The sequence below is a fragment of the Symphalangus syndactylus genome, chromosome 17 (genome assembly GCF_028878055.3).
Source record: "Symphalangus syndactylus isolate Jambi chromosome 17, NHGRI_mSymSyn1-v2.1_pri, whole genome shotgun sequence".
In the NCBI taxonomy this organism is placed as follows: domain Eukaryota; kingdom Metazoa; phylum Chordata; class Mammalia; order Primates; family Hylobatidae; genus Symphalangus; species Symphalangus syndactylus.
Genome location: NC_072439.2, coordinates 78,564,768 through 78,636,856, shown reverse-complemented (window position 1 = coordinate 78,636,856; position 72,089 = coordinate 78,564,768). Strand labels below are relative to the sequence as shown.

At 39.2% G+C, this 72,089-nt stretch overlaps 1 long non-coding RNA gene across 1 annotated transcript; it reads left to right on the top strand.

Annotated features, from left to right (window-relative positions):
• Positions 1 to 31,559: 31,559 nt before the first annotated feature.
• Positions 31,560 to 46,038, top strand: LOC134733091 (uncharacterized). The gene is made up of 3 exons (XR_010116654.1): positions 31,560 to 31,690; positions 45,649 to 45,708; positions 45,923 to 46,038. It is a non-coding gene; the product is annotated as an uncharacterized lncRNA (long non-coding RNA).
• The last annotated feature ends 26,051 nt before the right edge of the window (positions 46,039 to 72,089 follow it).

Here is a 72,089-nt window from a genome sequence, read left to right as displayed (position 1 = left end):
TTCTTGTTTAATTCTCTTTCTCTGTATCACTGACTTATTCCCAAACTCTCCTTTGGAAGTGTGAATATCTTTTCAATGCGTTCAAATTCTTAAGATTTTTTTCTCTCAATGTCCCATGGAAATTATGTCCTTCAGTTCTTAAGAATATTTTTTGAGTTATTTACTGGATAATTCCATCTCTTCTTTTTCTCTTTCTGAAATGTTTATTAGTCGGATGTTGGACTTTTGAATTGATTTTCTAATTTTAAAAAATCGATTTATCTCCTATTTTCTAACCCTTCGTGTGTTTGTTATGCTTTCTAAAGACATCCTTAGGTATATTTTCATAGTTTTAAAAAAGAGATTTCTACTATCATTTTAAATTTCTATTATAAGAACGTTAAAATTGTTGCTCTGTAAATATTTCATGTTTTTCTTTTTTCGGAGATGGAGTCTTGCTCTGTCACCCAGGCTGGAGTGCAGTGGCTAGATCTTGGCTCACTGTAAACTCTGCTTCCCAGGTTCTTGCGATGCTCCTGCCTCAGCCTCCCAAGTAGCTGGGATTACAGGCATCTGCCATCACACCTGGCTAATTTTTGTATTTTTTAGTAGAGATGGGGTTTCACCACATTGACCAGGCTTGTCTTGAACTCCTGACCTTAAGTGATCCGCCAATCTCAGCTTCCCAAAGTGCTGGAATTATAGGCATGAGCCACTGCACCTGGCAATATTTCATGTTTTATGGACATAAAATTCATGCAATATTCAACAAACACTTATTTATTTAATTTTTATTAGAGATGGGGTTTTGCTATGTTGACCAGAGTGGACTACAGGCATATGCCACTGTGCCCGACAACAAATATTTATTTAGTGTCTATGTTGTGGGTTGAATTGTGTCCCCTTCCACAAATTCATATGTTGAAGTCCTAACCCCCATATCTCAGATGTGATCTTATTCGGAAATAGTGTCTTTATAGAGAGAATCAGGTTAAAAAAAGAGTATTAGGATTAATTCTAATCCAATATGACTGGCGTACTTAATAAAAAGGAGAAATTTAGACACAGAGACAGACACAGAGGGAAGATGAGGTGAAGACATAGAGGAGAACACTAGTAAGATGAAAGTGGAGGTTGGAATGATGCCTCTACAAGCCAAGGAGTGCCAAAGATTGCCAGAAAACCACCAGAAGATAGGAGAGAGATGAAAAGATTCTACTGCACAGCCCTCCGTAGGAACCAATCCTTCCAACACCTTGATTGCAAACTTCCAGCCTTTAGATCTATGAGACAAGAAATATAATGTTTGGCCACCTTATTTTTGGTACTTCATTACAGCAGCCCTAGGAAACGAATACAGCCTACTATTTATTAGGCAATGTTCAGGTGCTCCGAATACATCATTCAACAAAATACAGTTTTTAACCTCATTCTAGTGGAGAGTAATGGACCAGGAGCCATAAATACCTGTTAGAATGTAATATATGTTGTGGATAAAAGGAAGAGTATAGTAGAGAAAGGGGGGTTAGAAGTGTGTGTGTGTGTGTGTGTGTGTGTGTGGTGGGTGAGGGTGGGGGGACACTGAAGGTAAGCATCATTGAGAAAGTAACACTTGACCAAAGACAAAGATAATGAAGGAGTTATCCAAAGGTTGTCTGTGGGAACAGCGTTCCAGGAAGGGAAATAGTGTCTTGGTAAAGGGAACGGCTAAAGTCAAGTCCCTAAGGCAGTGTGCCTTGTGTGTTGGAGAAGCCAGGAAATTAGCATAACTGCAATAGAGTGAGTGAGAGGGAGAGTCAAAGACACAATATTCTAAAAGTGGGATGTGATGTGGTGGGGGTGAGCCACCTTAAGCCCCTGAAGCCACTTTGGCTTTTACTCGGAATGAAAACAGAATTTGAGTGGCTTTTGGATGAGGGAGTGAGATAATCAATTTATGTTTTAAAAAGATCACTGGTTGCTGTGTAGTAGGACAGATTGACTATGGGAGTGTGTCAGAAAGAAAGTCAAGGATGAATTCAAGATTTGTAGCTTGGGCAAATGAAAAAATAGAAGTCTCTATTGTTTCTTCTCTTATTTTGTTGAACATCTCAAAAAAATTTTGGTGAAGTTGACTTCTCTGTTTGCAGCCTCCGTTTCTTCTAGTTTGCTTTTTTTTTTTTTTCTTTCCTTGAGACAGGGTCTCAGTCTTTTGCCCAGGCTAGAGCGCAGTGGCATGATCTTGGCTCACTGCAGACTCGACCTCCTGGGCTCAAGCAATCCTCCCACCTCAGCCTCTTGATTAGCTGGGACTACAGGTGTGTGCCACCATGCCTGGCTAAGTTTTTAATTTTTTGTAGGATGCGGTTTTGCCATGTTGCTCAGGATGGTCTTGAACTCCAGGGCTCAAGGAATCCTCCCGTCCCGTCCTCCCAAAGGGCTGGGATTACAGGTGCGAGCCACCTTGGGCTGCCCTAGTTTGCTTTTTTGAATTATTTGTTTGCTTTAGAATAGATATCTGCCTTCCATTTTAGATAATTTCCTACAATGTCCAATAATTCTTGACGGTTTGCATTTAGGAGTGGGGCACAAAAAACCTATTTGGAAACTTTATATACATGGGGACGGTGGGACATGCTTGTTAACTGTGGTCTTCACTGTATGGCAACCTTTTTATGCCATGTGGTTAGGTAACCCCCCAGTTACAGACCATTCTCGTATTTTCTCTTCAGTTATTCAGTTTCCTTAGAAAAGAACTTTCCAGTCACAGAGAATAGAATGTAAGTCTGTGTCCAGGATACTAAGTGGTTCAAGAGAGTTGAGGCTTTTAACACTCAGTGTGAGACTTATTTCCAGTAGGGTTCCTTTTTGCCTTAGGCTATACCTTGTGTCTTTAGTCCAGGGACCTGTTCTACCCTCTCCAAAAGAAAAGCCTGAAGTGCCTTGCCATGGTAGGTGATGGGCAGGTGCCAGCCTGGGCAGTGTGGAGGAGGAGATTGAATTCCCTCTTAGAGTTTCAATCAGTGCACTGGTTTTAAAGCCATCTTCACCACTGTTTTCTTAGGTACCAGGTGTCATGAGTTCTACAGCACTGAGGGGTTCAGCAGCACAAATGATGTTGCTTTGTGGTTCTTCTCTCTGCTGGTTGAGAGTCAGTTTTCTCAACTCAGCTAAGGCATTTTCCATTTGTCAATCTGCTTTCCAAATTCCCAGATTTTTTGTTGGCATCTTCTTTCCCATCCTCTTTGCCCTTGTAGGCTTATGTGTCTTTTATTTTAAAAATTCTCTTTCATTTTAGTGGATTTTGCCATTGTTAACCAGGTGACCTTTTGTTTTCTGGGTTAGCCACTGTGGGTCCTTCAGTGCTCAGCTCAGATACTACTTCTGTCAGGAAGTCTTGAAGTTTGAGGTAGGTGCACCACTGCTGTTTCCATAGTTTTCTGTATTTCCCTATCTCTGTTCTTTTCACATGGTGTTGGAACTGCCTGGTTACTACCTGTTTCCTCAGCAGACTATAATCTCTATAAGGGCAGGGATGATGTCTGTCTTATTCAACATCATGTCCCTGAAACCTAACATAGTGTCTAATACATAATAGAGATTCTAAAATATTTGTTGCCTCATTGATTAAATACTCCTTAACAACATCCATAGCACTTTGAACTCTAACCATACTTCTTGTTGAGGGAGCCTGCTGCTATTTGCTATTTTCTTTGACAGCACACACCACACCCCCGGGAGCATCTACCTCACAGACCTATCACCAGACTCTTTGAACCTAACACAAGAAGCACATTTCCAACAAACCTGCTGGGAAGAGAGTAACACTGGTGGAGAGCTTTCTTGCAGCTGTGTGACAAGACTCTGACGTGCTCTTCTGTTCCACCTCTTCTCCCACCGGATTCTTTATCTCAAACACTCTTTGAACAGTCATCAAAGACCCTAAATCTTCTCAGTATGATATCTATAGATTAGTAAGTCAACCACCTCCAGCACATCAGGTTTTCAAACCCTGGCATCTCAGCTTATCGATTTGGATCTTCTGACAAAATGCACCACAACCGTGTTTTCAGTTTGTGCCATAGAAAATGCCTTTGCTAAGGAAACACTTTAGTTAAAACCAGCTTCAGGCATCTGGGAACTCACAGCTTGGAGCACTGTAGATCAAAGGGAGAGTCGTGCACTTGAAAAGCCCAGCTTTCTTAATTAATTATAAATTCCTCAATTAGGAAAAGATTTTGACATGATAAAAAAATTACGATTTCACAAAAGTTAGTTCTTCTTTCCCCCTGGCCCCAAGACTGTTCTAGACTTTCTTTGAAAGGAATATTTCCCCCCAATTTTTCTTCTGTTTTCACTTTGTAAGCATACAATTCTATGGTAGAGGAGAAATAAATACATCTGCAGCACAGATACAGTAAAATGAGGTATTAGAACCCAAGTAGATACAGGAAGTAGAAAACTCTGATACACATGGGAAATAATACTGTCTTCCTGACTTCCCCGCCTGCATCGTGCTACCTCCCATTCTGGGTTAGTCAGCTACACTAGTCTCCAGTCCAGCCTGGTACTTTTCTGTAGCACTCACAGCACGTGTTATCATGGTTCAGTGCAGGTCTTCCTCGACAGCTGTGACTCCCACAAGGGCAAGCACTATGTCTGTCTTGTTCACTGCTGTGCTCCAGTGGCTAGAACAGAATTTAGCACTTAGGAGGCACTTAAAGACTTTCTTAAAAAAATGTAAGGATGAATAAATTATGATACAGTGAGGAAGATTACTTGCAAAGATGGCTGTAGCAATTCTTCATGCTGCTTTGTGAAGGGACTTGGCTACTCTGCCTTGAAAGGTGGAGTCTGTGCCCTCCACACTGTGAATCTGGGCTGGCTTGTGACTTACTTTGACCAATAGAATGTGGCAGAGTGACATTGTGTGACATTTGAGGTGAAGTTTCAACGGGACTTGCAGATTCTTTTTTCATTGTCTTGAAAACAATCCACCATTGAGGAAGCCCAGATAACAGGCTGGCTCGGTGGGGGAGAACTGAGGTGCCAAGCGAAAAGACTCGCCAGCTGCCGCACACCGAAATGAGGCTTTCCAGATCAAACCAGCCCTGGTCAACCAGACACCCGGTCACAAACATCAGTAAGCCCAGGTGGAGCAGAGGTGAGCCATTCCAACTAAGTCCTGCCCACATCGCTGACCGTAAGAATGTGAGCAAACAAATGATCAGTTTATACCAATAACTTTTGGGAGTGATTTATTATACAATTATGAATACAGAAGGATCTTCAGGTTTTGCTCAATGGGGGAGTTTCCCTCCTGACTCAAATTAGAGAATCTGCAAAATCCACCACCCCATGGCTTCATCACAGACCCAAATGTAAAAGCCATTTCTCGGTAAGTTAAAGCAGCCATAGGCAATTTATAAAGAGCAAATCAAACAAATGAATTCCAGAATAACAGATCTGGCAAACAGAATGATAAAATACAATTGATGAATAGTTCATTTTTAAAGAAAAATTCACCTCAATTATAGAAGGGATGCATGGTAATTGTAGAAAATTTGGAAAAGTCACATTATTATAGGGAAGTAATAGAATTACTTAAAAATTCAAAAATACGAATATTATTGCTTATAATGCATTATTACTACTATCACTCCTATTAATAGTAATATATGTTAATGGCTTCTGTGCCCCAGATCTTCCAAACTGCCTTGGTAATGTCCTTTCTATTCAGAAACAGGAGACTTCATTTATTTCAATCTTCTTTTGAGTGTCTTATAATAAAGTTTTCAGATGTCTACATGTTAGATTGGCATATGTCTTCTTGGGTTTATGCTTATTAGCTTTAAGCAGATTTTTATAGTTACTATAAGAGGGTTATTTAAAAAGTTAGATATGACAGTTGCTGTATCAATTATCTATTACTGATAATATTTTTACATAGTTTTAAAATTGGAGTTTTGATGTACACTTTGATTAAATAGTTTGGTAGAATGTTTTAAAATTACTAAATGTGTGGACTTTTTACTACCAATTACTGCTACTATATTATTGTTAGTAATTTATTACAGTCAGGAAAAGTGAGTTACAATTTTTACTTTTTTTTTTCAAGGTGTATAACGTGATGATTTATATCTACATTACGTAATAATTACAATAAAATTAATTAACACATCCATCACCACTCATGGTGTGCATTAGATCCCCAGAACTGGTTTATCTAATAAGTGAAAGTTTGTAACCTTTTTTTAAAAAAAATTTATTTTTTATTTCAATAGGTTATTGGGGAATGGGTGGTGTTTGGTTACATGAATAAGTTCTTTAGTGGTGATTTCGGCGCATCCATCATCCAAACAGTGTACATTGTACCCAGTGTGTAGCCTTTTATCCCTCAACCCCCTCCCACGCTTTCACCTAAGTCCCCAAAGTCCTTTGTATAATTCTTATGCCTTTGTGTCCTCATAGCTTAGCGCCCACTTATTAGTGAAAACATGAGATGCTTGTTTTTCCATTCCTGAGTTATTTCACTAAGAATAATAGTCTTCAATTCCATCCAGGTTGCTGTGAATGCCATTATTTCATTCCTTTTTATGGCTCAGTAGCCCATGGTATATATACCACATTTTCTTTATCCACTCATTGATTTATGGGCATTTGGGCTGGTTCCACATTTTTGCAATTGCAAATTGTGCTGCTATAAACATGTGTGTGCAAGTATCTTTTTTTATATGACTTCTTTTCCTCTGGGTAGATACCCAGTAGTGGAATTGCTGGATCAAATGGTAGATCTACTTTCAGTTCTTTAAGGGATCTCCACATTGTTTTCAATAGTGGTTGTACTAGTTTACATTCTCAATAGCAGTGTAAAAGTGTTCCCTTTTAACCACATCTATGCCAACATCTATTATTTTTTGATTATGGCCATTCTTGCAGGAGTAAGGTGGTATCACATTGTGGTTTTGATTTGCATTTCCCTGATCATTAGTGATGTTGAGCATTTTTCCATATGCTTGTTGGCCATCTGTATATCTTCTTTTAAGAATTGTCTATTCATGTCCTTAGCCCACTTTTTGATGGGATTGTTTGTTTTACTCTCACTGATTTGTTTGAGTTCTTGCAGATTCTGGATGTTAGTCCTTTGTCAGATGTACAGACTGTGAAGATTTTTTTCCCACTCTGTGGGTTTTCTGTTTACTCTGCAGATTGTGTCTTTTGCTGTGCAGAAACTTTTTAGTTTAATTAAGTTCCATCTATTTATCTTTGTTTTTGTTGCATTTGCTTTTGGGTTCTTGGTTATGAAATCTTTCCCTAAGCCAATGTCCAGAAGGGTTTCTCCAGTGTTATCTTCTGGAATTTTTATGGTTTCAGGTCTTAGATTTAAGTCTTTGATCTATCTTGAGTTGATTTTTGTGTAAGGTCAGAGATGAGGCTTCAGTTTCATTCTTTTACATGTGGATTGCCAATTATACCAGCACCATTTATTGAATAGGGTGTCCTTTTCTCAGTTTATGTTTTTGTTTGCTTTGTTGAAGATCAGTTGGCTGCAAGTACTTGGGTTTATTTCTGAGTTCTCTATTCCGTTCCATTGGTCTATGTGCCTATTTTTATACCAGTACCATGCTGTTTTGGTGACTATGGCCTTATAGCATAGTTTGAAGTCACATAATGTGATGCCCCCAATTAGTTCCTTTGGCTTAGTCTTGCTTTGTCTATGTAGGCTCTTTTTGGATTCATATGAATTTTAGAATTGTTTTTTCTAGTTCTGTGAAGAATGATAGTGGTATTTTGATGGGAATTGCATTGGATTTGTAGATGGCTTTTAGCAGTGTGGTCATTTTTACAATATCGATTTAACCTGTCCCTGTGCAAGGGATGTGTTTCCATTTGTTTGCATCATCTATGATTTCTTTCAGGAGTGTTTTGTAGTTTTCCTTGCAGAAGTTTATTATTCTGCTTTCATGCTGCTGATATAAAGACACCCAAGACTGGGCAATTTACAAAACCAAGAGGTTTAATGGACTTACAGTTCCACATGGCTGGGGAGGCCTCACAATCGTGGTGGAAGGCAAGGAAGAGCAAGCCACATCTTACATGGATAACAGCAGGCAAAAAAGAGAGCTTGTGCAGGGAAACTCCCCTTTTTAAAACCATCAGATCTCATGAGATGTATTCACTATCATGAGAATAGCATGGGAAAAACCCACACCCATGATTCAGTTACCTCCACTGGGTCCCTCCCACAACACGTGGAAATTGTGGGAGTTACAATTCAAGATGAGATTTGCTCAGGGACACAGCCAAACCATATCATTTTGCCCCTCCAAAATCTCATGTCCCCACATTTCAAAACCAATCATACCTTCCCAACAGTCCCCCAAAGTCTTAAGCCCCCCAAAGTCATTTCAGCATTAACTCAAAAGTCCATAGTCCAAAGTCTCATCTGAGACAAGGCAAATCCCTTCCACCTATGAGCCTATAAAATCAAAAGCAAGTCAGTTACTTCCTAGATACAATGAAGGTACAGGCATTGAGTAAATACAGCCATTCCAAATGGGAGAAATTGGACAAAACAAAGGGGCTACAGGCTCCATGCCTGTCCCAAATCCAGTGGGGCAGGCAAATCTTAAAGCTCTAAGACGATCTCCTTTGATTCCATGTCTCACATCCAGGTCACGCTGATGCAAGTAGTGGGCTCCCACAGCCTTGGGCAGTTCCATTCCTGTGGCTTTGCAGGGCATAGTCCCCCTCCTGGCTGCTTTCACAGGCTGGCATTGAGTGTTTGCAGCTTTTCCAGCACACAGTGCAAGCTGTAGGTGGATCTACTATTCTGGGGTCTGAAGGATGGTGACCCTCTTCTCACAGCTCCACTAGGCTGTGCCCCAGTAGGGACTCTGGGGACTCTGACCCCACATTTCCCTTCCACACTGCCTTAGCAGAGGTTCTCCATAAAGGCCCTGCCCCTGCAGCAAACTTCTGCCTAGGCATCCAGGCATTTCCATACATCCTCTGAAATCTAGGCAGAGGTTCCCAAACCTCGACTTTTGTCTTCTGTGCACATGCAGGCTCCACACCATGTGGAAGCTGCCAAGGCACGGGGCTTCCACCCTCTGAAGCAACAGCCCAAGCTGTACCTTGGTCTCTTTCAGTCATGGCTGGAACAGGTGGGACTTAGGGCACCAAGTCCCTAGGATGCACACAGCAGAGGAACCCTCGACCCAGCCCACAAAACCATTTTTTTCCTCCTAAACTTCTGAGCCTGTGATGGAAGGGGTTGCTGCAAAGGTGTCTGACATGCCCTGGAGACACTTTCCCATTGTATTGGTGATTGACATTTGGCTTCTTGTTACTTATGCAAATTCCTGCAGCTGCCTTGAACTACCAGGTTCGGGCAAGGTTAGCGTGTCTGAACTCAGCCTCTCCTTGGGCGGGGCTTGCTGTGGCTGCTGTGGGAATGGGAGTGTGGTTTCCAGGCCAATGGAGATATGTTCCCAGGGAGATTAGGGCTGCATCTGCTGAGTCATACAGGTCACCAGGGAAGTGGGGGAAAGCTGGCAGTCATAGATCTCCCCCTGGTCCTATGCAGCCTACAGTCCTAAAGGCTGGTCTCACTCCCACTGTGTCCCCCCAACAGATTCCAGGCAGCCAGTGACCAGGGCTGAGAACTTGCTCAGGACCACAAGCTTCCCAACTGAGAAAGCAAGTAGCCTCACAGTTTTTTCACATCTCAGGGAGCCTGTAGTGGTGATCCAGTTCCTTCAAAGGGTCTGTTGATTCTCTCAGCTTTCCTGGCATGTTCTTGCAGTAGTTCCTGGAGCAAAAGTTCATGATGTGAGTTTCCACATGCTGTTCTGTTTGTTGGAGCGGGAGCTGCAAGCTAGTCTTGCCTCCTATCCGCCATCTTCTGCAAATCCCCGTTTTATTTGTTTTACCTTTTTATGTTGTTTCTTTTCCTTGTACATTGGGTCAGAATTAACTTTTGCATATATTACACTGATTGGTTGTTAAGAAGATAAATTCTAACAGAATTCTCTGTGCACAGTGTGATATATTTGTATTTTTTTACATCTTCTTATCCAAAATAATATTTTAACAATTGTCTATGTATTTTTTAAAAATTTTATCAGTCAAAATCTGACTGAGAAATGTTAGGCTCCTATTACAATGGGGAGATGCAGAGAGTTTTAATTTTGATCAGAATGGGTTCTGAATCAGACGGTTTGGGCTGTGTCTTAGTTTGTGCTACTATAACAAATTACTACAAACTGGGTGGCTTATATACAACAAACACTTATTTCTCACAGTTCTGGAGGCTGGGAAGTCCAAGTTCAAGGTGTTCATAGAATCAGTGTCTGGTGAGGGCTCACTTCATGCTTAATAAGCTGTGCTTTCTCGCTGTAGTTTCACATGGTAGAAGGGGGTAGGGCTTTCTCTCTGGCCTCCCTTATAAAGGTGCCAATCCGATTCCTGAGGGCTCTGCCCTCACAACCTAATTACCTTCGAAGGGCTCCATGTCCTAACCCCATCATTTTAAGGGTGAAGATTTGAACATAAGAATTTTTGGGAAACATAAACATTCAGACCATACTAGGCGCACATCCTGGCTCTGCAAATGCCTGCCTCTTTGGCTGTCCTAGCCTCCGTTTTCCTAACTGAAAAAACTCTAGTTGATACTAGGACATGGGTTTAATTCAATTTTTATGAGTATTAAATAAGATAATCTATGTGACACTCTTGGCATAGTCTGATATATAGTGAGAACCTTACTAGTAAATGTTTGCTATTATGTCTTTATTCTGCCCACTGTATTCCTCACAAAACTAGCTTTGAATGTTATGTTTTTTGGTATATTTTGATTGTGTAGCTTATGTTAATATAAAACTACTCCTTTCCCATTTAATCCTTTTTTGCTTTGAATTCCTCTTTGTAGGAAATGAAAATTGCTGCGTTTTAAATTTGGCTGATAAATCTGTTTTTTATTTAGTTGTTAAATTTTTAATTTTTATGGGTACATGAGATATTTTGATACAAGCATATAATGCATAATAATTACATTAGGGTAAATGGGGTATCCATTACTTGAAGCATTTATCATTTCTTTGTGCTACAGATATGCCAATTATACAATTTATTTAAAAATGTACAATGAACTATTGTTTATTGTAATCACTCTGTTGTGCTATCAAATACTAGACCTTATTCATTCTATCTAACTATATTTCTGTACCTGTTAACCATCTCCATAATATGCTTTCTCCCCACTACCTTTTGCAGCCTCTGGTAACCATGATTCTACTCCCTGTGTCCGTGAGTTCAATTGTCTTAATTTTTGGTTCCACAAATAAGTGAGAACATACAAAGTTGGTCTTTTAGTGCCTTGCTTAGTCACTTAACAAAATGTCCTCCAGTTTTATCCATGTTGTTGCAAATGACAGAATCTCATTCTTTTTTATGGCTGAATAGTATTCCATTGTGTATATGTATCACATTTTCTTTATCTATTCATCTGTAGATAGACACTTAGGATGCTTCCAAACTTTGGCTATTGTGAATAGTGCTCCAATAAAATGGGAGTGTAGATGTCTAGTTGATATACTGGTTTCCTTTCTTCTGGGTACATACCTAGCAGTGGGATTGCTGAGTCATATGGCAGTTCTATTTTTAGTTCTTTGAAGATTCTCCAAATTGTTTTCCATAGTGACTGTACTATTTTATGCTCCCACCAACAGCATATGAGGATTCCCTTTTCTCCACATCCTCACCAGCATTCATTTCTATCTGTCTGTCTTTTGGATAAAAGCCATTTTAACTGGGATGAGATGATATCTAATTGTAGTTTTGATTTGCATTTCTGATGATCCGTGATGTTGATCACCTTTTAATATATTTATTGCCATTTGCATGTCTTCTTTTGAGAAATGTCTATTCATATCTTTTGCCCATTTTTAAATCAAATTATTAGATTTTTTTCTAATAGAGTTGTCTGAACTCCTTATATATTCTGGTTATTAATCCCTTGTGGTATAAATAGTTTGCAAATATTTTCTCCTATTCTGTGGGTTGTCTCTTGACTTTGTTGATTGTTTTCTTTGTTGTGCAGAAGTTTTAGCTTGCTGTGATCCCACTTGTCCATTTTTGCTTTGGTTACCTATGCTAGTGGGATATTACTCAAGAAATCTTTGCTCAGACCAATGTCCTAGAAAGTTGCCCCAGTGTTCTCTTTTAGTAGTTTTATAGTTTGAGGTCTTAGATCTAAGTTTTTAATGCATTTTGATTTGACTCTTGCATATGGCAAGAGATAGGGGTCTAGTTGATAGCTTTGGCTACTCTGAGTTTTTGTGGTATTCATATAAATTTTGGGATTGTATTTTCTGTTCCTGTGAAGAAGATCATTGACATTTTGATAGAGATTGAATCAAATTTGTGGACTGCTTTGGGTATGGACATTTTAACAATATTGATTCTTCCAAACCATGAACATAGAATATCTTTCCATTTTTTATTTTCTCTTCAATTTCTTTCATCAATGCTTTATAGTTTTCCTTGTACAGATCTTTCACTTCTTTGGTTAATTCCTAGGTATTTAATTTTATTTGTAGCCATTGTAAATGAGATTACTTTCTTGATTTATTTTTCAGATTGTTGACTATTGGCACATGGAAATGCTATTGATTTTTGTATGTTGAGTTCATATACTGCAACTTTACTGAATTTGTTGATTAGTTCCAATAGTTTTTTGGTGCAATTTTTAGGTTTATCCAAATATAAGATAATATCTTCTGCAAACAAGGATAATTTAACTTATTTCCTTTCAATTTGAATGCCCTCTATTTCTTTCTCCTGCCAGATTTCTCTATCTAGAAGTTCCAGTACTATACTGAATAATGTGGTGGCAATGGGCATCCTTGTTGCAATCCATGTCTTAGAGGAAAGGTTTTCATTTTTTTACCAGTATAATACTAACTGTGGGTCTATTGTGTATGGCTTTTATTTTGTTGAGGTATGTTCCTTAATACCAAGTGTGTTGAGGGTTTTTATAATGAAGGGGTGTTGCACATTATTAAATAATTTTTCAGCATCAATTGAAATGATCATTTGTTTTTTACTGTTCATTCTGTTGATCTGATGTATCATATCGATTGATTTGCATATGTTGAACCATCCTTGCATCCTTGGGATAAATCCCACTTGGTCATGATGAATGATATTTTTAATATGTTGTTGGATTAGGTTTGCTACTATTTTGTTGAGGTTTTTGTATCAATGTTCATCAGGTATATTGGCCTGTAGTTTTCTTTTTTTGATGTGTCATTGTCTTTGGTATCAGGGTAATATTTTGATCTTGTAGAATGAGTTTTGAAGTATTCTCTCCTCCTCCATGTTTTGGAATAATTTGAGTAGGAATGGTATTAGTTTTTCATTAAACATTTGTAGAATTCAGCAGGGAAGCCATTAGGTTCTGGGCTTTTGTTTGCTAGGAAACTTTTTATCATGGCTTTGATCTTATTACTTGTTATTGATATTCAGTTTTAAATTTCTTCCTAGTTTAATCTTGGTAGGTTATGTGTGTCCAGGAATTTATTTTTTCTAGATTTTCTGATTTATTGAACTTATTGTCATACAGTTGCTCAGTGTAGCCATTAATTATCCTTTGAATTTCTGTCATATAGGTAGCAATGTTTCCTTTTTTCATCTCTGATGTTATTTATTTGAGTCTTCTCTCTTTTTTTCTTATTGAGCCTGGCTAAAAGCTTACCAATTTTATTTTTTTAAGAAACCAACTTTTCATTTTGTTGATCTTTTATACTTTTTTCATTTCAATTTTATTTCTGTCCTGATCTTTATTATTTCTTTTCTTCTATTAATTTTGGGTTTGATTTGCTCTTATTGTTTTAGTTCTTTAAGATGCATCATTAGGGCAGGTGTGGTGGCTTACACCTGTAATCCCAGCACTTTGGGAGGCTGAGGTGGGCAGATTGCTTGAGTCTAGGAGTTCAAGACCAGTCTGGGCAACATGGCAAAACCATGTCTCTACAAAAAATACAAAAAAATTAGCCAGGTATGGTGGTGAATGCTTGTGGTCCCAGCTATTTGGGAGTCTCAGGTGGGGTAATCACCTGAGCCTGGGGGGTGGAGGTTGCAGTGAGCTGAGATCATACCATTGCCCTCCAGCCTGGGTGACAGAGTTCGACCCTGTCTAAAAAAAAAATAATGATAAAAAAGATTCATCATTAGGCTGCTTATTTGAAGTTTTTCTTGATTTTTGTTGCTTATAGCTATAAACATTCCTCTTAGTACTGCTTTTGCAATATCCTGTGGGTTTGGGTATGTTTGTTCCCATTTTTATTTGTTTCAAGAAATTTTTCAATTTCCTTCTTAATTTCTTCATTGACTTCAGAAGCATATTGTTTAATTCCCATGTATTTGTACACTTTCCAAAGTTCCTCTTGTTTTTAACTTTAATAATGCATTTAATTTAACTTAATATATCCAAATTATTATCAACATACAATCAATTTTTTAATGTTATTAATGAGATCACCTACTTTCATTTTTTGTATTAAGTCTTCAAAATCCAATGTGTATTTTATCTTCACAGCATCTCTCAATTGGGTTAATCAATTTCTCAATTGATACAGCACATCTCAAGTGCTCAGTAGGCATATGCGGCTGGTGACTTCCATGTTGGACAGCACAGCTCTAGGACCTTAAAGCTCCCAAGAGCCTCTCTCTCTTTCATAGCTCAGGAAAGCTGTCTCTGCACTTTTCCCTGTTTCCCTTGCCTAAAACTTTTGTTTCTTTTCCAAGTGACAATTCCTCATTGTTCGTGTCTCCAACCTGTATTATTTGTTGCATATTTGTTGTTTAAGAGCTGTCACTCTCTATTAGAACATAATCCCCAGGAGGCAGAGACCCCAGGGTGTAGCACAGTGGCTGGCATACAGTGGCCTTTGATAAGTATCTTTAAATGAATAAATGAATGGATAAATGAATCCATTAGACACCATCTCTCCCCTGCTTTGCACGTGCCTTCTTAGAGGACACAGAAACACTCCACTTTAGTGCTCCCCTGCGGAGTGTGAATCATCTTAGACCCCGGTTGCTTTTGTGCAGGGTTTTGATCATTCTTGGGCAGTAAACTCCTTTGGCAGTCTGTGATATCTATGGACCCCTTCTCAAAATAATGCTTTTTAAATCATTTAATTATTTAATCAATTAATTTTTACACTTTTATTTTAGGTTCAGGGGTATATATGCAGATTTGCTATGGAGGTAAACTCATGTTATGGGGGTTTGTTGTACAGATTATTTTGTCACCCAAGTACTAAGCCTAATACCCAATAGTTATTTTTTCTTTAGTAAAAGGTGAAAGATTTAATATGATCTGAAGAGAAACCAGAGTATATTGTAGTTATTTTTTCTGATCTTCTCCCTTGTCCCACCTTCCACTCTTAATTAGGCCCCAGTGTCTGTTGTTCTCTTTATATCCATGTGTTTTCATCATTTAGCTCCCACTTATAAGTGAGAACATGTGGTATTTGGTTTTCTGTTCTTGCATTAATTTGCTAAGGATAATGGACTCCAGCTCCATTCACGTTCCTGCAAAATACATGATCTTGTTCTTTTTTATGGCTGCATAGTATTCCATGGTATATATGTACCACATTTTCCTTATCCAGCCTACCATTGGTGGGTACTTAGGTTGATTCTACATCTTTGCTATTGTGAATAGTGCTGCAACAAACATATGAATGTGTACATCTTTATGGTGGAATGATTTATATTCATTTGGGTATATACTCAGTAATAGGATTGTTGAGACAAATGGTAATCCTATTTTCAGCTCTCTGAGAAATCACCATGCTGCTTTTCACAATGGTTGAACTAATTTACACTTTTACCAACAGTATATAAGTGTTCCCTTTTTTCTGCAACCTTGCCAGCATCTGTTATTTTTGACTTTTTAACAATAGCCATTCTTGACTAGTGTGAGATGGTGTCTCATTTTGGTTTTGATTTGCATTTCTCTAACGATAAGTGATATTTAGCTTTTATTCATATGCTTGTTGGCTACATGTATGTCTTTAGAAAAGCGTTTTTTCATGTCTTTTGCCCACTTTTTAATGGGGTTGTTTGTTTTTTTCTTGCAAACTTGTTTAAGTTCCTTATAGATGCTGGATATTAGGCCTTGTCAGATACATAGTTTTCAAATATTTTCTCCCATTCTGTAGGTTGTCTGTTTACCCTGTTGATAGTTTCTTTCGGTGTGTAGAAGCTGTTAAGCTTAATTAGATTCCATTTGTCAACTTTTGCTTTTGTTGTGATTGCTTTTGGCATCTTTGCCATGAAATCTTTGCCTGCTCCTATGTCCAGAATGATATTGTCTAGGTTGTCTTCCAGGGTTTTTATAGTTTTGGGTTTTACATTTAAATCTTTTATTCATCTTAAGTTGACTTTTGTATGTGGTGTAAGGAAGGGGTCCAGTTTCAATCTTCTTCTATAGTTTTGATTATTGTAGCTCTGTAGTATAGTTTGAAGTTGGGTAATCTGATGTTGTCATCTTTGTTCATTTTGCTTAGGATTGTGTTGGCTATTCGAGCTCACTTTTGGTTACATATGCATTTTAATATAGTTTTTCTAGTTCTGTGAATAATGTCATTGATAGTTTTATAGGAAGAGCATGGAATCTGTAAATTGCCTTGGGCAGTATGACCCTTTTAATGACATTGATTCTTCTGATTCATGAGCCTGGAGTGGTTTTCCGTTTGTTTGTGTCATCTCTGATTTTTTTTTTTTTTTTTTTGAGATAGAGTCTCGCTCTTTTGCCCAGGCTGGACTGCAGTGGTGCTATCTCAGCTCACTGCAAGCTCCACCTCCCAGGTTCATGCCATTCTCCTGCCTCAGCCTCCTGAGTAGCTGGAACTACAGGCACCCGCCACCACGCCTGGCTAATTTTTTGTATTTTTAGTAGAGAAGGGGTTTTATCGTATTAGTCAGGATAGTCTCGATCTCTGATTTCTTTGAGTAGTGTTTTGTAATTCTCATTGTAGAGATCTTTCACCTATACAATTATCCAGTTATCCAAATAGCTATACTCCTAGGTATTTTGTTCTTTTTGTGGCAATTGTGAGTGGAATTGCATTCCTGATTTATCTCTCAGGTTGGCTGTTGTTGGTATATGGGAATGCTAGTGATTTTTGTACATTGATTTTGTATCTTGAAACTGTCCTGAAATTGTTTATCAGCTGAAGAAGCTTTTTGGTTTCTTCTATAAGGTTTTCTAAATATAGTATCATGTCATTAGCAAATAGGGAAAGTTTGAATTCCTCTCTTCTTATTTGGGTATGCTTTATTTCTTTCTCTTGCCTGATTGCTCTGGCCAGGACTTTCAATACTCTGTTGAATAGGAGTGATGAGAGTGGGCATTCTTGTCTTGTGCCTGTTTTCAAAGGGAATGCTTCCAGGTTTTGCCCATTTATATGATTTTGGCAGTGGATTTGTCATAGATGGCTCTTATTATTTTGAGGTGTGTTCTTTCAATACATAGTTTATTGAGAAATTTTAACATGAAGGGATGTTGAACTTCATCAAAAGCCTTTTCTGTGTCTATTGAATCATATGATTTTTGCCTTTAGTTCTGTTTATGTAATGAACCATGTTTATTGATTTGCATATGTTGAACTAACCTTGCATGCCAGGGAAAAAGCCTACGTGATCATGGTGGATTAGCTTTACTATGTGTTACTCAATGCAGTTTTTAAGTATTTTGTTGAGGATTTTTGCATGAATGTTAATCAAGGATATTGGCCTGAAGTTCTCTGTTTTTTGTTGTGTGTCTGCCAGGTTTTGCTATCAGGATGATGCTGGCCTCATATAATGAGCTTAGGATGAATGCCTCCTTCTCAATATTTTGAATACTTTCAGTAGTAATGATACCAGCTCTTCTTTGTAAATCTTGTAGGATTTGGCTGTGAATACATCTGGTCTTGGGCTTTTTTTGGTTGGTAGGCTACTTATTACTGATTCAAGTATAGAACTCATTATTGGTCTGTTCAGGGAATCAGTTTCTTCCTGATTCAGTCTTGGGAGGGTGCGTGTGTCCATGAATATATCCACCTCTTCTAGATTTTCTAGTTTGTGTGCATAGAGGTGTTTGTAGTCTTTGATGATTGTTTGTATTTCTGTAGATTCAGTGGTAACATCTCCTTTGTCATTTCTGATTGTGTTCACTTGGATCTTTTCTCTTTTCTCCTTTATTTTTCTAGCTAGCTACCTATCTATCTTGTCCATTTTTCCAAAAGCAAACTCCTTGATTTGTTGATCTTTTGAATTATTTTGGGTCTCAATTTCCTTCAGTGCAGCTCTGATACTGGTTTTTTCTCTTCTGCTAGTGTTGAGGTTGGTTTGCTCTTGATTCTCCAGTTTTTTTAGTTGTGATGTTAGGTTGTTAATTTGAGATCTTTCTAACTTTTTGATGTGGGTGTTTAGTGCTATAGATTTCCCTTTTAACACTGACTTAGCTGTGTCCCAGAGATTCTGTATGTTGTATCTTTGTTCTCATTAGTTTTAAAGAACTTCTTGATTTCTGCCTTAAATTTCATTATTTACCTAAAATCATTCAGGAGCAGGTTCTTTAGTTTCCATGCAGTTGCATGGTTTGGAGCAATTTTTTTAGTATTGATTCTTATTTTTATTGTCTTGTGGTCTGGGAGTGTGCTTGGTATGACTTTGGTTCTTTTGCATTTACTGAGAATTGTTTAGTGTCTAATTGTGTGGTTGATTTAGAGTATGTGCCATGTGGTGATGAGACTAATGTATACTCCATTGTTTTTGGATGGAGAGTTCTGTAGAGGCCTATCAGATCCATTTGGTCTAATATTAAGTTTAGGTCTTGAATATCTTTGTTAATTTTCTGCCTTGGTGTTCTGTCTAATATTCTCAGTGGAGTGTTGAAGTCTCCCACTTTTGTGTGGGCATCTAAATCTCTTCATAGATCTCTAAAACTTGCTTTATCAATGTGGGTCCTTTGGTGTTGGGTGCATATATATTTATAATCATTAGGTCTTCTTGTTGAATTGAACTCTTTACCATTATGTAATGCTCTTTTTGTCTTTTTTGATCTTTGTTGGTTTAATGTCTTTTTTTTCCTGAAATTATGATTTCAACTCCTGCTTTTTTCTAATTTCCATTTGCTTGTTAGCTTTTCCTCCATTCCTTTATTTTGAGCCTATGGGTGTCATTGCATGTGAGTTGGGTCCCTTGAAGACAGTATACCATTGGGTCTTACCTTTTAAATCTAGCTTGTCACACTGTGCCTTTTAAATGGGGCATTTGGCCCATTTACATTCAAGGTTAATATTGATATATGTGGATTTGATCCTGTCATTGTGTTGTTAACCTGGATATTATGCTGGCTTGTTTGTGTGTTGCTTTATAGTATCACTAGTCTGCGTGTTTATGTGTATTTTTGTATTGGCTAGTAATGGTCTTTCCTTTCCACATTTAATGCTCCTTTCAAGATCTCTTCTAAGGCAGGTCTGGTAGTAACAAGCTCCCTTAGCATTTGCTTACTTGAAAAGGACCTTATTTCTCCTTTGCTGAGGAAGCTTGGTTTGTCTAGATATGAAATTCTTGGTTGAAGACCTTTTTCTTTAAGAATGTTGAATATAGGCCCCCAATTTCTTATGGCTTATATGGCTTCTGCCGAGAGGTCTGCTGTTAACCTTATGGCATTCCCTTTGCAGGTGACCTGCCTTTTCTCTCTAGCTTCCTTTAACATTCTTTCATTCATTATGACCTTGGAAAATCTGATGATTATGTGTCTCAAGGATGATCTTCTGTAGAATCTTGCAGGGATTCTCTGTACTTTCTGAATTTGACTGTGGCTTCTCTAGCAAAGTTGGGGAAGTTTTCATGGATGACATTCTAAAATATGTTTTCCAAGTTGCTTGCTTTCTCCCCCTCCCTTTCAGGGATGCCAATGTTCACAGATTTGTCCTCTTTACATAATCCCATACTTCTTGGAGGTTTTGTTCATTTCTTTTCATTTTTTTTCTTTATTTTTGTCCGACTGTCTTATGTTAGAGAGCCAGTCTTCAAGTTCTGAGGTTCTCTCCTCAGCCTGGTCTATTCTGCTGTTAATACTTGCAATTGCATTGTGAAATTCTTGTAGTGTGTTTTTCAGGTATATGAGATCAATTAGGCTCTTTTTTTATACTGACTATTTTGTCTGTCATCTCCTGTATTGTTTTATTGTGATTCTTAGTTTCCTTGGATTGAGTTTTGTTGTTCTCCTGAATCCCAATCATCTTTGTTTCTATCTATATTCTGAATTCTGTTTCTGTCATTTCTGCCATCTCAGCCTGGTTAAGAACTCTTGTTGGAGAACTAGTGTAATCATTTGGAGGACATTCACTCTGGCCATTTGAGTTGCTGAGGTTCTTGCATTGGTTCTTACTCATCTCTGTGTGTGGATGTTCCTTTAACTGCAGTGTAGATTGAGTACGGTCAGTAAATTTCTTTTCTGGATATTTTCACAGGGCTGAGGCTTTGTGCATGGTACTTATTTGTAGCTGACTTGTCTTTGGTTTCACAGGGGGTTATGTTAGCCAGGTATTTTTGGTGTTGAAGCTTTGGGGTGTGATACAGCAGGTGGCACTTAGGCATAGTGGTCAGTTGGTCAGCTCTTGCTCCATTGTGTGGCTCCCCTATATTTCCTCACAGTTGCAGATGTGCTCCCTCTCAATGCTCTGAAAGTGTGGGCTCCTTTTTCACTTGAGTGCTGTCTATAGATCATGGTTTGGCACTCCCTGGCTGCCCTCCGCAGCTCTGGAGTCATGTCAGCGTTTATATTTCTTTCCCAACTTGGAGGAAAGGACATTAGTAGTGGTCGTGGCCAAAGGTCTTTTAGCTGTCTTTTGGAAGCTCCACTCCAGAGAGATGCAGGTCTGCAATCAGTGCAATCAGCCTGGCATATGGAATCTGTTCTGTGGGTCCAAGCTGGGGGTTCCCTTCCTGATGACAAGCGGGGTGGGTGGGACCAGTGAAAGACAGGCTGGCTTCCTCTCCTTGGGTTGACTACTGCTTGTTGGAGGTGTGGATAAGGTACCTAGGGCCTTTGCTCCTTCAATAGTTCAAGGGTAGCAGGGGTAGCACCACCGCACAGGCAGTGGCAGAGGGGCTTTCAGTTGCCCCTGGGGGCTCCATCTCCAAGGACTGTGGAGCTACTGTTACTGGAAGTGTTCAGCCAGTGGGGTGGGGCAGCTTCTCTCCTTGTGTGAACCTGGGGCTCCACTTGTTGGAAAACAGGGGGTTGAGGGCTCACCAGGAGACGAGACTGGTCTCCTCTCTGTATGGTAACTGAATTGTGCTGTAAGCTCATGTGTAGCCCTCAGGTTCTTTCCCAGACCAAGGGCAGGAGGGCTAGAACTGCTGCTGTGGCAGTGGCAGAGGGGCTGACAGATGCCTCTGGGAACCTCTTTCCAGGGAACCTCTGGGCCACTACCAGTGGGTATGCTCAGCTGTGGGTGGGGTGACTGTTCTGCAGTCATAAGCCAGGGACCTTGTGTGGTAAAGAGTGAGAGGTAAGGGTTCCCAGGAAAGAGGGGCACTGCAACTGCAGAGGTGGAGGGGTTGTGGGTTGACTCTGGGATTTTCTTCTCAGAGAAATGCTGGGCTGCCTCTGATTAAAGTGGTCAGACAGGGGCAGAGTGGTTGTGCTGGAGTCCCAGGTCAGGTGGTCCTGCTCAGTGAGGAGAAGTGAGAACTGAGACCTGTGTGAACAGTCTGGCTGCTTTTTCGTTAGGTGGGTGCTCTGTGCTGGGGGTCCAGACCAACCCCTGCTCCCCATGGACTCTCCAGAGCCTGGAGACAATAAGGATGAGGGCTGCAAAACAGCAAAGAAGGCAATCTACCCCTCCCACTGGGGCTCTGTCCCAGGGAGTTGCAGAGCTGCAACTGGCTTGATAGCCCCAATGGGGGTGAGGGGTGGCTGAAGACTCAGGCCAGGAGAACCCATGCTGTGAGGAGACATGGGATCAGGGACCCACATAACAGTCTGGCCCTTTTCTGTAGGGCTGCTGTGGTATGCTGGGGGTCCACTTTAGTGCCTAGTCAGCTTAGATTTTCTAGTACCTGAAAGTATCAACAGTAAACTCTGCAAACAACAAAGATGATGGCCTGCCCCTCCCTCTGGGGGGAGCTCTGCCCCAAGTGGTATAGACCTGTTGCCAGCCTAAACACACTGATGGGAGTGGCTGGGGACCCCAGTTGGGGGCATAGAAGACCCCCAAAAAACAGAAAACGAATAACAAAATGGCAGAAGTAAGTCCTTACTTAATAATAACATTAAATGGAAATAGACTAAACTCTGATATAAGAGACATAGAGTGGCTGAATGGATTTAAAAAACAAGATCCAGTGATTTGTTGCCTATAAGAAACACACTTCACCTATAAAGACACAACTAGATGGAAAATAAAGGGATAGAAAAGGATATTTCGTGCAAATGGAAACCAAAAAAGAGAAAGAGTAGATATATTTATAACAGGCATAATAGGTTTCAAGAGTAGATATATTTATAACAGGCATAATAGGTTTCATGAAAAAACTGTCAGAAGACAAAAAAAAAAGTCATTACATAATGATAAAGGGGTCAATTTAGCAAGAGGATATAACAATTGTAAATATATATGCACCCAAAACTAGAGCTCCCAGAGATGTAAATAAATATTATTAGAGATAAAGAGAGAGACTCCAACACAATAATAGCTGGCGACTTTAACACCCACTTTCAGCACTAGACAGATCTTCTAGACAGAAAATCAACAAAGAAACGTCAGATTTAATCTGCACTGTAGACCAAATGGACCTGATAGATATTTACAGAATATTTATCCATTGGCTGCAGAATACACATTCTTCTCAGTACATATGTCATTCTCAAGGATAGACCATATGTTAGGTCACAAAACAGGTCTTAAAACATTAAAAAGGCTGGGTGTGGTGGCTCACACCTGTAATCCCAGCACTTTGGGAGGCTGAAGTGGGTGAATCACCTGAGGTCAGGAGTTCGAGACCAGCCTTGCCAACATGGTAAAACCCATCTCTACTAAAAATACAAAAAATTAGCCAGGCGTGGTGGCACGCACCTGTAGTCCCGGCTACTCTGGAGGCTGAGGCAGGAGAATTGCTTGAACCCAGAGGGTAGAGGTTGCAGTGAGCCAAGGTCACGCCACTGCACTCCAGCCTGGGCAACAAAAGCAAAACTCCATCTCAAAAAAACTTAAAAAAAATGAAATAATATCAAATATCTTCTCCGACCACAATAGAATAAAGCTAAATATCAACAACAAGAGAAAGAAAAGTGTAAGATAAATGACTAGGAGCAGCTAATGTGTGACACTCTCACAGAGAGAAATAAAAGGAATGATACATACAGCATCTTCAACTGAAGCATCCGAGTACATACATTGGGATTTATCAAGAAAACAACTCAACCAACAGAGAATGAAGAAAAGCAAGTCAGCACAACCACCCACCTGTGAGCAACATGGAGCCAGGGGAGCCTCCCCTGCCCAGGGAAGTGGTGAGTGAGTGAGCAGCCCCAGGGACCCATGCTTCTCCCACGGATCTTTGCAACCCGTGGGTCAGGAGATCCCCTCATGAATCCACTCCACCAGGGTCTTCAGTTGGATATACAGGGCTACACGGAGTCCTGGCAGAGCAGCTGCTCAGGCACACGTGGAGCCCCAGAAGCTTTAGATACCCAGGCTTTTCAGCAAAAGCAGCTGCAACTCTGGCAAAGCAGGAGGTTAGACCTTCATACATACTCCTAGGAAAGGGGATAAATCTAGGGGATGAGCAGCTATGGTCTGCAGGCCCCACTTCCACAGCATCTTGCAGGGTAAGACTCACTGGCTTGGAACTTCAGCCAGCCAACGGTAGCAGTGTTATACCTCCCTGCAATTGGGCTTCCAGAGGGAGGGGCGGGCCACTGTATTTACTGTTGTGTAGCCTTAGCCACTGTTGCCCTTGTGCTCTGGGAAATCTGAGTTAACTAAAGACAGGAGTAGTACAGTGCAGCAACTCTGTGGAGAGGTCACCAGAGTGCTTTTCCACGTGAGTCCCAGACCTCATTTTTCTTCAGTGGGTAGAATCTTCTGACTGAGGTCTACAACCACCCTTGCGAGTGTTTTCTAGCCAGAAGTAGTCCCAAACCTCCCTGGGATGGAGCTTCCAGAGGGCAGGGTGGGCCACCATCTTTGCTGTTTCATGGCCTTAACTGCTGTTGCCTTTGGGCTTGGGAATCCAAAGTGACTAGGGACTGGACTGCTCCCTCAACACAGCATAGTTGCTCTATGTTGAGGCTGCCAGACTGCATTTTCACACAGGTCCCAGTTCCTGTTTCTCTTCATTGGGCAGAATCTCACAATCAAGGTCTACAACCAACCCCACTGGTGTTTTTGGACCAGTAACAGGTCCATACCACCCTGAGATGGAACTCCCAGAGGGAGGGGTGGGCTTCCATCTTTGCTGTTTCACAGCCATAGCGATTGTTGCCTTTGGGCTTTGGAGAGTCTGAGGCAATGGGGGGACTGGAGCAGACCCCCAACACAGCACAGCTGCTGTGCAAAAAAGTGGCCAGACTGCTTTTTTATGTAGCTTCTTGATCCTGTTTCTCTAGGACTGGTCCCTGGTGCTTTATTTATTTCATTTGGTGAGGTAATGTTTTCCTGGTTGTTCTTGATGCTTGGGGATGTTCATTGGTGTCTGGAAATTGAAGAATTAGGTATTGATTGTAGTCTTCACAGTCTGGTCTTGTTTGTATCTGTCCTTATTGGGAAGGCTTTCCAGGTATTTGAAGGGACTTGGGTATTGTGATCTAAGCCATATCTGCATTGGGCTGCATCCCAAGCCTGGTCACACTGTAGTTACCACAGACTCATAGAGGTACTGTCTTGGTGGGGTAAGATCTGGAAGAATTCTCTGGATTACCAGGCAGAGACTCTTGTTCTCTTCCTTTACTTTCTCCCAAACAAATGGAGTCTTTCTGTGCTGAGCCATCTGGAGCTGGGGGTGTGATGACACAAGCATCCCTGTGGCCACCACCACTGGGATGTGCTGAAGTCAGAACAGCACCGATCTCACCCAAGGCCTGCTGTAACTACTCCCTGGCTACTGCTTATGTTCACTAAAGCCATAGGGCTCTATAATCAGCAGGTGTTGAATTCAGCCAAGTTTGTGTCCTCTCCTTCAGGCCAATGAGTTTCCCCAGTCCCCCAGTGGGTTCAGAGATGCCATCCAGGAGCCAGGGACTGGAGTCAAATACATTAGAAATCTACCTGGTGTTCTGTTCAACTGTGGCTAAGCTGTTACTCACAAATGAGACAAAGCCCTTCCTACACTTACCTACCATTTCCACAGGTAGAGGAGCCTCCTCTCCCCATGGCCACCACCGCAAAAGGCCCACGGCAGTACTGTCAGCCTACCATCAATGTTCACTGAAGGCCCAAGAACTCTTCAATCAGCTTGTGGTGAATGCTGCCAGGCCTGGGACTCGCCCTTCAGGTCAGTGTACTCCCTTCTGGCCCACAGCAGGTCCAGCAATGCTATCTAAGAGACAAGGTTTGGAATTGGGGTCCCCAAGAGTGCTCTACCCCATTGGGTGCTCTGTCCATTTGTTGCTTTACCCCACTGTGACCCAGCTGGTACCAAGGTGCAAGACAAAATCCCCTTTACTTTTTCCCTCCCTGCTTTTCTCAAGCAGATATCCTCCACAGCTGGGAATGTGCCGTGTCTTACCTGAAACTCGCACATCTTAGAGTCTCACCCAAGGCCCACAGCATACTATCTGGGTATTGTGCTGGTAATTTAGGGCCCAAGGGCTCTTTAGTCAGCAGGTGATGAATCCTGTCAGTATTAGGTCCCTCCCTTCAAGGCAGCAGGTTTTCTTCTGGCTTGGGGTGTGTCTAGAAATGTCATCTGGGAGCGAGGGCCTAGTATGGGGGCCTCAAATCTCTGCTTGGTGCCCTATCCTACTGTGGCTGAGCTGGTATCCACAATGAAAGACAAAGTCCTCTTTACTTTTCTCTCTCCTCTTCTCAAGCAGAAGGAAGTAGTCATTTTTATTTCTGTGAGCTGTGTTGCCTATGGTTGGGGGACGGGTGGTGTGAGCACTCCCTCATCTTCCATAGCTGGTATCTCACTAGGTTGCTTGCCCCCAGGCCCGCTGGCTCTAAGCCAAACAAAGCACAAGGAGTTGCCTAGAAGTTGCAGTCCTTGTGGCCTAGTGTTCTTTTCATGTTTATTGAGGACCCCAGAGTACTTTAGCCCATGGCGACAAGACTTGTTGAAACTCACTGTCCGACCTCTGACACAGGTGATTCCCCTCTGGCTAAGGTGATTCCCCTGACACAGGTGATTTCCCTGTGGCTAAGGTGATTCCCCTGATACAGGTGATTCCCCTCTGGCTAAGACTCATCTAAAGGCTCCCTCTGAGGGTGAGGATGGGCATCAGCTGAGTTCAGCTCAGTTTTGCTTTCAGCTGTGACAAAACAGCACTGAATTCAATGCAAAGTCTTAAAACTGCTGGGTCCTCCCTCCCCCAAGCTCACAGTTTCTTTCTCCTCATCACAAGTCCTCTGTCTGGGGTGAGGAAGCACCGGGGATTCAAGACTGTCTTTCCTTCCCTCTTCAGTGCCTCTCTCAGGTATATGAAGTTATAACCAGATACTGTGATTGCTCACTTGAATTTCATTCTTATGAAGGTTTTTGTGTGTAGACAGTTGTTAAATTTTGGGTCCCTGTGAAGGAGGGGGCCATTGGTGGAGGCTTGTATTTGGGCATCTTGCTCTGTCGTTCCAGGAGCACATCGTTTTATTTCCATGTGTTTGTTTAGTTTCCAAAGTTCCTCTTGTTATTGATTTCTAGATTTATTTTACTGTAGTCAGAGAGGATACCTGCAATTGTTTTAATTTTTAAAATGCTTTAAGACTTGTTTTGTGACCTAACTTATGGCCTATTCTTGAGAATGGCCCAAGTGCTGAGGGGAAGAATGTGTATTCAGAAGCTATTAGAGAAAATATTTTGTGAATATCTAGGTCCATTTGGTCTACAGTACAGATTAAAGCTGATGTTTCTTTGTTGATTTTCTGTCTGGAAATCTGTCCAATGCTGAAAGTGGGGTGTTAAAGTCTCCAGCTATAATTGTATTGGGTTCTTTTTTTTTTTTTTTAATGGAGTCTTGCACCGTCACCCAGGCTGGAGTGCAACGGTGTGATCTTGGCTTGCTGCAACCTCTGCCTCCTGGGTTCAAGCAATTCTCCTGCCTCAGCCTCCTGAGTAGCTGGGATTACAAGCACCTGCCACCACGCCAGCCAATTTTTTGTATTTCTAGTAGAGACGGGGTTTCACCGTGTTGGCCAGGCTGGTCTCAAACTCCTAACTTTGTGATCCACCCACCTCAGCCTCCCAAAGTGCTAGGATTACAGATGTGAGCCACCACGCCTGGTCTTGTATTGGGTTCTATCTCTCTGTTTAGCTCTAATATTTGCTTTATGTTGGGTACTCCAATGTTGGGTCCATGTATATTTACAATTGATGTATTCTGTTACTGAATGGACTCCTTTGGCATTATATAATGGCCTTTTTATCTCATTTTATAGTTTTTGTCTTAAAATCTGTTTTGTCTGATATAAGCATAGCTATTTTTTCTCTTTTTTTGGTTTCCATTTGCATAAAATATCTTCTTCCATCCCTTTACTTTTAGTCTATGTGTGTCTTTATAGGTAAAATATGTTTCTTCTAGGTAACAGATCACTGAGTATTGTTTTCTTTATCCATCCACTCTATATGTTTTGATTAGAGATTTAATCCATTTATGTTATGTGTTATTATTAATAAAGGCTTACTACTGCCATTTTGTTATTTGTTTTCTGGTTGTTTTGTAGTCTTTCCTTCTTGTGTTCCTTTTTGCGGAGGCAATTTTCTCTGGTTGTATGTTTCAATTTTTTTTTATTTTTTGTGTATCTGTTGCATATTGCTTTATTTGAAGTTACCATGAGGCTTGCAAATAACATCCTATAACCCATTATTTTACACTGATGACAACATAACACCGATTGCAAAACAAAATAACAAACAAAGAGGAAACTGAAAAAGAACTCTACATTTTAAGTTTATCCCCTGCTTTTAAAGTTTTTATTGTTTCTATTTATATCTTCTTATACTGTCTATGTCTTGAACAATTGTTTTAGTCATTACTTTTGATAGGTTTATTTTTAGTCTTTCTACTCAAGATATGAGTTGTTTACACACAATTTCAGTGTTAGGATATTCTGTGTTTGTGCACTTACTACTAGCAGTAAATTTTGTAACTTCAGATAATTTCATATTGCTTAATCAATTCTGCTGTTGAGAGGCTCTGATAGATTCTTCAATATGTCAATTGAATTTTCAGCTCCAGAATTTCTGCTCGATTCTTTTAAATTATTTCAATCTCTTTGTTAAAATTTATCTGATAGTATTCTGAATTCCTTCTCCATGTTATCTTGGATTTCACTGAGCTTTCTCAAAACAGCTATTTTGAATTCTCTGTCTGAAAGATCACATATTTCTGTCACTCCAGGATTGGTCACTGGTGCCTTATTTAATTCATTTGGTGAGGTCATGTTTTCCTGGAAGGTGTTGATGCCTGTGGATTTGCACCAATGTGTAGGCATTGAGGAGTCAGATTTTTATTGTAATCTTCATAGTCTGGGCTTGTTTGTACTCATTCCTCTAGGGAAGGCTTTCCAAGTATTCAAAGGGTATTGAGTGTTGTGATGTAAGTCTTTGGTCATTGCAGGCATATATGCGTTAAGGAGAATCCTAATCCTAGTAATGCTATGACTCCTGCAGATCTGTATAGGTACTACCTTTTTGGTCTTGGGTAAGATCCAGGATGTTGCGGTAAGTCAGGGACCCCAAATGGAGGGACCAGCTGAAGCCATGGCAGAAGAACGTGGATTGTGAAGATTTCATGGACATTTATTAGTTTCCCAAATTAATACTTTTATAATTTCTTATGCCTGTCTTTATTATAGTCTCTAAACATAAATTGTAAAGATTTCATGGACACTTATCACTTCCCCAGTCTATACCCTTGTGATTTCCTATGCCTGTCTTTACTTTAATCTCTTAATCCTGTCAGCTGAGGAGGATGTATATCACCTCAGGACCCTGTAATAATAATTGCATTAACTGCACAAATTGTACAGCATGTGTGTTTGAGCAATATGAAATGTGGGCACCTTGAAAAAAGAACAGGATAACAGCAATTGTTCAGGGAATAAGGGAGATAACCTTAAACTCTGAGTGCTGGTGAGCCAGATGGAACAGAACCATATTTCTCTTCTTTCAAAAGCAAATGGGAGAAATATCACTGAATTCTTTTTCTCAGCAAGGAACATCCCTGGGAAAGAGAATATGCACCTGGAGGTATAGGCTTATAAACAGCCCCCTCAGGTGCGCCTTTCTCTTATGGTCGAGACTGCAGGGGTGAAATAGACCCTAGTCTCCCATAGCGTTCCCAGGCTTATTAGGAAGAGCAAATTCCCGCCTAATAAATTTTGGTCAGACCAGTTGATCTCAAAACCCTGTCTCCTGATAAGATGTTATCAATGACAATGGTGCCCGAAAGTTCATTAGCAATTTTAATTCTGCCCCGGTCCTGTGGTCCTGTGATCTCACCCTGCCTCCACTTGCCTTGTGATATTCTATTACCTTGTAAAGTACTTGACCTCTGTGATCCACACCTATTTGTACACTCCCTCCCCCTTTGAAACTCCCTAATAAAAACTTGCTGGTTTTTGAGGCTTATGGGGCATCACGGAACCTGCTGACATGTGATGTCTCCCCTGGATGCCCAGCTTTAAAATTTCTCTCTTTTGTACTCTGTCCCTTTATTTCTCAAGCTGGCCAATGCTTAAGGACAATAGAAAAGAACCTACGTGAATATCGGGGCAGATTCCCCGATACCAGGAGAATTGCTTAGATTACCAAGTGGAGACTCTTGTTCTCTTCCTTACTTTTCCCCAAACCAACAAAGTCTCTCTCTCTCCATGCTGAATTTCTTAGAACTGGGGGAGAGGTGACACAAGTAAAGTACCCCTGTGGCCACCATTTCGGGACTGTGTTAGGGCAGACTAAGAGCCAGAACAGCACTGGGTATTGCCTTAGGCCTGTGGCGACCACTGTCAAGTTACCGCTGAAACTTGACCACTGTCAAGTTTCCTCAAGGCTCAAGGGTTCCACAATCAGCAGGTGGTGAATCCAGCCAGGATTGTATCTTTCCCTTCAGGGTGGCAAGCTTTTCCCTATCCATGGTAGGGTCCAGAAATGCAGTCTGGGAGCCAGGCCCTGGAGTTGGGAACCTTAGGATTCTACTTGGCGCTCTATTCTACTACAGCTGAGGTGATGCCCAAGCTGCAAGACAAAGTCCTTCTCACTCTTCCCTCTCTTTTCCTCAAGCAGAAAGAGCCTCTCCCAATGGCCACCTCAACTCCAGATCTGCATCGAGTACTGCTTGGCTACTGCTGATATTCACTCAAGGCTCAACGGCTCTTCAGTCAGCTTATGGTAAATGCTGCCAGACCTGGGTTTTTCCCTTCAGGGCAATGGGGTCCCCTTTGCCCTAAGGTGGGTCCATAAATGCCCCACAATGAGCCAAGGCTTGGAATGAGGGTTCTGAGAAGTCCACTTAGTGCTCTACCCCACTGTGGCTAAGAAGGTACCCAAGCTGCAAGACAAAGTCCCCTTTTCTCTCTTCTTTCCTCAAGCCAATGGAGTCTGTCTCCATTGTCATCACAGCTGGCAGTGTGCTGGGTCACACCTGAAGCCACAACAGCATTGGGGTTCACCCAAGGCCCATAGCGAGTATTGCCTGGCAACCACTAATGTTTATTCAAGACTCAAGGGCTCTTTAGTCAACAGCAGGTGATGAATCCTGCCAGGACTGGGTTTTTCCCTTCAAGGCAGCTGGTTCCCATCTGGTACAGGGTGTGTCTAGAAATGTTGTCCAGGAGCTAGAGACTGAAATCAGGGCCTCAGGACTTTGCTTGGTGTCTTATTCTACTGTGGCTGAGCTGATATCCAAGATGCAAGGCAAAGTCCTCTTCCTCTTCCTTTCCTTTCTTCATCCTGAAGGAAGCAGTCTCTCCCACAGCTGCAAGCTGTACTGCCTCAGGTTAGGGGAGGAGTGACATAAACACTGCCTTGGCTGCCCCAGTTAGTTTCCAATTATGTTGCATGCACCCCAAGTCTACTGGCTCTGAGCCCAGCACAGCACCAGGACTTGCCCAGAAATTGCAGTTCTCGTGGCCTAGACTGCCTTTCAAGTTTATTTAGACCCCCAAAAAACATTAGCCTGCAATGGTGGGGGCTAGCCAGAACCCAGTTTCTGATTTCTGGGATAGGCTGGCCTAAATTCTCCCTCTGTGGGCAACAGGTGAATTCTGCCTTGTGTTGCTTTCCACTGTGACAGAGCAGCACTGAGTTCCTATTGCAAAGTTCCACTGCATTCTCTGCATTCTCATGCATTCACTGCATTCTCCCTCCCACAAGCACACAGATCCTCTCTTCTCTCCATGTAGTCACTACTTGGGGATGGGGAATGGGTGGTGTCAGCAATTCAAGACTGATTTCTTTTCCCTCTTCAGCACCCCTTTCCTTGATGTGATGTTAAAACCAGGTATTGTGAGTGCTCATCTGATTTTTTGTTCTTAAGAAGGTGTTTCTTGTGTGAATAGTTGTTTAATTTTGTGATCTGGGGTTGGGGTGGGAGATGATCACTAATTTCTTTTCCTGCTAGTAATGCATGAGCGTTCTCATTTTATTCTATTAGTTGAATACTTGATATTTTTAGAGTTTTACAATTTTATTTATTAAACAAGTGTGAAATAGGATCTTAATACTGTAATTTACTAGTGTGATTATTTCTCATATGTTGATAGGTGATTTGAGCTTTTCTTTTTTTTATTATACTTTAAGTTCTAGGATACATGTGCACAACATGCAGGTTTGTTACATATGTATACATGTGCCATGTTGGTGTGCTGTACCCATTAACTCATCATTTACATTAGGTATATCTCCTAATGCTATCGCTACCCCCTCCCCCCACCCCACGACAGGCCCTGGTGTTTGATGTTCCCCACCCTGTGTCCAAGTTCTCATTATTCAATTCCCACCTATGAATGAGAACAAGCAGTGCTTGGTTTTCTGTCCTTGTGACAGTTTGCTGAGAATTATGGTTTCCAGCTTCTTCCATGTCCCTACAAAGGACATGAACTCATCCTTTTTTATGGCTGCATAGTATTCCATGGTGTATATGTGCCACATTTTCTTAATCCGGTCTATCATTGATGGACATTTTGGTTGGTTCCAAGTCTTTGCTATTGTGAATAGTACTGCAATAAACATACATGTGCATGTGTCTTTATAGCAGCATGATTTATAATCCTTTGGGTATATGCCCAGTAATGGGATGGCTGGGTCAAATGGTATTTCTAGTTCTAGATCCTTGAGTAATTGCCACACTGTCTTCCACAATGGTTGAACTAGTTTACAGTCCCACCAACAGTGCAAAAGTGTTCCTGTTTCTCCACATCCTCTCCAGCACCTGTTGTTTCCTGACTTTTTAATGATGGCCATTCTAATTGGTGTGAGATGGTATCTCATTGTGGTTTTGATTTGCATTTCTCTGATGGCCAGTGATGATGAGCATTTTTTCATGTGTCTGTTGGCTGCACAAATATCTTCTTTTGAGAAGTGTCTGTTCATATCCTTCACCCACTTTTTGATGGGGTTGTTTGATTTTTTCTTATAAATTTGTTTATGTTCTTTGTAGATTCTGGATTCTAGCCCTTTGTCAGATGGGTAGATTGTAAAAATTTTCTCCCATTCTGTAGGTTGCCTGTTCACTCTGATGGTAGTTTCTTTTGCTGTGCAGAAGCTCTTTAGTTTAATTAGATCCCATTTATCAATTTTGGCTTTTGTTGCCATTGCTTTTGGTGTTTTAGTCATGAAGTCCTTGTCCATGCTTATGTCCTGAATGGTATTTCCTAGGTTTTCTTCTAGGATTTTTATGGTTTTAGGTCTAACATTTAAGTCTTTAATCCATGTTGAATTAATTTTTGTATAAGGTGTAAGGAAGGGATCCAGTTTCAGCTTTCTACATATGGCTAGCCAGTTTTCCCAGCACCATTTATTAAATAGGGACTCCTTCCCCCATTTCTTGTTTTTGTCAGATTTGTCAAAGATCAGATGGTTGTAGATGTGTGATATTATTTCCGAGTTCTCTGTTCTGTTCCATTGGTCTATATCTCTGTTTTGGTACCAGTACCATGCTGTTTTGGTTACTGTAGCCTTGTAGTATAGTTTGAAGTCAGGTAGTGTGATGCCTCCAGCTTTGTTCTTTTGGCTTAGGATTGTCTTGGCAATGCAGGCTCTTTTTTGGTTCCATGTGAACTTTAAAGTAGTTTTTTCCAATTCTGTGAAGAAAGTCATTGGTTGCTTGTTGGGGATGGCATTGAATCTGTAAATTACCTTGGGCAGTATGGCCATTTTCATGATATTGATTCTTCCTATCCATGAGCATGGAATGTTCTTCCATTTGTTTGTATCCTCTTTTATTTCATTGAGCAGTGGTTTGTAGTTCTCCTTGAAAAGGTCCTTCACATCCCTTGTAAGTTGGATTCCTAGGTATTTTATTCTCTTTGAAGCAATTGTGAATGGGAGTTCACTCATGATTTGGCTCTCTGTCTGTTATTGGTGTATAGGAACGCTTGTGACTTTTGCACATTGATTTTGTATCCTAAGACTTTGCTGAAGTTGCTTATCAGCTTAAGGAGATTTTGGGCTGATATGATGGGGTTTTCTAAATATGCAATCATGTCATCTGCAAACAGGGACAATTTGACTTCCTCTTTTCCTAATTGAATACCCTTTATTTGTTTCTCCTGCCTGATTGCCCTGGCCAGAACTTCCAGCACTATGTTGAATAGGAGTGGTGAGAGAGGGCATCCCTATCTTGTGCCAGTTTTCAAAGGGAATGCTTCCAGTTTTTGCCCATTCAGTATGATATTGGCTGTGGGTTTATCATAAATAGCTCTTATTGTTTTGAGATACGTCCCATCAGTACCTAGTTTATTGAGTTTTTAGCACGAAGAGCTGTTGAATTTTGTCAAAGGCCTTTTCTGCATCGATTGAGATAATCATGTGTTTTTTGCCTTTGGTTCTGTTTATATGCTGGATTAAGTTTATTGATTTGCGTATGTTGAACCAGCCTTGCATCCCAGGGATGACACCAACTTGATCGTGGTGGATAAGCTTTTTGATGTGCTGCTGGATTCGGTGTGCCAGTATTTTACTGAGGATTTTCGTATCGATGTTCATCAGGGATATTGGTCTAAAATTCTCTTTTTTGGTCATGTCTCTGCCCAGCTTTGGTATCAGGATGATGTTGGCCTCATAAAATGAGTTAAGGAGGATTCCCTCTTGTTCTATTGATTGGAATAGTTTCAGAAGGAATGGTACCAGCTCCTCTTTGTACCTCTGGTAGAATTCAGCTGTGAATCCATCTAGTCCTGGACTTTTTTTGGTTGGTAGGCTATTATTGCCTCAATTTCAGAGCCTGTTATTGGTCTGTTCGGGGATTCAAATTCTTCCTGGTTTAGTCTTGGGAGGGTGTATGTGTCGAGGAATTTATCCATTTCTTCTAGATTTTCTAGTTTATTTGTGTAGAGGTGTTTATAGTATTCTCTGATGGTAGTTTGTATTTCTGTGGGATTGGTGATGATATCCCCTTTATCATTTTTTATTGCATCTATTTGATTCTTCTCTCTTTTCTTCTTTATTAGTCTCACTAGCGGTCTATCAATTTTGTTGATCTTTTCAAAAAACCAGCTCCTGGATTCATTGATTTTTTGAGGGGTTTTTTGTGTCTCTATCTCCTTCAGTTCTGCTCTGATCTTAGTTATTTCTTGCCTTCTGCTACCTTTTGAATGTGTTGTTCTTGCTTCTCTAGTTCTTTTAATTGTGATGTTAGGGTGTCAATTTTAGATCTTTCCTGCTTTCTCTTGTGGGCATTTAGTGCTATAAATTTCCCTCTACATACTGCTTTGAATGTGTCCCAGAGATTCTGGTATGTTGTGTCTTTGTTCTCATTGGTTTTAAAGACATCTTTATTTCTGCCTTCATTTTGTTATGTACCCAGTGGTCATTCAGGAGCAGGTTGTTCAGTTTCCATGTAGTTGAGTGGTTTTGAGTGAGTTTCTTAATCCTGAGTTCTAGTTTGATTGCACTGTGTTCTGAGAGACAGTTTGTTATAGTTTCTATTCTTTTACATTTGCTGAGGAGTGCTTTACTTCCAAGTATGTGGTCAATTTTGGACTAAGTGTGATGTGTTGCTGTGAAGAATGTATACTCTGTTGATTTGGGGTGGAGAGTTCTGTAGATGTTGATTAGGTCTGCTTGGTGCAGAGCTGAGTTCAATTCCTGGGTATCCTTGTTAACTTCCTGTCTTGTTGATCTGTCTAATGTTGACAGTGGGGTGTTAAAAGTCTCCCATTATTATTGTGTGGGAGTCTAAGTCTCTTTGTAGGTCTCTAAGGACTTGCTTTATGAATCTGGGTGCTCCTTTATTGGGTGCATGTATAGGATAGTTAGTTCTTCTTGTTGAATTGATCCCTTTACCATTATGTAATGGCCTTCTTTGTCTCCTTTGATCTTTGTTGGTTTAAAGTCTGTTTTATCAGAGAGTAGGATTGCAACCCCTGCCTTTTTGTTTTCCATTTTCTTGGTAGATCTTCCTCCATCCCTTCATTTTGAGCCTATGCATGTCTCTGCACATGAGATGCATCTCCTGAATACAGCATACTGATGGGTCTTGACTCTTTACCCAATTTGCCAGTCTATGTCTTTTAATTGGAGCATTTAGCCCATTTACTTTTAAGATTAATATTGTTGTGTGTGAATTTCATCATGTCATTATGATGTTAGCTGGTTATTTTGCTCATTAGTTGATGCAGTTTCTTCCTAGCATTGATGGTCTTTACAATTTGGCATGTTTTTGCAGTGGCTGGTACCAGTTGTTCCTTTCCATGTTTAGTGCTTCTTTCAGGAGCTCTTATAAGGCAGGCCTGGTGGTGACAAAATCTCTCAGCATTTGCTTGTCTGTAAAGGATTTTATTTCTCTTTCACTTATGAAGATTAGTTTGGCTGGATATGAAATTCTGGGTTGAAAATTCTTTTCTTTAAGAATGTTGAATATTGGCCCCCACTCTCTTCTGGCTTGTAAAATTTCTGCTGAGAAATCAGCTGTAGGTCTGATAGGCTTCCTTTTTTAGGTAACCTGACCTTTCTCTCTGCCTGCCCTTGACATTTTTTCCTTCATTTCAACTTTGCTGAATCTGAAAACTATGTGTCTGGGGTTGCTCTTCTCGAGGAGTATCTTTGTGGCATTCTCTGTATTTTCTGAATTTGAATGTTGGCCTGCCTTGCTAGGTTGGGGAAATTCTCCTGGGTAATATCCTGAAGAGTGTTTTCCAGCTTGGTTCCATTCTCCCTGTCACTTTCAGGTACACCAATCAGATGTAGATTTGGTCTTTTCACATAGTCCCATATTTCTTGGAGGCTTTGTTCATTTCTTTTTACTCTTTTTTCTCTAAACTTCTCTTCTTGCTTCATTTCATTCATTTGATATTTAATCACTGATACCCTTCTTCCACTCGATCGAATGGGCTACTGAAGCTTGTGTATGCATCACATAGTTCTCATGTCATGGTTTTCAGCTGCATCACGTCATTTAAGTACTTCTCTATGCTGTTTATTCTAGTTAGCCATTCGTCTCATCTGTTTTCAAGGTTTTTATCTTCTTTGCGATGGGTTCGAACATTCTCCTTTAGCTTGCAGAAGTTTGTTATTACCGATCGTCTGAAGCCTTCTCTCAACTCGTTAAAGTCATTCTCCATCCAGCTTTGTTCTGTTGCTGGCAAGGAGCTGCATTCCTTTGGAGGAGAAGAGGAGCTCGATTTTTAGAATTTTTAGCTTTTCTTCTCTGGTTTCTCCTCATCTTTGTGGCTTTATTTACCTTTGGTCTTTGACGATAGTGATGTACAGATGGGGTTTTGGTGTAGATGCTTTCCGTTTGTTAGTTTTCCTCCTAACAGTCAGGACCCTCAGCTGCAGATCTGTTGGAGTTTGCTGGAGGTCCACTCCAGACCCTGTTTGCCTGGGTATCACCAGTGGAGGCTGCAGAACAGCAAATATTGCAGAATGGCAAATGTTGCTGCCTGATCCTTCCTCTGGAAGCTTCGTCTCAGAGGGGCACCCAGCTGTATGAGGTGTCAGTTGGCCCCTAGTGGGAGATGTCTCCCAGTTATGCTACTCAGGGGTCAGGGACCCATGTGAGGAGGCAGTCTGTCTGTTCTCAGATCTCAAACTGTGTGCTGGGAGAACCACTACTCTCTTCAAAGCTGTCAGACAGGGGCGTTGAAGTCTGCAGAAGTTTCTGCTGCCTTTTATTCAGCTATGCCCTACCCCCAGAGGTGGAGCCTACAGAAGCAGGGAGGCCTCCCTGAGCTGCATTAGGCTCCACCCAGTTCGAACTTCCCAGCCGTTGTGTTTACCTACTCAAGCCTCAGCAATGGCGGACACCCCTCCCCCAGCCTGGCTGCCGCCTTGCAGTTCTATCTCAGTCTGCTGTGCTAGCAGTGAGCTAGGCTCAGTGGGCGTGGGACCTCTGAGCCAGGAGCACGATATAATCTCCTGGTGTGCCATTTGCTAAGACTGTTGGAAAAGCACAGTATTAGGGTGGGAGTGTCCTGATCATCCAGGTACCTTCTGTCATGGCTTCCCTTGCCTAGGAAAGGGAATTCCAGACCCTTGCACTTCCCGGGTGAGGCGATGCCCTGCCCTAATTTGGGTCACACTCAGTGGGTTGTACCCACTGTCCAACAAGCCCCAGTGAGATGAATCTGGTACCCCAGTTGGAAATACAGAAGTTGCCCGTCTTCTGTGTCACTCATGCTGGGAGCTGCAGACTGGAGCTGTTCCTATTTGGCCATCTTGGAATCTCCCTTTGAGCTTTTCTTTGTATTCCTTGCTCATTAAAAAAAATTTTTCTTAATGGCTCATAAAAACTCTTTTTGAATATCTTTCTAATACCTTCATACACACAAAATAATTATGATTATATGTTTTTTAAGTTACAATGGCCTCCCCTAAATCCTGTAGTTTTAATATTATCAAGCACTATTATTTTTCAGATAAGAATTCTGAGGCCTCCATGATATTTCCCCTCATGTTTGTCTTTATATTCACCATTTTTCCCCTCCAGAATGTATGTAGGAGATGATTTTCTCTCAGCAGTTTACATATGTTTTACTTTGATATCTTTGGTTACTTATTTTGTTTCTTTTGATCTCATGTCTTTTGTCCTCTGCAAGTTTTATGTTCTTTATTTTTATTTTTATCTGTCATATGCCTGTATACATTGGAATAGCCTCTTTGGTTGTTCTCTGTGACACCAATTTTATATTCTGCCATGTAAATTTCTTCTTTATTTTTAAATCACATTTAATTTTGATTTTGTATTTTTATATATTTATAGACTCCATTATCTATTGCTGTTACATTTTTCTCTCAAGTGAATTAACTGTAATGTCTTTCCTCTACTGTTCATACTATGCATGTATTTTGATATTCCATTCAAAATGTCAATAGTCTTTTCAATTTTGCTTTGGTTTTTCTAATGTGTCATTTTCAGAGGTATGCATTTCTTTTGTGTGTTCAGGGTGGTGTTCCTTTAATCTCTAGTATTTTGTTTCTGCAGATCTTATGGATTTGTGTATCCTTATGTGTGAATGAAAAGAAACTCCCAGACCCAGTATTTGCCAACAGAGAACATGTATCTGTCTTGTCCCCACCGTAGGTCCAACTGGGTCTTGTTAAATATCGTTCTGAAATCTGACTGGCAAGTAGACTGCTGTGCTAAATTCTAGTTCCACGTATATTATTAGGGCTTTAACTCATGCAGTTATTCCGGTTGAGAGAGGCTCTCCTACTCTCAGTACCTCACTTAGGACAATTTGAAGCAAGGTAGTATATGAAAAGCTGTAAGTCCTGCTAGTCACTGCTAACATGGCTCTTCCTATCTCTCCTTCTATTTCTTAACAGTATATGCTGGTTTTTATTCCCCAGTACACAATATAGCATCATATATCTATATGATAGTACATGTTGATTTCTGAATTGTGCTGTCTGTATGAAGGTAGAAAGAGAAATACTAACTAAGGATGGGGAAGCAAGTGTACTGGCCACCTCAAAAGCGTTATTCATGGGATTGCTTGCAACTGATTTGTACTCTGGGACCTTGAGTTACCGGGCAGGCAGATAGTGTCTTCCTGTTTTTGTCAAGAGTGTTTGATATACTCTGGGTCAGTATCAAATCTTGGATTTTCCCATTGGTTTTGGTTCTGAATTTTACTCTTTAAGTCATGCAGCTTGTGCAAGTATTTTTCAGATGAGCAGCAGTTTGACTGACATTCTTAGGTTTTCAATGTAGGTATTTTTTTTCTTTTAATTTCATGTATATTTTTAGTGGGACATTAAGAGAAATTGGACTAGAGTCTACAATCCAGATGTTGTTTAAAATTAAAGTCAAAATATTCTGTAAGCTTTAATAATTGTACTGTACTGATTCAGGACAGACTAGTTTGGGATTTGTAACAGCCTGGGACAAAGGTGGGATTTTGTGAAAGGCAAAGTCATGTAACAAGGAAAGCTGAAAAGATGCTGGAAGGAACCAAGGCACAGATGTTTTTCTTAGTCATCCTGGGCCAAGTGTTTCATCAATTTCTTAGTAGTAATTGGAAGTTAATGTCAGATCTACCTGTAAATATGCCAGTCAGGTCAATTTATGGTTAATATGGGTTTTAAAAGTGTGAGATCACGTCTAGGTTCAGTCAGAGATTGAGAGCCACATTCCAGTTAGGAATGGCCTCTATGGTGTAGAATGTGCTGTGTATTTACGACAATAGTAGTTCTTTATTGGTAGTTTAAATACTGCATGTAAATTGTCATTGTGTCACTTCAGGTCCTTTGAGAAGCAAATGTTAACGTGAAATTATATATGAATGAGGTTTTTTGGGGACATGTCAGCAGAGGGTATTTGGGAGGGAACAAGATTTGCTTGGTAGAGCCTTTAGACAATGCTTCAGGGTTTGGACTTATGAAACATGCGAGGAAAGGACAGATTGGGTAGGAGGAGTCTCAGACTGCAGTGTATTTCTTGAGTGGGCTGACAGGAAGTCCTTGAGCAAAGACTTCCCACTAGAAGAGTCCTGCTTTAGACGGTAATGGGACAGCTCTAGTGGCCCCCATCAGGCCTTCATTGGCTGGGAGCACCTGGGGGAACTATGGCCTTGGCATGAACACTGCAGTGGATCCTAAGAATGGCAGCTGGAGGCGTCGGTCATATATAAATATTTGCCATTTATAAAGTGTGTCCTATAGTTTATATTTTAATATTTAATCTATACAACTAACTTGTAAGTTAAATTGTATTGTTGTATTTTATAAATGAAGAAACTTCAATTTGGAGAGAACAAGTAATATAAGATCAAACGATCATTAAGTAACAATGCCAAAATTTAAATATAGGTCTATAGTTACATATTAGAATTCTTTTGGTTGAAGGCAATAAAAAATATATTTCTAAGAGAAGGCATTTATTTTTAGGATATAGTCACAGTTGTCACACAGGACCTAAGGGCTGACAGTGCCCAGGATACCCTAGAAGCAGGGATTGGCATGCCATTAAGGCTGTTTCTCTTTTTCTCACTTCTGCTTCGCTCAGTGGATCTGATTAAGTCTTTTCTCTTTCTATATAACTGATTTTATATGCATACGGCAAAAGAGTGACTGCCCACAACTGTTGAGTTCAAGAGAGCTTCAAAGACTCAAGCTGGAATAACTTTCTCAGAAAAGTGATTTCTACAGCAGCTAGGATAAGGTATCCACTTCTAGACTAGGTAAATTATCTGGAAGGCTGAAATCTAGTGAAGAGATTCTGAGGGGTGAGGTGAAGGAGAGTTTGCCACTGCGGTTATCATGTGAATGGCTGGGAAAGAGGAAAGAAGTTTACCAGAAAAGGAGGCATTGGATATAACACTCAATAGATGTATACAATAAGATAAAGTTTTCAATGGGGTAAACCTTAAATATAATTGTAGCAAAATTATATATATGTATATACACACACAAAACATATGTATATACATATATATACATGCAGAGATATTATACACAGAGAATATATATTTATTCCACCTTTTGTTCCTTTTGATTGGTTGTATCCTTAAAATTACCAGTAAATCATGACGCTGGTGAGATCTCTGATTTACGTGAGTCTGATTGAAATCTGATTCCTTTGGTTAGTTCAGTCCCATAGCAAACAACTGAAATCCTTATAAGGCATTTTTCTTCATAATTGTCTTCCCTTCTTCATTGCTGGAGGATGTAATCGTTGGCTGAATTGTGTCTCCCCCAAAATTCACAAGTTGAAATCCTAACCCTTAGGACCTGAGAATGAGATCATATTTGGAGGTAGGGCATTTAAAGAGGTAGTTAAAATAAAGTCACTAGGGTGGATCCTAATCCAATATGACTGGTACCCTTATAAGAAGAGCATACTAGGACACAGACACACAGAGAAGATCATGTGAGGACATAGTGAGAAGATAGCCATCTATAAGACAAGAAGAGAGGTCTTACTGACAACTCTTTGATCTTGGACTTCTAGCCTCCAGAATTTTGAGAAAATAAATTTCTGTTGTTTAAGCCACCCAGTCTGTGGTATTTTTTATGGTAGCCCTAGTAAACTAATCAGATGGGAAGAGGGATCATGTCTCCTTTTCCTTTTTGTTCACTCATGGAATCCATGCAGGACCCAGCCTTACTGTTTTGTGTGCCTTCCTTCCAGGGTTTCCTTTGGGACCCTAAATTTTTTATCCTATTGGTATGTTGAACATTTTTGTAACTTGAACATTCCCTTGGATCATTTTCTCCACTCAAATGGATTATCAAGGGATAATTCATTTGGAATGACTGGAGAAAGTCTTATGAATAATTTTTCTCTATATTGTAGCATTTCGTTTATGCTGCTGGAAGCTATAGGTCAAACCTTGTACCGATGATAAATGGAGTAAATTACTTTGATGACATTTTGGGAATATAAAAAATGAAAAAGGGGTACATAATATGTACCTGGAAACCTAAGGGTATTTATTTTGCTTTGTGACTATTACTGGGGATTCTGAACAGTTTTACTTGATTTAATTAACTTGCCTTTTCTATTTTTTTTTGATTTTCTGGAAACATTGCAAATTGCCAGCTTTCTAGTATTCTCAATAGATTCTACTCTGTTTATTATATAGGTACATGGAGATTCTACTGTCATTTTAAATGGAGAAGTTCCCTAGGGCAAATTTTAGGATTTTGAACCGTCTCACTTAATGCCTTAGTTTGGAAAATGTCTGTGACTTTTTCTGCAAATAGAACAGAGGGGAACCACTCTGCTGTTATGTTTAAAGGACATGGGGGAATCTAAATATTAAATTTTAATCTAATTCTTCCCCTGCTTGCTAATTTGCACAATGTTTGAGCTATCTGAAGGCATTCTTAGAAATGGGTATTTGACATGGTATTCTAATTTTTCAAGCAGCTTTGCAATGAAAGTGTACCAGGCAGCGTCTTTCCTTTAGTGGCCCTCACCTCCATTATCTGGGTTCAGATGAGTGCACAGCCAAGAAAAGGAGCTGCAGAGCTCATGTTAAACCTATTCATAAATAATATACCTATCCACTCCCTACCCCCTGCTTATATTTTTACAGAAATACCATACAGTCAATTATGTTTAAAGTCTTTCTAAAGCTGTGGGGAGACATTCTATCTTATTGACTCTGAGAAGTCCGGAGCAAACAGAGAAAAGAGGAAAAAGGAAGTGGCTGAGAAACTGTTTGTAGATGTACTTTTTTTTTGTAATTAATATTACTTAAAAAGATTAGAGTATGTTTGAACTGACGAGGACACAAGTCATTAAGTACCAAGCTTTGAACAGAAGATGGCAGAGATAGACAAAAGGGGGCATGTTTTTGGCTTCCTTGAAGGCAGTATTCAAAGGATCCTGTAGGCAGTGAGTTACAGGAGTTTAAGAAGTATTTCCTAAGGGAAACTATGAAGGTCTTTATTTCATATAAAAATCTACAATGTGTACACTTCTGAGCCTGTAAGATGTTTGTCTTCCTGCTAGAGGCTCTGACCAATTATGTGAGCTGTCAATTCTCTTCCTAGGTCACCTCAGTAGATGTTTACCTGTCACCTATGAGCTTCCAAGCCTCAGACCTGTGTCAACATGGTCTAGATAAGAGACTGCATCAAGATGAATAAGAATTTTTCCTTCCCTTAAAAAGTTAATGTTCCCATAAAGGAGGACACATGGAGGCTCAAGGCTTTATAAACTCTAACCAGTTAGAGATGATGAGTGATTTCCAGTCAGAAGGGAAGAAATAAAGACCAAAGGGAGAACAAAAGAAAGTTCTAATAAAGAGTGAAAAATAAATACTACTAGCAAGTGGAAGATTCTGACACAGGAGAAAGCAAGGAATATTACTTTAGCTTGAGTTATACTATGTGTGGGACCCTTCCCAGAAAAGGGGAATTTGGATCTTATGAAGAAATGGCAGCAGCTCATACTCCACAGACCGAGCGGCACAATTCCTAAGTCCTCGTTTATATAGGTAAGCCTGTTACAAGGTCAAGGAAGGAGATGCTTAATGTTGTTTGGTATCTTCTTTTTCAGACTACAGAGTTAGCTGTGTGGAGTTAGTTGTAGGTAGATTTAATGTAGTAAATTGGACGGTGTTCTGTTTTCCTAGAGCAGTTATGTGAGAACTGACAGAATTGTCACAAGTCTATCAAATCGCACCAATCATTATCTCATTTTGTTGATTCATGAGAGGTTGACTATGTTTATCAGAGAAGATTTGTGGTAACAATAGTATAGAAGTCTTATAGGAAACAGAATAACTTGGGTAAACTTATTGCCTTAGGATGAAAGCTTAGATACATATTAAAATTACATTTGCTTACTTGAATCCACCCATTAGAGGGTAGGGAAATTATCTCTTTTTACTATTCTAATCCTTACCAGACCACATTGTACAAAGTGTTTTCTCAGCAGATGTCTGTGAAAAAATACATGAACGGGGAAAATGTTGATGTTCAGTGGATGTTGCATTTGAAATAGAATTTAGATTTTTGAGCTATAACTTAAGACCCCAGAATGATAGGATTTTGGCTAGGGTAGGAACACAGTTCAAAATTATTTGAGTGAAATTTAAACTGAATATACAGGGGAAGAAGATAAGCAATAAAATCCACTGCTGTACAGCATGATTTTGCAGAATGCAAATAGTAGGAGGGAATGTAGGAGATGTTTATGATTTACATGGAAAATCAGTAATGGTACCAAAAGCCAAAATTATAGCCTCCAACACATATACCACTGTAGAACATTAGAAATTAACAAAATATTGAGCGATTTTAATTTATGGCAACAGGTTTATATACATTCATAAGTATCACTGAGATTGAGATGTGATTCAAAATTAAAAGATGGTGATGGTATCTCTTTAAAGAGGGCAGACATTTTTGAAAATAAATTAGAGAAATAGTTATATATCAAGGGGCCATAAACTAGTGTAGAAACTCATGATGCAAGATTATAGCTGAGGAAAATAGAAATAGAAATCTGAAATTGTTGGGAGAGTGTTCTCCAAGCTTTCTGGCCAGAAGGAAGAAAGAGATGATATACTTTTGACAGAGATCTGAAAGATGACCCTGTGCCAGGCCAAAGTCATGATTGAGGGATTTCAATTAAGACATCTCCTAGAATCTCAACCTGCAAAAAATTTGAGTGTGTGTAAGCTCATGACATTCTTTGACAAGTTGTAAACAATCTCCTGAAAGACAGGCCATTAGGGAAACAGTTCCTTTTGGTCTGACTCTGAAATATAGGATACATTTATTGGCAAAGTGAGAGGAGCAGAAGCTTTGGGGAAAGTCACGATAATGTTTTAGAGTTCATCGTAATCATTGAGGGGAAGCCTGGTATGGTTGACCATGTGCTACAGACTTCAAGAGGGTCAGTGTAGAAAATATCAAGGAAAACATAGGCATGATTTCATGGCATTCTACATTAAAGGGAAGATGTCAACAGGTTTGGGAAGTTGTTAGAAATGCCGTTTTGATTCTGCCTACTGTAAACCATTTATCTCATAAAAATTAGGGGGAAATTTTGCTGGCACAGTGGTGCACACCCAGCTACTCAGGAGGCTGATATGGGAGTATCCATCCCCTGAGGCCAGCTTAAGCAACATAGCAAGACCCTGTCTCTTAAAAAATAAAAATTAATGGGAATTGTGAACTCAGAGTTTTGAGAGAGATGTGATTTAAAAAGTACAAATTAATGATAAAAAATCCTAGAGTGGTCCACATGTGTAAGAATAATGTCCGTAAAGTTGAAGGGTACTCAAGTTTGTGAAAAGTGCCACTGACAATAAAATAGAATTTCTTCGTTATATTCAGAACAAGAAACAGATCGAGGAAGAGGCAGAGTAACAACAGTTGGGAAGAAGATATAGTTTTGTAAGTTACCCTGTAAATTTCCTTGTATCATTTTTGTTAAAATTGATCTTCATATTAAAAAGAGTGGGGCAAATATTGAAATGAAGCATACAAACTCAAAACAAAAAAGGAGATGTGGGAGCATTAGCAGGTCAGAGTTCAAATCTTATGAATGACATCTTAGGTTACTCAGAAATTTCAAATGAATTAATTGAATGGTTATTTGTTATTGCAGAGAAATTGTGGAGACTGGGCAAGATGTAGGGGACAAAAGTCAAGCAACTATCAAAAAATTTTGTAAGAGAAGGCTGATGTCTGCAAACAAAATGCCCAATTCTGTCAATACCTAGCCATAATTATTGGGAAATTATGGGAAACTCTCCTCCACTTTTTGTTAGTAAATTTAACACAATCTCAGTTATGTAATTTTACCCTACTTATGTTAGTATTCATATAAAAAATAACAGGAATATTTTCATACACAACCACAATACCAGCAAAAGTGACTTATTAAACAGATTTGTGATTTACCAAAAGTGGAAAATGATGATTGAAACATGGAAAGGATTTACATACATTCATACTATAGTACCTCATTTCTATCTTAGGTAGGATTTCTGGACTTATTAAGGAAATGCAGGCAAAATGATATGGATATCTAAACTTAATCAAGGAATTTGATAAAGTATCCCTAATTTGTGAAAAGATGGAGACATACAGGTTTGACTCCAATATTTGATTGAAGACATGGATTCCTGTTCAATTGAAAGGAAGTTTTCTTAGCCTTGTAATTTTTTGATATTTTTGCCAATGACTTGAAAGAAAATATAGAAAGTCTGCCCATTCAAGTTGTGAATAATAAAATAATTAACAAAAAAATCTTTACTAGCTGGAGAATGAATTGAATTCATTATGCTGAAATTTAATAGGGATGGATATATGGTCCCTTTTTTGTTTCCAGAAATTTTGCTCTAAGAGACAGAAAGTTTGAATTGACAGTAAGCATACAATTGACCAATGATGTGATGAGGCTTTCAAAGAAAAGAAAATGTGACTTGAAGTTGTACGAATACACATAGGTGTCTAGAAAGAGGGTGTTTATAGTTCTGTTCCTTCCCTGTCCCAGTGGTCCACTTTAAAAGGCTAAAGCCAAATTAAGTGGCCAAGAGATATAAAAAAGAATAGCCAACACGGGTAAGCCATGCCATGTAAACAATCTGTTAAAAGAACTGGGAATAAATAGTCTGAAAATGAGAATGTGACAACCACCTTCTGACATTTGAAGGCCTGCCATGTGAATGTAAAATTAGACTTTCTATATAAACTTGAGTGCTAGCATCGTAACCAGTAATAGAACTTTCAGAGAGACAGATTTTGGCTCAGATATAGAAGAATTTTCTAATGGTCAGAACCATCTAAAATGGAATGTGTGAATTTTTTTTTAAGTCACTGGAGGTGTTCCAAAATAGAGGCATCATTTCTTGGGATATTACAGCAGTTAGATCTAAGCTTTGAATGATTAGTTAACACTTGCCTTTCATGCCTGAATTTTTAGCATTCTATGAAGCTGTTTTCAGTTTGCTTGACTTCAAAGTGGCCAGTTTTCCAGTAATCCAATCCACAGATAATTATGTTTTAACCCCAAAGGGCTTACTAGAGATCTTGCCTTATAACTTAATAGAGATCTTGCCTACCTTCTTTTCATCCCAGCCTTTTGCCTGGGATGGTGGCCTCTGACTGCCGTCCTGTCTTCCTAGAATATTACTTATTCTTTCAAACTCAAAGCTCCTTTTTTGGCACAAGTATCCAGATTACCTGTAGCTTTCTAAGTTCTGGTTGTGGCCTGATAGATAGGTTCTTTGACATTTAATTGGTAGGAGTTTGGTAACAGACCCTCAATAAACCCCAAAGAGTATTCGATTTCTTCCTTTTCTCAGTTACTCCATCTGACTAGCTATAGAACTTTCACTGAAAACCCATAGTCTTTATATATGTATATTCTTACAGTATAGTCATAATTTAAGTTTAGACATCATAATCTTCACAGTTACATTAAAGTTCCCTCACAAATACATTTATTTTGAAATCCATTTGGCTTGTGGAATGGTTTGAGGTAATGGTGGCAAACATAAGTAGAGATGAGTAGGCATGTGAGAAGACAAAGCTAAAGACAAAGGTTTGGGAGAAATTGTGTAATGAAGAGGTTGGTTAAAGAATATGTACAGAGAGAATTATGGGAATTTCAGTTCTAGGGGTGAGTGTCCTTTCCTGATATTACTCTAAATATGTTCTGCTACTACACAAGAAACTTAAATTTATTCAACACTCACACCAAACATTAATATTAAGGGGAGAATAAAGGAAAATGGTGTTTATACTTTTTTGTACCATGGCCTATGCTAGGTACTTTATATTATCTCATTCAATCCCCATAACAATTCTTGGAGGCAGATGGATAAGATGCAGGTGAGAGAACATTGTAGGAGGTTGAGTACTGAGCCAAGTTTACGTATCTAGCAAGGCGTAGAGCAGCAATTCACGTTTACATATATTACCTTTTCTATAATACCACACTGCATACTCTGTTGTGTGGATAGACATGGGGGCCAGAGTGTGGTCTCAAGACATAATAAGCGGCAATGAGGCCGCGACTATCTTTTCATTGTTTTAAGTAACAAATGTTACTTGTTTCTAATAAAAAGTTTCTAAAATTAATACGTCGGCTTTCTAGAACCCCTGTGAGTTCAAAGCAGACAGTTCACTTTAAGAAGCCATATGACACATGCAAATTTTTCAGCCATCAAATACATTGAGCAGGTAGCTCAAGGCATTCTGTAACACACAAAAAAGCAGAGATTGTTCTATGATCCCTTAACTGCCCCAGGGAACCAGTGTGGTGAATTTGCTTGACCTCAAGTGTTTCAGGTGACAAGATTAAATCAATATGAGAAAAGGTTTCTTGACCTCCAAGTACCGTGAGTTCAGTGGGATTTGCTTGAGAGGAGTGCGGCTCCAGGCTCAAGGCTGTGGGAAGCCTTTGGCATCTGGTGGCACGGTTGGTGGAGGGCTGTGATAACGCAATACCCATCCAATTCTCTTATCTCCTGATTACACTGCTTTTTAGAAGATATCCCTAGGGTAAATCTCTTCAATTGATTTTGCTGTCAGGAGTCAGTTCGAGTTCACATAGGAAAGGAAGATTAGTACCTCACTGGTTAAGTGCTTTAGCAATTTACCCTACGTGTTAAATTATGGACTTTATCAGCTCAGAGCTGCTTAATTTCCAGAGCAGGGCGAAAATGATACTATTCGGACCAACCGCTGATCTTCACATTTCAGTCATTGGAGAGTTTGGCAGTTTGAACTTGTTTGTAAGTTTAGTAAAATTCTCCAAGTCCTGGGACTGATTTTTCAGTATCTCTGGCAGTCCCTGTTTCTCAATAAATTGCTTGGTCACATTACTGTGAATTGTCATAGAGTCTGCCCCCATCATCTGTTCTAATTTCTTTAAATGGCTATATGGATTTGCTGAAAATGATAATAGTGTTAGTGTTGATTCTCAGTTTGTGTGGTTGTGTGACATGGCATGCAAATAAAGTAAAAACAGTCACGTTGCCGTGATGGGTGACAGAAAAAAACAGTCCAGATCAACGTCAAAGAGTTGGAAGAAATCACAGTGCCATTCCCCAAATGCCACCCTATCTATTAGAGGGGAGGCAATATTTTATTCCCTCCAGTCTTTGTCATCCTCAGTCAATCCTCGCTGAAACTTCTAAAAACAAAAATCCCTTTCTCTTCTTTGTAAATTATTTCACCCTCCCTTAAATCTCCTAAGAAATTCAGTTACATGATTAACTGGACTTCTATTTTGCAAATCAGTTGGCTGGAATGAATAAGATTTCTAGTGAATCTTCTTGTTGGCTATTGGAAGAGGTTTGATGGTGACCTCCCACTGTGTTACTCTTACCTCTAAGTACTTTAAAAGAAGTAGATGAGGGTTATGAGCACCGAATAATCTCTTTTCATTTCTCTGAGCTACAGAGTAGTGGATTTCACTCCTGGACTTGTTTCTGATCTCCCTGGCTTCTAATAATTTTCTCTTTTCCTATATAGACCTCTACTCGACCCACAGACTTTTCTGTCTTCCCCATAGCTGCCAATTGAATGACATCTGGAAGGGGACTTGGCATGCCTACAGAGACCAGCAATGTGTGCATGGATGTCGGAAGTATAGGGCATTTGTTTATGTCAGTGTTGAGGATTCAGAAAGAATTCTGGAAGAAGCATTTTTTGAACTGTAACCTGAAGGATGGATACATAAGCATCACCCAGCTAGAAATAAAGGGCAGGGAAAAATATCCACAAACTGGGGAGACTAATGTGAGCAGGGAGTTCCAAGTGGTTGAGTATGGCTTCAGTGTAAGGTGAAGAGGGAAGGGAGGAAGAAGGGAAGTTGAGGTAGCCAGAGTCAGATTATGAAGGGCCTTAACCAGTTTTAGTTTACTCAGCTCAGGAGTTTGTATATATTTTGAAGAAGCAGGGGCCTAAGTTCCTGGTTCTTCAGAATATTTTCAATTCTAATTCCAGTGACTTACATCCACATCTCAAACAGGTATTGCTCTTTGCCAAGCAAGGATCTATCCTGCCTAGAGGGGTGGAGAATAATCCTTCATACTATCTTTCATTGAGCAAGAATGAATCTGGAGCACATTTAGCATGAAACCTACATCTTAGGATGAATCATTCTTAGGATTAGTCTTCTTTGAAAAATTATATTTTTAAATTTGTGGAGCCACCTACACTTACCTACTAAACCACTTGACTAGATCATTTCAAAATTTAAAATCTGACTCTCTCCCTCCCTACCTAAAACCATGTAATGGCCTCTCCTTACCACTGACTGCTGGGTCCTCCATGGTGTGGTTCCCTGATGCCACTCCAGCTTCATATGCTTGCTCTTCCTTCAGGCTCTGAGCCCAAGCCTCCCTGTCCCCTTTCAGGCCCTTGTTCCTCCTACTCTAGAGAATTTGCACCTGGTGATCCCTGTTTTGTAATGTTGTTTCATTTCCTTCTCACTCAGCTAACTTTCATTTCCTGATCAAATCTCAGCAACATCATCACTTCCTCAGAGGCTCTTTCCCCACCCCTTTCTCTGATTAGGTTGGAGTCCTCTATTACACTTACCTTAGTGCTTGTCGATAGGCCTGCATCCCAGGAGTTAGTACAGATGCTACAATCGGCTGGATCACTCCAGCACCCCACTTCTCCCTTTGGTATGTATTTCTGGAAATTACTGGGTAATGGAAAAATCAGCCATAAATATTTTCTCCACTGTTGCCTGGAACAGCCCTTCACTGCTCTTTTATGTTGTGGTCTGCTCTGCTCTCCTCCATTTCACACGACGACTCATAGGTCTACCTCAACATCTTCAACCACTGCTCTTATTCTCTTTTGCATTCTTCTCTTCCTTCTCTGTCTCTTCCATCTAGGTATTCCCCAGGCCCTGCCATTCTTCTTCTTCTTTTCTTCCCATCTAACTTCTCCTGGGCTACTGCGTCTACCTTCAGGACCTCTGCTGCTCCTTAGACACCAGTGAGCCTCAGATTTATAACATCTCCCAACATCCACCTTTTACTTGGACTTCACTTGCATTTTTTCCAATAAATAATTAAACTTTTCACTTTAGTGTGTTGAAGACACCTCACCTCACAGTCTATATGCCTGATGTTGATCTCAACATTTCTTCTCCCATTATCATTGCTCCTTCACCCCTATTCCCCAAGATACCTTGGAATTGGTTTTGATGTTTCCCTCTTTCTAATTCCTTCACTTTCACTTCTACCCTCATCTGGTCATGTGCTGTGGGGTCTACATCTTAAATATCTCTGAAATCTATCTTCTCTCTCTTTATCTGTCTCCAAGAGAATATCTCCCTACTCTTCCTGCTTTAAACCTCATCTCCAGTTTATTCACTTCCAGTTCATCTATAATATTGTCTCCAGAGTTAGCATTTCAAAACAAACAGACATTTGATCAGGCAACTCTGGTTAAAAACTTTGTTCATTATGTATTTTCTATAATATGACATTTAAGAGCCTTTGGTATTGCCATTCAACATCCAGGTCATCTCTTGGTGTCTTGCCCATTAGTCATTCACTCTGGTTAATCTTTTCAATCTCATTCTCTACACACTTGCTGGCCTCTGGTTTTACTTGTGTTGATTCTTCTGCCATAAGTTTCCTCTTTTTCTTTCTTCCTCTTTTTCCTTCTCTGCTCCAGTAACTTCTTCAATCTTCAAATGTTACCTTCTTTGCAAAATTTCCTTGGAACTCCCTAGCAAGAACTAGTGACTGCCCCCTCCTTGGCATTGTCACAGTATTTTGTATGGATATGCTTCTGTAGCACTTACAATAAACAAATAATATACATATGCACATATATACAATTTTAGTTATTTTTATTCATTCTATGGTCCTCTCACCAAATAGAAACATTGTGAAAATAGAGGTAGTGTCTTATTTATCTTTGCATCTCTAGAGTTTAGTACAATGCTTGGATTTAGACCACATGGTAGAGATTATAAATATTTTCATAAAATTGAATTTAACAAATGACCTTGTGTGTTGGATGACTGTTTTGCTGTTTAGAACATGGGCAGAAATTGCTGAAAAAAGGGAAATACAAAGAAACAGTCAATGGGTTTTTTTTTTTAGGTAGTCAATATTGAGTGAATAGCTTGCTAAAATATTAGAAGGTAGTAACACGGCTGATATATATTTGAATTAATATGAAAAACAGATATTTACATTAATAATCTCTCTTTTAGAAAAGAAGAAATAGAGCCTCAGAGAGGTTGGATATAGAATCTAGTCCTTTGCTTTCTTAGCCTTTCAAGTTGTCCACAGATAAGAGAGAAGGGGCAGAGCAATGAATGCTGTATCATTAGGCTGAAGCGGAAGGAAACTGTCATGGTAATTGGGACAGATGCATTGGGAGACATACCAGTTTTAGAGAAGATAAATTAATTCATAATAGCACAGTTATGTCACAGCCTGGCAAAATGTCAGTACAAATCAGTAATGGAGTCATTTCAGAAGTTACCTTGCAGTTTGAAATAAGGCATTTACTTATAATTTCAATTTATGATATTTTCTATTGAATGACGAAAATTAGTATTCAGTAATAATGCATTTTTGAGGGATAAACTCAGTATGTGCTTGGCTCATTGGCACGCTGATGGGAAATTTTACTGCACTCTGTGTCAAGGGTTAGGCAATAAAAGCATTTCATTCTGAAGTTAAAATCCATTTCCGTCAAGTAGATGGCAAATAATTATATTGGATGACCAACTCACAATTTTCCAGTTTTAGAAAATGCAGAATTGTAAATGAAATTTGAGTTAGAATCAAAGTTTAAAATAATGATGTGCATAAAATGCTACAGTTGAAAAAATACTTTACACGCATTTAATTTACCTGGAGAAAACTGGGGCGCTGAAAATCAAATGATTTGTTTAAAGCCAAGTGAATCAATGGCCAAGCCTTGGTCGAACCCGAGTGAACTGTTTACAAATTCAACACCCTTTCCAATCATAACAATCCTGACTCATCCAGAGGAATAAAAGTACACTTCTAAAATTTTCTTTTTTTCAAACTGGAGAAAATTACACAAATTTATTTAACATTCTCCCAGAGAGGATCACAAAATGATTGTCCCCTAAAATGTTCTTAAGTCACACAAATGGCTTTGATTTTCAGCTAGTCTGAAGGATTTTTTAATAGTTTTTATCTAGTTATCATTCTTGGATTTAGGGGCATTTATTTAAATAGAGAGCCACATTTCTCTTTAATATTCGAGCATTCATAAAATAATCAGTTAATGTGGAGAAAAGTGTATTGTGTATTTTTTTCCAGAAAGTGTATTGAAACATGCCTCATTAATTTAAGAAACACTTCAAATACTTTCTTGATTTTTCCAAAAGTAACCAGCATAAGATGATCCTTACAACCTGTCAGAATGAAGTATTTCCTAGTTCAAGCAGTTTAATTTGGTATATGTTTGTACTTTGTTTTAAAAAAAGTGATGTTTGTTGTAGAAGAGTAGGTCCATGTCTCCTCTTACAACCTCTAGAACTTTCCTTGATGAAGTGCTACTTATTTGAATATTAGCATGAGCTCTTCTACTTGAGTGAAGGGAAGTAGGAACTGGTGAGAAAGGGAGAGGTAGAGGTCAAGGAGCAGGTGACTGGGAATGAACTCTCAAAATCTTCAACTCTCCTCACCTAATACACTCAGGGTGCTGAATCGATTACAAAGGCTTTGGCATATTTAAGCTATTTTATTTTTATAACAGTCATCAGAATTATTATGGACGTCATTTTATAGTGAAAACTGAGGCTTAGAGATGCTGGCTGATTTTCCCCATTTGACACATACAGCATACTGTAGAGATGGGACCTGGCCAAGTTCTGAAGACTCCCAGCCCAGAATTCTTTCCTCCCTTTTCAGTTGTCTCATTTCTAGTGTGGGGATCTTCTCAAGGTAATAACATTTCAACTTCTCATGGTGTTTCTCTGCAGCATTTTAATCAGACACTTGCGCACTGGGACTGAAATATCAATAATTTAGTCTTCTAAAGGAGATTTAATGTAACTCTTTTGTTTGGGTTATTCCAGGATTTTGGTAATCTTCCAATAGGATAATTTCAAAGATGTTTGTGGAAATGAAATAATCTTTATAAAAACAATGTGTCAGAGCTTTCCAATGAGAATTCGAGTTTCTTAAGAGCAGGGGTTATACTGTCTTGTTTCTTTAAATCTACTTGATTTCCAACCCCACAATATTTACTAGCATAATATTCTACCCAAAGAGAGAGGTCTTTTGACGTTAATTCTCCAGTGATACAAATCTCCAAACTTTCGCTTAGCTCCAAGATTTTATATTTCTATGGGTGTATACAATGGAAAAGACCTTATGATGTTATACTGTTATTCCATTTCAGACACTCAACTATAATTACATGCAAGAATACTGGCTGGGTGCAGTGGCTCACGTCTGTAATCCCAGCACTTTGGGAGGCCGAGGTGGGTGGATCACCTGAGGTCAGGAGTTTGAGACCAGCCTGGTGAACATGGCGAAACCCTATCTCTACTAAAAATGCAAAAATTAGCCAGGCATGGTGGTGCGCATCTGTAATCCCAGCTACTCGGGAAGCTAAGGCAGGAGAATTGCTTTAACCCAGGAGGTGGAGGTTGCAGTGAGCCGAGATCGTGCTACTGTACTCCAGCCTGGGAGACAGAGCAAGACCCTATCTCCAAAAAAATAAAATAAAATAAAATAAAATAAAATAAAATAAATAAATAAAAAAGAAAAAAAACTATAGATGAAATTTCCCTTCCAAAATTCCCACATTTTTCTCTACACTTAATCTAATCTTAATGTTATGAATAATTGATTTGCAAATGTAATTCAATGCATATAAATGACAGGTGTGTGTGTGTGTGAACATGGTTTGTGTATATACTTATGTCCTAATTCTACACACTAACTTCCCAACACACACAAAATAGCAACCTCAGCCACACAAACTATTGGTTCATCATCTGATGCATGCGTATGAGAAAGCAGCATGACCTCCTCTCTATTTTCTCCTCCTCCTCCTCCTCCTCCTTCTTCTTCCTCTCTTTTTAAAGAGAAAAAAACTATTTTAAAGATATACATTTGAAAATTTTTAAATCCACAGGAAAATGGATAGGACAAGAAAAGCAAACCCCTTATCTGTTAACATATTGTCACACCCACTTTTTCTCTTTCTCATTCTGTCTTCCAATCTTTTTCTCTCTCTCCAAACTTTGAGACTGTGTGAATATCTACATACCTTTCTCTCTTCATCTGTGGAAAAATCACACTCAACCTACTCTCCTCAAGTAACCTGGCTTTCATGGGTAATACCGTTTACGTTCATTTTTCTTTTGCTAAACAATTGAAAATAGATTACAGACATCATATTTTACCTCTAAATACTTCGGCATGACATTCATCTTTCCAAACAGAGATATTCGCTACAACTAAGAAAATCAACATTAATTCAATATTGTTCATACTCGGATTGCGCCAATCATGCCCCAAATGTCCACAATAGTTTGTTATATTGTGTCATATTACATTATATCGTTCTTATTGTTGTTTTAGCTCCGAAGTCCAAAGGAGATGCATTTATTTCATTCACATTGTCTCTTTAGTCTCTCCTAAACCAGAACAGCTTTATCATCTCCTTATATTTTTCATGACACTGACGTTTTGAAAAGTGCAATAAAGTTGTCATGCAGAACATCTCATGGTCCATGTTTGTCTGTTTCCTGACTGGATGCAGGTCAAACATTTTCAGCAAGAATGCCTTGGAGATGTTGATAGGCACTTCTCACTGCATCGCAGGAGGTCCTTGTATTCGTACTCTCTGGTGATTCTGAGCTCAATCCCTTGATCAGGACAGTGACCACCAGAGCTCTCCCTTTTAGATGCATGTTTTCCTCTTTGTAATAAATCAGAAATCTATGGGTGAGGTCATGTGACTATCAAAATCATTTTCTTTTCCATCTGTGGAAAAATGCTATTCTTTTTTTTGTGATCTATCTTCTATTAACTCCACTCTTTGTAATATCCTTTTACTACCTCTACCTTGTGCCATATTCTTAAATTTGCTGCCTTGGGAGTCTCTAGGACCACTCCAGTTTTGATAATTCTTACAGAACTTAGAATGATTTTATACTCATGGTTTAGGAAAAGGAGATAGAATAAAATTAGCAAATGGAAAAGATGGATAGGGTAGAGTCCAGCAGAAACCAGCCTCAAATTTCCTGTTGTTCTCTCCTGGTGGAGTCATATGCAACTCTTAATTTTCCGAGGGACTATGTGAGATGACATGTATGATGTATGACCTACCAGGGAAGCTCACTGGAGCCTTGGTGTTCAGGGTGCCCATGACACCCTGCCCAGAGGCCAAACTATTATAGCATGACCCAGGACTACAGGGGAAGAAAAATGGGCACTCTCCATAAATTGCATCATTAGCATAAATTGTCTTGGGTGGTCCAAGACCTCATATATACAAAGAATCTAATCAGGCAGGATATTCCAAGTGCTTATGGTTTATTTTCCAGGAACCAACTAAGGGCCACTCCTTTCTGTTGAATGTACAGGGTTTGAGTACCACAGACATGCTGAGTTAACCTTTTATTGCACATTTACTCAACTATCTTCATTTTTAAAAAATGAATAGTTATCTCAGAAAAGGTTTCTTTCCTTGTGTCTTTTGGCCTTCCCTTTTCTATTGTATTTATGAATCCTCAAAATATCACTAATTAAAACTGAAAAGCTGTGTGTAATATTAGTGGCACATTCATCTCTTAGGAAATGGATGTAATAATTTTCTGAAAAAGAAATTGACATAAAAATGAATCAGTATCATGATTTCTAATATTCTGTTGAGAAGTTTAACAATGATTTCTGAATTTTCACCATCTGATTACACTCATTTGTCCCCTCAAGAACCAGCATTCACAGTAAGTTAATTTTTTCTTATTTAATTTATGTTTTGTATAATCACTATTTTCTTAATGTGATTTTTTAATTTCTTTTTTTAACAGTAATTTTGGGGCATTTCTGCTCTAGTATAACTTATGTAATGTTTTTGAGGTGACAGAAACTCAGTCACCATTTAGAACACTGATGTTCTGTACAAATACAATCAAGGCCACAGCCAATCTACTGCAAGCTTACTTTGGGAATATAGTTTGCTTATACTTTTAGGATTGTTTGTATTTTCTTGGTGTCTAAAGCAAAGTTCATCATTTTTGTCCAATTTACAGGTTTTTTTTTACATAGATATGCAAACCATTTGTTAAATAAGGCTTAGTTCTTGATCTACTTAATTTTTAGATGCTAAAAAGTTATTTCATTCAATGATTGCTGTATTAGTGTTCTCTAGAGTGGCAGGACTAATAGAATAGATGTATATGTGAAAGGGAGTTTATTAAGGAGTATTGATTCACAGGGTCACAAGGTGAAGTCCCACAATAGGCCATCTGCAAGCTGAGGAGCAAGGAAGCCAGCCTGAGTCCCAAAATCTTAAAAGTAGAGAAGCCGACAGTGCAGCCTTCAGTCTGTGGCCGAAGGCCTGAGAACCCCTGCCTGGCAAACCACTAGTGTAAATCTAAGAGTCCAAAAGCTGAAGACTTTGGAGTCCAATGGTCAAGGGCAGGAAGCATCCAGCAGGGGAGAAAGATGAAGACCAGAAGGATGGTTTTCTGTTTAACTCTAGACTATTTTATAGATTTTTAAGTCATGTTAGTAGCCACAGTTCGTACACACAATAGACTTTACTATGGCTTGTTTAACTAGAAAAGCATTTAGTGAGAGAAACAAATAGAGACCTCAAAGTTTCATTGAGAAGCCTCAAAGGTTCATTGAGAAGAGACACACTCAAGTAGGAGAAGTAGGAGGAGCTGTAACCAGAACCATAGTGCAGGGACGAGCAACCGACAGAGCTACTGCCTTTGCTAGGAGGATAAAGCTGCTATTCAAGAAGTCACCACCATAATTACTGACACCAGAACCCGCCGACTGTGCCAGGCTCTACGCCAAGAAAATCGGTGTCCTGCATCTTGCCTTGCTTGCCTCATGTAAATCCATTTCAAGTCAAAGTCTGAATGAGTGCTTTTCTCTCCAAGTGACCCAGTTCCAAATCAAGGTCTTGCACCAATCCCTGATTGGTGGAAATTGAATAACACGTAGAATGCTAGCTGTAAGAGTTTGGGAAATATAATTATACAGCTTGCCTGCTTTGGCATGCTAGAAGGGGGTTGGAATGGGTGCTGAAACCGCAAACCCACCACCTGTCATAGGAGGGAGGGCTGTGAGGAGTGGCCAATGCACTTGTATCTCTCCATTTTCTCATGCATCAAATCAGATGCTATATTGAAAAGTTTATATATGACCAGCAGAGCACTTTACATCTAACAGCAAATGCTGTCTTCCTCTTCTATCAGTTAGGACCCGGACAGAGCATAGTTTCCTAAAATGTGTTTGACTCCTACTGTACTTTCCATTTCACTTTACTGGTGTGGGATTTTCTGTTCTCTCTGAACAATAGTTAGAGATTTCTGGGATCATCACTAAAGCAGTTATGTTAGAGATGGGAGGAGGGGGCATGGGAGGAGGTGATGGAGATGCTGAGAAAAAATACACTGGAGGCTACAAAGTTAGGTTTAAAAAAATTATCCGAGGAGAATGAAGTGATTTATGCTGCACCACAAGCCTTTGGAATTCTGAAGTCTTCAATTCTCCCTGCCAAAATTTTGCATACTTTCCTTCACTCTTTAAATGGAAATAAACGAATTATTTAGATTTTTATTCTTACATTTCTACCTCCCGGTAGGTGAAACCATGGTGGTGTTCTGCCTAATTTATAGCTCACTAACTCCTGAACTATACCCTTCCGTTATATGTGTGAAAACACTAGAAGGAATTTCTTCTGTTTCCAAGTGTGGTTAAGTCTTGATCCCTTGAGGAAAGCCCTTACTTGTTGTCTTTAATATTGAAGAGTTTTGGCAGCTTACTTAAATTCCCTAGTTACCAATTTTTACTCTGTAGTAGCTGAAATACCCCGGAACTAAGTTGGTCATTGGGGGACAGTCCAGAGAAATGAGTATAATTTCTGTAGTACCAGGAGACCATTAGTAAATATATGTATTAAGCATTATAATGTATTCAATAAAATATCCAAGAAATTTTGGGGGCTAGAATAACATGCTTTTCTTGGATTCCATTTCTGGGCCTAAAAGTTTTACATAACTAAAAATACAAATCAGCATGCCAGTTTTGGCAGATTTATCTCCAGCCGTTGTTTATATAAGAAACATGTATCCAACTGAGTCTCACAAATAGACTTGAAGTAATTCAGTTTAGAGCACAACATTGCATTTAGCCAAAAGTGCTGCTGTGAAGGGAAGATGTTACCCATTTTCCAAGTGTTCCCCTGCTGACATCGACGCTCTTGTAGCTGTGAGCCCAGTAATGCCTTTTCAGCCCAGCTGCAGACATTAGTACTGACTTCCCAAATGAGCTTGATTATTCGAGTAGAATTATGCACTTAACTATAATTCATTTTATTGTGTAACCTTTAGAAAAAAACGTAGCATATGAATGAAGAGGCATGTTATTTGAAAAAAAATTTATACCAGAAGGACTGAGAGAGTGTGACATGCATATTAGAGTAAACCATAACCTTATTCAAGGTTTTATTTATAAATATTATTGCACATATATTGCCATGTAAATGACGTAGTCAAAAGGAACTCACATGTGTTTGCATGTTTAACAACTGGGCCTGTGGGTATCCTTTGGCCTTTAAAAATTAAGACTACTTTTGAGATAAGTCAGTTATTTTTAAACATTTTCTCACTACCTATTGAACTTATCACTTCTTTAAGAAGGTAAATAAAGACTTTTGTTGTCTCCAAAGGTGGTATGCTTTATTTTGCTTTAGAGTTATTATTCGGGTAGTCTCTCATATAGGTGACTTATATGTGCCTGGGTAATCTGCGTGCCTGGGTAATCTGTGTGCCTGGGTAATCTGGCATTTGCTTTTCTCTATGTATTGCGTGGGTAGCAAAAGCGTTCTCAAAATATGAGCCCAGAATATCATTCAAATTTATTTCCAGTTATCCATAAGTGATTGAATATTTAAATTAAGTACTTTTGTTCATTCTGTCCCCCACCTAAGAGAAAAGATAATATGTCATGCTTATTAGTAAGTGAATATTAATGAGTATCCAAACAGGGTGCATTTTGAACTATGGCGTGTTTGGATACTTAATGGAGCTTTATAATGTAGAGGTATTTGCTTGGGCAGATATAAAGACTTATTACAAAGCTATAGTGATTAAAATAGTGTGGCATTGGCAGAAATTTAAACAACTAGACCAGTGGAAGAGAATAAAGAATGCTTAAACAAATCCATGCAAATAGAGAAATATGTAAGGCAGACATGGTGTTTTAGTCAGGGCTCTCCAGAGAAACAGAACCAATAGGATATATATATATATATATATATACACACACACATACATATGGAAATTTATTATGGAAGTTGGCTCATGTGATTATGGGGCTAAAGTTTTCTGCAATATGCTATCTGCACACTGGAGAACCAGGAAAGCTGGTGGTGTAGTTCCATTTGAGTCTGAAGGCCTGGGAACCAGGAGAGCTAATGGTGTAATGCCCTGTCTGAGGATGAAAGTCTGAGAACCTAGAAGTTCACTGGTGTAAGCCCAGGCCTGAGAACCAGGAGCTTTGATGTCCAACGCCAGGAGAAGAATAATGTCCCAGCTCAAGGAGAGAAAGAGAATTTGCCCTTCTTCCACCTTTTTGTTCTATCCAGGCTCTTGATTCATTGATAATGCCCACCCATGATTGTGAGGGAAAATCTTTACTCAGTCTACTGATTCAAATGCTAATCTCTTTCAGAAACACTCTTACAGACATACCCAGAAATAATGTTTAACTAACTACCTGTATATAAAATTGACACATAAAATTAATCATCAAACGTGGCTTTGCCAATCAGTGGCAGGTGGAGGGGAATGGAATATTCAGGAATTATGCAGGATAATTATTTGGAAAAATCAACATGAATACCCATCTCACACTACCACAAACATATATCAGGTGGACTTCAGTATGAAAAGTAAACTTTACTATTGTGAATAATGGTGTAATAGACATGGGGGAGTGTAGATATCTCTTTGACGTGCAGATTTTATTTTCTTTGAATATGTACTCAAAAGTGTGATTGCTAGATCACATAATAATTCCATTTATAATATTTTTAGGAAACTCTCTACTGGTTTCCATAATGTTTAGAACAGATTACATTCCCATCAACAGTATGCAAATATTCTCTTTTCTCTACATCCTCACCAATACTTGTTATTTTTTGTCTTTTTGATAATAGCCATTCTAACAGATATGAGACTGTGTCTCACTGTGGCTTTAATTTGCATTTCTCTCGTGACTAGGTGATCATCTGTTCGCTGTTCTTATGTCTTCTTTGAGAAATGTCTATTCAGGTCCTTTGCCCATTTAAAAATCAAATTATTTGTTTTCTTGCTACTTAGTTGTTTGAGTTCCTTATATATTTTTGAATATTGATTCCTTGCTAGATGTATGATTTGCAAATATTTTCTCCCATTCCGCAGGTTTGCTTTTTACTCTATTGTTTCCTTTGCTGCGCAGAAGCTTTTGGGTTTAAAGCAACCTCATTTGTCTATTTTTGTGTATGTTGCTTGTGCTTTAGGGTTATATCCACAAAGTCTTTGCCAAGGCCAATGTCAAGAAGCTTTCCCCTTGGTAACTTTCTGGTAGTTTTAGAGTTTCAGTTCTCATGTTTAAGTTTTTAATCCATTTTGAGGTGATTTTTGTATATGGTGACAGTAAGAGACCAATTTCATTCTTCTGCACATGGCTATCTAGTTTTTCCAACACTATTGAAGGGGCCAGCCTTTCCCCATTGTGTGCTCTTGGCAGCTTTGTTGAAGACCAGTTGATCATAAATGTGTGTATTTATTTCTGGATTCTCTTTTCTGTTCCACTGGTCTATATATCTTTATGTGTGTACCATGCTGTTTTGCTTACTATAGTTTTTAGCCAAAATAGAGAATTAACCTAGGTGTTCATCAGTGGATAAAGAAAAAAGTGGTATATATATATACACATATATATACACATTTCACAATGTATGCCCATATCAAAACATCACATTGTACATCATATGTATAATTTTTAAATTGTTAATTAAGCCATAATAAAGTTGAAAGAGAAAAAATCACATTTAATGAATAATGACATTGGAAATGCTTATACAATAATATTAAAAGAAAGCAGACTAAGAAGCTGATTTCAATTTTATTAAAAATATACAAACATAGAAACAAACTGAAAGCAATATACTAAAAGGTTAACAGTTATTGCTTGTATTAGTCCATTTTCACACTGTGGATAAAGACATACCCGAGACTGGGTAATTTATAAAGAAAAAGAGGTTTAATGTACTCACAGTGTCATGTGGCTGGGGAGGCCTCACAATCATGGTGTAAGGCGAAAGGCACGTCTCACATGGCAATAAGAGAGAATGAGAACCACGCGAAAGGGGTTCCCCTTATGAAACCATCAGATCTCATGAGACTTACTCACTACCACAATAACAATATGGGGGAAACCGCTCCCATGATTCAGTTATCTCCCACCAGGTCCCTCCTACAACATGTGGGAATTATGGAAGCTACAATTCAAGATGAAATTTTGGTGGGGCCATAGCCAAACCATATCATTGCCTCTGTGTTATTTTCTAAATTCTTAAAAATGAGCATATATTTGTTTATACATCGATATATGTACATTATATATGAAGAAAAAATATGAAGGATAAAATTTAAAATTTAGTAGAAAGTGTCTTTATAACCTTGGAGTAGGAAAGAATTACTTAAGGAGACAAAAAGTACAAACCATAAAGGAAAGTATTGATAAATTTAACTTCATTAAAGCAAAGACTTTCTTTTCATTAGAAGACACAGTAAGGAAAGTGACAATCCACAAACTAGGAGAAAACATTTACAAAGAAAAATATTGAAAAGAACTGTGTATGTATTAATAGAATATACAAAGTATTATTTAAATCAATTATAAAAGACAACACAATAAAGAAATGGACAAAAGGCATGAGCAGGCATTTCAGAGAAAAAGATTCAAAATGACCTATAAATGCACAAAATGATGCACAATCTTATTAGTAATCAGAGAAATGCAAATTAAGCCATAATATGATCAGCCTTATACCCATCAGGACTTTTCAGATGAATATAGATGCTATTGTAAGCAATAGAGTAGAAATATGTTAAAAGCAATGTTAAATTCATAATAGCCTTTTTATTCTATATTTCACAGTCGATGTCTTTTTTAAATGTTATGATGTATTATTTAAAAAGTACAATTATTATCATTCAAATAATGTAATTTTTTTTTACTTTATAAAGTGGTTTTTATATTTAGCAAGACTGGGAAACGCCATAGGCCAATTTCTAGCTCAATTTTACCTACTACATATAAGGAAAATGAATTGGTTCAAGTTCTGTATCTAGTTAGTTAATGAACAAGGACTTGAACCCAGGTCTCTTCTAGTGTGGCTGATAGTTCTACTATTGCAGAATAGAAAAACGTCTTAACTCTTTTGTGTGGTTGAAGACACTTTTTACAATCTTTTCCCAATTAGTGCTTCTAGTCTTAGCAACCATTAATTTTACACTCCATTTCTGGCTTGGCCCAGTTAACCTCTCCTTCATTGGTTGAATGCAACTTTTATTTTTCTCCTGGGTATCACTGTTTCTACTTGCCCTTCAGAATCCAGTTTTGACCCTCCCTTCCTGGTGTCACCTGCTTGAAACTCCCCAACCAGAGTAATTTCTCTCACCTTCTGAACTCTTGTAGACATTTTTTTCTTTCTTTCTCTCTCTCTATTTTTTTATTTTATTTTTTTTGAGACAAAGTCTTGCTCTGTTGCCCAGGCTGGAGTGCAGTGGCACAATCCCAGCTCACTGCAACCTCCGTCTCCTGGGTTCAGGCAATTCTCCTACCTCAGACTCCCGAGTAGCTGGGATTACAGGCACCTGCCACCATGCCCAGCTAATTTTTGCATTTTTAGTAGAGACAGGGTTTCACCATGTTGGCCAGGCTGGTCTCAAACTTCTGGCCTCAGGTGATCCGCCACCTCGGCCTCCCAAAGTGCTGGGATTACTGGCATGAGCCACCACACGACCTCTCATAGACATTTCTAAGTCTTTCTAAAGGCAACTATTCATGTGACATTATGCGTGATGTACTACTTGATTTTTGTTATTTCGGAAACTGTTTATTGAGTATTATGTTTTAAGGACTTAGGCTTCATTAGTACATAAGAAACACATAGTCTTCTGTTTTGGATTTGACAACCTAATAAATTTTATTTTTTTCTGCGATTATCCTGTTTGTTTCCTCTAAGTGTTTGCAAATGCCTAATGGAGAGAGACTTTATCTCTGTCCTAGAATGGTGTCTGGTGTTGAGTAGGCTCAAGAAATGTATGTCAAATTATCTTCTCAAGAAAAGAGGCAGTTCATTTTCTTTTACACAGCACCTGCCCTATTTTTCCTTGAAGATTCTCTGATTTTGTGAGATCAATGTGGCTTCCTTTGAGTGAAAATTTTGGGTGGTTCAGCTAAAAGTGTGGCACTGACTTAGTACTTTGACGTTATGTTGAATTATCCAACAATCCTAACCTTTGTTATTGCAAAGGGAGGAATGGGAGAAAACAAAAAGATAGTTATGAATGGTGCTTTAGATCAAAGAAATGCAAAGTCTGATAGGAGGAAGAGGGAAGTGGCATCTCTTGCCGTGCAATGATCCTAAAAATAAAACCATTAAGAGCAGTGCAGTCGTAGTGGGAAGGTTTTATTGGAATGGCTCTTTGCATTATAGGCCATCATATTAGTGACCAGCCAAATAGTATGTTCAGTGGCATAGATTATTGTGTTGATAAGCAAAATATTCAGTAGATTTGGTGTTAAAATCTCTGGTAATGTAGATAAAAACTTTATTTTGATTTCTCTGTATTCTGAGATTCTTATATTTTTCATGGTGCAAATATATTGGAAGTTATTCCAGAGAGTGTCATTTGTTCATTTGTGCCTCCAAAGGTACTGGAACTTGCTTGTTGATAATGGTTTTTGGTACCCAATACTTGAATTACTGTAAAAGTAAGCAATGTGGTGCAGAAGAGTTTCTCTCATCTTTTATTGGTTATAGTCACTGAAAGTAAAGTTACTGGATTTGCATGTAGTCTAATGGAGGTGACGTTAACTTAGGTAGTCAAAGGGCAGATGCCTGGTTGATACCATTTCATGAAAAATTGGAAAGTCTTCCTGTCATTACATATTTCCCCTTCACTTATTTGCTGACATCTGGAAGATATATTTTTTATTTGCTTACTTATTAAACAGAAATTCAAGTATGTGATTTAACAGCTATATAGAAAAGGCTTAAACTGTGGGTACATTCAAGGAAGGCACCGTATGTTTAAAAATGGAAGAGGCAAGGAAACTTGACTCTTGAATTTTGTCCTGTGCCTTATAAAGGGCTGTTTGATGGCAAAGCACTGAAACTCATACTGGTTTTGTAAAAACAAATGAGATGTGTAATGCTCATATCAGGTTAAATGGAGGTATCCATCACCTCAAGCATTCATCATTTCTTTGTTATGAACATTCTAATTGTACTCCCTCAGTTATTTTAAAATATACAACAAATTATTGCTGGCTGTACTTACTGTGTGGTGCTATCAAATAATAGATCTTATTAATTGTATATAATTATATTTTTATACCCATGAATCATCCCCATACACCTGTATCAAAATATATCATGTACCCCATAAATATATATACCTACTATGTATTCATAAACATTAAAAATAAAAAAATTTCAAAAAGCCAATTAAGATCTTTTTTTTTTTTTTTTTTTTTAAAGAGAATACATCAGAAAGATATGGTGACCTCTTTTAAAATTCAGGGGCAGAAAGTGAATTTGGCATCAATTTGCTATGGTAACTTCAGGGAGAACACTGATGATCAGTGCAGGGGTGAGATAACTGATTTTGTTATGGCCCAGGGTCTAGAAGTTCATTTGGGACTCCAGGGAGACCATAGATCCAGATTGCCTGGGTCAGACCTAGATTTTTTTAAATTTTATTTTTCTATAGGTTATTGGAGTACAGGTGGTGTTTGGTTACATGAATAAGTTCTTTAGTGGTGATTTGTGAGATTTTGGTGTACCCATCACCCAAGCACTGTATACTGAACCCTATTTGTAGTCTTTTTTCCCTCACCACCCCCGCACCCTTCCCAAGTACCCAAAGTCCATTGTATCATTCTTATGCCTTTGCCAGACCTAAATTTTGTCTTTTATCCTTGAAGTGTTACAAATTAGCCCTTTTTTTTTTTTACTTTCAAAGATGTCCTGGTGTAGATGATAGAAAGTCTCCAAAAGATATCAGATCCTAATTCCTGGAACCTGTAAATGTTAACTTATAGTGAAAAAAGCTCTTTGTAGATGTGATTATTAAAAATCTTGATATGGAGAGGTTATCCTGGATTCTCCCACTGGGCTCTAAAGGCAATTATATATCTCCTTGTAAGAGAGAGGCAGAGGAGGGCTTGGTAGGCAGAAACGGGAGCCATATGGCCACAAGATAAGGAATACTGGCAGCTACCAGAAACTTATAGAGGTAAGAGGCTGGTTTTCTCCTAGAGCTTCCAGATGGAGGGTGGCCCTGCTGCCGCCATGATTTTTTTTTTTTTTTTTTTTGAGATGGAGTCTCGCTCTGTCGCCCAGGCTGTAGTGTAGTGGCGCGATCTCGGCTCACTGCAAGCTCTGCCTCCTGGGTTCACGCCATTCTCCTGCCTCAGCCTCCTGAGTAGCTGGGACTACAGGCGCCCGCCACCACATCCGGCTAATTGCTGCCGCCATGATTTTGGCCCAGTGGTCACGTCTGGAAATGTGAGAGAATGAGTTTTTGCTGTTTTAAGTCACCAAGTTTGTGTAATTTGTTATGGCAGCCTTAGGCAACTAACACACCAAGCTTAGAAGACAAATTGTGTGGTTACTCTTCTTATAAAGGGCCAGTCCCGGAACCTGGACAGTTACTGAATTGGATGCAGCACCGTTACCATATCTTATTCGTTGCAGGCTGGCATAGACCGTTTTTCTCTCTGGGCCTCTTCGTTCTTTTCTCTCTTTGCAGACAAATTTTTCTCTACCTAGTTTGTCAGATCTCCCTGACAAGGCTCCAAATACACATGAATCTGGAAAGTTCAGTGTCTCAATCTAATTGACCCATTTTCTCAGTCAATTCTAATTCCCTAGGAAGGCGTATGGTGCCTTCCTCGACTGTACTCACAGTTTAAGCCTTTCTTATATAACTGTTAAATGGGATTGGCACAGAGCTGTCTGTAGACTAGTTCTTCATGTGTTAGTTGAGTTTTCTTTATCTAATCAGGTGTGATATGTGGTGGAGAGGCCCACATACTAGAAACATGCTTGAGTGGCCCATTTATTTGATGGTGCGTATGAGTGGTGAGTAGCTCAAGAGAACAAAATTTGGCCTAAGAAGACCTCTCTAAAAGTGTTCACTTGTTAAAAAAGCAATTAACCCAGTAAATATTAGGCTTTCTAATGCTCATAAATATTAATTGCTGCAGTGAAGAGAAATTTTTAGATCAAAAAGAAAGGTTTTAATTAGAAATTCCTTGGTGGTATTTTTTCCTTACATATTTCATGTCTGAAGTTTTCTGAAAATACCAATTGCCTTGATATCTTCTTTGAATGTCATACCAATCACATAATCTTCCTCTTGTAAAATTAAAAAGGATTTCTTTGAAGTTTTTGTTGTTCTGTTTGCTTTCCATTATCTCATCATCATTCAATCTGAATCTTATCTGAATATTATAATGTATTGAGAAATATATTGAATATTATAATGTATTGGGAAATATATTGACTATAATCTGTTGAGAAATATATTGACTCTAATCAACTGAGAAATATGTTGAATAAGTGAATTTAGAAGTTCCTAAACTAAATATTGTTCAGAAGTTCCTGACCAATATAGCCTTTGAGACAATATTGATATTAACTTCTTTTCTTAGTACGTGGTTAATAAATAAAACCTATTCTTGTTCAGGTCTTCCTTGCAAACTTCTCCATGTGCTGAATAAATATGCGTGCATGTCTCTTTTCATTACAGTTGTGAAATGTAGCCAGCATGGTCACACATTGCATATCTTTGCATCTTATCTTCCCTTGCCTTCCTTGCCTCTTTTCTTTACTCTCACCATTTTGGGTTTCTGCTTTCCAAGTAAAGTGTTAGCATTTTAATTCTTGCCTCAGAGGTCCCAGAATTTCCAGAGGAGCCAGGCCAAGAAAATACCTAATATGTTTCCTGTGATTAAAAGAAGTTATTGCCTTGAATTCTATCTTTTAACTTTAAGTTACACTTTCTTTATATATATTTTTCTGATATATCAGAATCCAGTGGTAGATTTTTATGCTGCATATCAGTGACTGGGAAAATCAAACAAATAATTGAAATCATCTACATATAGTTAATCAGAATCTATGCCATCTGCTATCAGGCCAAAAAAAAAAAAAAAGACAGACAGAAGGAAAGAAAATAATAACAATAGTAACAGCAAAAAAAAAAAAAAAAAAAAGCCTCAGTTAATAGATGCTTGAATTTTAATAGAAAATGGTCTTATGAGCTAAGAAGACATACATCCAAAAAGGTGTCTAGGCTGCTCTGTCTATGGAGTAGCCATTCTTTTATTCCTTTACTTTCTTAATAAACTTGCTTTCACTTTGCACTTTGGACTCACCTTGAATTATTTGTTGCGAGAGATCCAAGAACCCTCTCTTGGAGTCTGGATCGGGTCCCCTTTCCTGTAACATATTTCTGGTGACCCCAGAAGGGCCTATAGTGCAGAAACCCTGACCCAGCGGCTACTTTAGAATAAGTGTTAGGGTCCGGTAACATATTTCTGGCAGCCACAGAAGTGACTATACTGCGGAAACCCTGACCCAAAGGCTAACTTTGGGTAAGTGTTGGGTTCTGGTAACATCTTTCTCGTGAGCCACAAAAGGGACAATAATGAGGAGGCCCCCCGACCCAAAGGAAATAGACTGGAGCACTGATTGGGTGACTTTGGGTAAGTGATAGGATACCTGGGTACAGAATGGGACTGCATTAGAGGCCCAGCTTAGGGGAGTTAGAGTCTTTCCTAAGACAGAGTGGATTAGAGACCCCTCTTAATAAAAGGCAAGGATGCTTGACCGACCTCAGGTTAGAGGCCCGACTTAGGAGGGTTAGAGTCCCTTATAAGATTAAGGGGGTTAGAGGTCCCTCTCGGTAAAGTCCCTTTAAGAACAGGTTTGGCACTATGGGATGTTAATTCTCTTTGGATTAATCTGCCTTCCACTCTTTGCTGATGGCTGTGGGTGACAGGGTTAGGCACGTACAGGATCGTGGGACATGGGGAGCTTTTTCCTTTCTAAAAAGGGAAACCTGACAGCTGACGGGACTGCTAGAAAAAATCCCTTCATGACAACAGCCACAGCCGCCTAAACTTTTCAGTGTCGCTGCAATGGGGGGGCCTTTCTCTGGCCTCCCTGATCATTTCGCCTTCCCCACCCTGCCACAGGCGATACTTTCCTTCTCTACTTTTCCTTTCTCTTTCTTATCTTTTCTATTACTCAGGGTGACCAGCTTGCCCAGAGACGACATGTTGAAACTCCAAGTCGGAGGTTGGATTAAAGATGAAGGGGCCCAGCTGGAGGCAAATTTAAGCCTTGCCAGTTTGATATTGGGTGCTAAGCAGAGTGGCTAATGTCTATGTTTTATCACACATATTTTGCTCTAGCCAGAACGAAAAATAATAATTTTTCTTTATGATGCGGCTTGGCCCCCAGGGTGATGGTGCTGCAGGCAGGATCACTAGGGCCGGTCAGGGAAAGGGAACCCAGAAGCCTGGCATGCCAGCAAAAGGGTAAGAATTTCTTACCAGTCAGATTTCTGACTTCTCTCTCTCTGCAAATGGTTGAATGAATGGTAAAAAAGAAAAAAGAAATCAATGTTTATTTCCTCTGTAAAGTTTTGATTAATGCGAAAAAGAATTCTAAGGCTAGTCTTAAGCTGGTGTATTTTGTGCTATTAATTTGTTTTTCTGTGTTGAGGGGTACTTTAGGATAAAACATTGGCTTAGAACACCTGTAAGCCCGCTTTTCAAGACGACCCAGCAAGCTGGTCAGTAACAAGCTTGGCTGCAGTTCCCTGAAACAAACAAAAAAACTAGATGAAGTCTCCACCTTGTTTTAGGTCCTTGGGAACTTGACCTTTTAATCATGTGGCAGTACTATCTCTTCATCTCCGCCTTCTAGGGAATAGGAATTTTAGGGTTCATGTCATAGTCAGCTCTAAAAATTATATTAAATAGTTAAAAGGCTTTGCAAGCTCAAAATTAACTACTCTAGACTCTTTCTGGGAGAGGAACTAAGATTGTTCCATGCTGTAGCTCAGTAGTTAAGGCTTTTGCACTTTCACAGTGGTGGTCCGGGTTCGATTCTTCACCTAGGAAGTAAGTTGTTTCTGGTTTAATATCTGTGTGACTTTGTCTATTCTGTTCTCCTCCACGGACTGTCTTAAATTTTCCTTTCTCTAAGCACCTAGGAGGTTATATCTGGTAAATCTCAGAAACTAGAAATATTGGCTGCTTGGCATGGCTAAAGTTGGGTAATAAGAGATCTGAAAGGATTTTTTCTTTCTTTCTTTCTTTCTTTCTTTCTTTCTTTCTTTCTTTCTTTCTCTTTCTCTTTCTTTCTTTCTTTTTTAAAGAGCACTATGGTTAAAAGTCAACTTAATTAAAAGTGGATAAACAAGCTATATAGATATATTTAAAAGACCTTTATGTTTTTCTGTTCTTGAAACTTGTTTTTCTGGAAAAAGGTTTTTTCTTCTCAGTCGACTGAATTATTTTTCTCCGTTTTTATTGTCTTGCCACTTTTTTTTTTTTTTTTTTTTTTTTTTCTGAGACGGAGTCTCGCTCTGTCTCCCAGGCCGGAGTGCAGTGGTGTGATCTCGGCTCACTGCAAGCTCCGCCTCCTGGGTTCACGCCATTCTCCTGCCTCAGCCTCCTGAGTAGCTGGAACTACAGACACCCACCACCACGCCTGGCTAATTTTTTTATATTTTTAGTAGAGACAGGGTTTCACCATGTTAGCCAGGATGGTCTCGATCTCCTGACCTCGTGATCCTCCCACCTCGGCCTCCCAAAGTGCTGGGATTACATGTCTTGCCACTCTTAATGCACGCATGAGAGGCCCTGAGATAACTTCTGGTAGCCTGGGACTGCTTGGGAAAAACAGAAGAGGCGCCACAGACCCCATTTTGGAAAAAAAACCTCTGTTTTCCTTATGAAACCCCAGGAATTAAAAGCAGATAGATTCCTCTCAAAATGAAAGGCTCTGTTATGTTTTGCATTGCGTTATCTGACGGTTTTGAATTTTGGGGGTATCAGAAATTACTTCACATTATGAGAGAGCTTTGGTGTGTAATAACTAGGTAGGAAATATACTTTAATATATATATATACTATTGGCCATCCCTTAAAGATGGCTAATAGTAGTTACGGAGGGATACTTCACTATTTGCACACTTGGATCAGAGAAGCATGCTGTTGGCCACCTGGAAGATAAGGAAACGTACTCACCCC